We start from the raw sequence: 72,089 nt of genomic DNA, 5'->3' as shown, positions 1-72,089 counted from the left end.
CCGCCAGACCCTCCACTCACGCTATCACCATGATATTCGCTCTTCGAACATCAAACCCTGATAACTCCCTGCTCCTCTGATTCTCACAAGACAAAATCTGACAATTGGCTACCGATCGCTCATACCAACGTACCAAAACAGTCTGAATCACGCCCCAAGGAACGAAAGGGTTTACATCCCACCAGGGCTCATCCACTGAACTACTATCAGAATCCATCCGAACAATAAACTTTCAACATCCTGTTCTCTGACACAAGAGAATCATGCTCGCTCAGAAGTCCTCAGACATCTAAAATCATAAGCCTCAGCTGCATCCCTCATATCCCTTTTTAACACTGAGTACCAGGTCTGATCTCGACCCAACAGTTGAACCTCCAGGGTCATCCGTTGCTTTATCCCAACCGTCTCCATGGTTTCCTTCTTACTATAACCACATCGGCCCAATGTGACACACAAGTAACGAAGTTCGCTTAACCCTAAGCGAATGCTACCTTCCCAACTGGAGATCGACTCAACCCCGACCTCTGTCATCTGTTACTCATCGTTCCATGCAACTTGCAGTACCTCCCGTACCCGAGTACTGACCCACACAGGTCTAAGACATCAGATGACAACCAATAATCCTCAACATGGAACCCACCTCAGAATCCAGAATCTCATCTCGCCTATCCAACGCACCACCAGAGCCAAACTCAAACTCGAGAGTTTGGTCCGACCCAGAGTTGGAACCACTCGTCCCAACGAAGCACTCAACTCAGAACTCATTTCCCGCAACCCATGCGTACCTCACTTATCCCATTCTTTCGAATTGTGATGACCACACCTTACTCAGAACATAATGACTCCCTATCATTGAGGAGACCCCGGTCTCGCCCCTGGTCCGACCACCAGGTTCCCAAAAACTCCAAAATTAGGGCCACCCCATGGCTAAAACTCTTCTGCGCCATGCTCTGATCAACGAGTACTTTATCATGACAACTTCTCGCTGACTAGTGTGTAATACGTCTTCCCGTAGCGTCACATCAACCTCTTACTGACTGGTGAGTACTACGGCTTCCCTCGGTATCACCACAACCTCTCACTGACTGGTGAGTACTACGGCTTCCCGTAGCATCACAACAACCTCTGACTAGTGAGTACTACGGCTTCCCGTAGCATCACAACAACCTCTGACTAGTGAGTACTACAGCTTCTCGTAGCATCACAACAACCTCTTGACTAGTGAGTACTACGGCTTCCCGTAGCATCACAACAACCTCTGACTAGTGAGTACTACGGCTTCCCGTATCATCACAACATCCTCTGACTACTGAGTACTACGGCTTCCCGTAGCATCACAACATCCTCTGACTAGTGAGTACTACGGCTTCCCGTAGCATCACAACAACCTCTCACTGACTGGTGAGTACTACGGCTTCCCGCGGTATCACCACAACCTCTCACTGACTGGTGAGTACTACGGCTTCCCGCGGTATCACCACAACCTCTCACTGACTCACAATCCGCGGATCAATCATAGATAGGTGCATGCACTTACCCAAATTATGCATCACTATATCTGGCGGCAATCGTCATAACAAAACACCCTTCCCTGCTACGATCCATATTCTTGGACAATCTCACTTGTTGTCATTAACCGAAAGGGCTCCCACTGGAATCATCGATGTTTGACCCACCACCTGCCGTCTCCACTCAAGACTCAAAATTATACGAAATCCAATGCATTAAATTTGGATACCTCGATACACCACATAGGACCTCACGACGTCTCGTCTCATCCACTGATCTTCCTGTTCCACAACCTGAAATTGGTTGCCTAATCAACTTCTGCCCTTTCCAAGCTGAATAACAGCCCCATCACTGAACCAGAATTTCTCAACCGCCGAACTCACCCTACGAGCCAACCATCTCGAATTCACCATTATGACCTTGAATAATTCCCGTTCACCCCAAGGTCTCCGATCAACGGTCACTTGCCGTGGAGGCACTCATCCTTTTCAAACATAACACATGCATTATCTCGCTCTGCACCTCGTCTCAATCACCAACAACCTTGGGCTCAATGAATTCGCACAGCCGGTCTCTATATCCAGATCTCTAACCATTCTCGATCGAATCTCTGATCCCCTCAATAAAATACCCGGTTCTCCCCCACTTAGGGTTCGAACCATCCCCAATCGGCGCACCAGCAATCTATCACACCGACTGTTCCCACCAGTAATCATCGCACCTACTCTTGGAAGGTGCTACGCAACCCTCGATGATCTCCCGACAAGGATCGAGCAACTCCAAGTGCCCTGAAATTCAGATGAAATCCTCAGAACTTCCCACCATGACTGCCTCTAGTCATTCAGAATCTCACACCATTCCATCACCGGACCTCCTAACTGTCCAGTATTAACTCTGACTCTTAGTCTGGAAGTAATGATCTACCGTACTCCTCATCATCGACTCCTCAACCAGCGTTCCATCACGTCACTTATCATAAGAGCAGAAACCATATTTCCACTCTTAATACCCATCAAAGACAATAAGGGCCACCGCCCTGATATACTCCTCTTGATCGTCCGACGCTGCAGCTAACACATGCCCTACTATACTCAATTAGGGTGTATCCTGGTCCTTGACCATCTCAGTCCCCACTGACGACCTGTTCAAGCTATATCTTTACCTCGCGGCAGACCTACTGCCATATACTCTGGTTGGAGATCACCATCTGTGCAATCCCACAGGGCTCACCCCCAAACTCAAAAACCGAAATCTCATCACCTCTTACGTCTCCCACAGGAAACGGAAATAGCACCACTCCGGTCACAGAAAGTGACCTCTCCACTATCGGCCGGTCGCCGAGCCCAGACCGTATTATCCCATAATACACCATCCCTACTCATCCCTGAGTCTTGTGACTCCAACTGGCATATCACCCACAATCCCTCGGAGCTCACTCGATTTCCCTTTTCAAGGGATGCTCCACTAAAACTTGTTCATCAAGGCCTTCTGGCCCCATACTCATTCACCACTGATCTCAGTCTAGACAATCCCCACGGAATAACCGGTAAAAACCCGCAATACTAACCGCCACATGTCATGGTACTCAAACCGCGTGGCCACCTCTCGATCTGCTATGAATCATGGTACATGCACCATGTTATCTCCTATTAATCTTCTACGAATCATGGTACTCGAACCATGTTCCCTCTTCTCATTCCACCTCACATCATGACACTCGAACCATAACATCACCTCTCGACCTGCTACAATTCATGGTACTTGAACCATGACGCCACTTCTCAATCCGTTACTTATCATGGTACTCGAACCATGACATCGCTTCTCAATCCGCTACTTATCATGGTACTCGAACCATGTCATCACTTCTCAATCCGCTACTTATCATGGTACTCGAACCATGACATCACTTCTCAATCTGCTACTTATCATGGTACTCGAACCATGACATCACTTCTCAATCCGCTACTTATCATGGTACTCGAACCATGACATCACTTCTCAATCCGCTACTTGTCATCCTCCGGATTAGCCTTCCGGATCGCCGCGGTCATCTCGCCATGAATCATACGGCGAATCTCATCATCGCTAACACCGCTGCTCTCCGGTGTGTGTGGTGTACCAACCATGATGTCTCTTAAACACAACACAAAGATACCAGAGACTCGATCGAGTATCCTCGCACTCGATCACCCAACCCTACTTGTTCCTTGGTACCCTAAGGATTTTTACTTGGACTGCTCACTGATCCGGTGTCTTCAGTAGTACGGGCCCTATACTACCGTCCACACCGCATCAGTATTCACCCCAAATCCTCCTCCTAGGATCACAGATCACAAGTACTCTACATCTCGCTGGCATAGGCTACCCTTCGGTAGACCTCTCAAAAGCTCCTCACTGCTACCTACTCACTCTCAAGCATCACATAGCAGTAGAAATCTTCCTAGGCTAAGGCATCACAAATCAGGCCACTCTAGTCCTAATATGAATACCTAGCCTACTCTAGCATGCATCACATATCATATCATATCTCATAATACATAATGTAAGGGTATTTTGGGAAATCACCATTCGGGCGCTGGCTGATCGTACACACTGCTCCTTTCTTCTTTTCTCAAAGTCTTTTACTCTTTTAGAAAAATTGTTCCTTTTTATGAAAAACTTTCTGAAATCCTCGGTTTGAGTTCAGATACGCCCGAAGGTGCATCCGAATCCCTCAAACCAAGGCTCTGATACCAACTTGTAATGACGTAAATTTCTAAAACAATTTTTCATTTTTAAAATATACTTTTATTCATAAGGTAATATCAAAACATAATGTATCCAATGTTATCATAACAAAACATATCCCAGAATCTCAAGACATAAACTCCATGAGTGTCTACGTATCATGTCGGCGCCTTCCCGCGATCCTCGCTAGTACCTGAAACACATAACACAACAACTGTAAGCATAAATGCTTAGTGAGTTCCCCAAAATACCACATACAACACATACGCCACTCGAGGCTACAGTGCGACCCTGTGGTCGATGTGTCTCAGCGGAACCCTCCAGTCTCGTAGCTCGTTGGACCCTCTGGTCCGGTCATAGCTCGTTGGACCCTTCGGTCCGGTCTGTATTGTTGGACCCTTCGGTCCGGTCTATATCGTTGGACCCTTCGGTCCGGTCTATATCGTTGGACCCTCCGGTCCAGTCTATACAACACATAGCATACATATATCACAATGCACATAATCTCATACATACACATAGCACACAAAACCCTCCGGTCTACACATAGATACCACTCTAGGTAATGTATAGTGAGAAGACTCACCTCGTACGAAGTCGGATAAACTCTCGTGCTTGACGTCCCGACCTAGCCTCCTCCTATCGTCCGAATAACATTCTTGATCAATACCCTCTCATAGCCTCATCTCTAAAGATTGGGTAGAAGGCCATTCTACCCCTCCCTGAACTCTCCTGAATCAGCTTGACCAAAACCTTAAGGTCAACTGAAGTCAACGGTCAAACTTTGACCCGACTCGTCGAGTGCACATGGGCGACTCGGCGAGTCCATGCGGGTCCTCTGAATCCTTCTAGCCTCACTTGGCACATCGATTCATCCCTCCACTCGACGGGTTACACCTGTCACGAATCGCGGGGCAAACCCGACTCGACTCGTCGAGTACACTAATGGACTCGGCGAGTTCCTTCCATGGCAACACTCAAATGACCTTCTGAGGTCAGATCTGCTTCTCTAATCTATAGATCTGACCTTCCCAAGCATGATAATCACGTAAAGGTTCGAACTTTAGGCCCATGCCTCACACTATCACCTCTATATGCCAAAATGACCCTTAATATGATAACCTAAGCCCCAAACTCATAAAGGACTGCATAAAGTTGGAGAATAGGAACTCTCTGGACCTCTCAAGGTCCAGATCTGATGATATTGGCACAAGGGGACATCACATACACTAGATCTCTTACCAAAAAGAAGAGAAAAAGCCCTAGATTCATGAATTCTATTACTCAATGAAAATGGACATGAATCCTTACCTCCCACAGCAGCTCTGCACCAAATGATGGAAGATTTGAGTCCCACAAGACTGCCTAGGTCGAAATCCTCCCTTCCCTTTGCTAAAACACACCAAATAATGATGAATTAGCCCTCCTCTTGCACTACAAACGTTCTCTCTCCTTTCTAGGGTTTCTCAGGGGTGTAATGGCCGCAAATGAAGGCCATAAAGGCCTTTAAATAGGGCACAAACCCTGAGATTTAGGGTTTCCGTCCACAGCGCAGACTCATCGAGTCCACCCATCGACTCGTCGAGTCCCTTCATTAATCCAGTCAGCAAAAACGCGATCCTACTTGACGAGTTCAGGCGTCAACTCGTCGAGTCCCTCCTCAAAACTCAAAAAGAAATACTCAAATCGTCATGCCTGGAAATCCGGATGTTACAAAACCCATCAGTTATAATAACTCATTAAAAAGATATTAACAATACGTTAGTGTATAATCAACTAAACGTAAGTACATTTTCAAAGTACTAGTTTACAAAATACAAACTACAGTAGTACATTACAGTTTACAAATACAGCTGGCGGAGCTAGGCACACTCACAGTTACTGGTTTTACAAAAAGGAATACAAATACAGAATACTAGTTTACAAATAGAACGGTTACATATTCAAGAAACAGAAACATACTTTTTATATACAGCAGAAAATATAGGATTTTCTTGGACAGTTTACATATTCAAGAAATAGAAACATACTTTCAAACATAAATACTTATGCAATCACTCAACTTTATGTTGATACTCTCTTTTAAAATTACTTGTATTCTCAGGGAATCAGTAGACAGGTACTCGTCGAGCTTTTGAGAAGATGGAGCTACTTTGATTCATATCTTCTTCTTTTGTATAACTATTTTGGTTTCAATATACAATGATTGAACACATGTAAATACTTATAGTTTTAAAATACAACGGTTGTTTGTACTTTGATTACTATGATGCATGTGTTGTGATACTACAAATGAAGTCATCCACCCACGGACGTTTCCGCCGTCTGGTTTGGGGGTGTGACACAACCCGAAAATTATATCTTGTAAGTTCAAACAAATCAACTGAAGGTCAAACTTATATGTTTCTAGACCTAGTACACGTAAGGGTTGTGTGTTAGGAAGTGAACCACGTAAGAACCGAGAGCCAAGAACTTCATTTGAGCCATAAACCTCAACAAGTGAGGTTCACAGCCGCAAACCATGTTCACGGCCGTGAACCCTCCTTAGGTCGTGAACACTATGTATATATATGAGTTTGGTTCATTTTTCCTTTAGTTCTTCTTCTCTGGGCCTTAAACATCCCATTCTCTCTCAAGTATCATATATCAAGAACACCAATTCCACTCTTAAACATCCCTTTTTTTTGTATCTCCTTAGAACACAACTTAGGATCTTCAAACACTTTCCAAACAACAAGATCTTCTAGTGTTCTTCCCTGAAGTTGGGCCGTGAACCACTCATAAGGTCCGTGAACCATCATAGGGCCGTGAACCCTTCATGAGGTCGTGAACCCTCCTATCTTGGCCGTGAACTCCCTTTTAGCCTCCTAACTTGCTTCTAACACTCCTTTGGTGAGTTATTCTTGCATCCTAGGTTGTTTCCTAATCGCCTTTGTAGTTAGATTCACTAATTAATGCCTATATGTATCATTTCATGCTATTTAGGATTCATTTGTGCTACGGGACTTCGTTCGTGAGTATAACATCGTTATTGCAGTCTTCAATCGAATCACTCACATAAGGTGAGTTCATACCCCTATAATCTACCATTTTAAATGCTTTTAAATGCTTTTTAAGGGGGGAGGAATACAAGTAAAACACAAGAAATCTTGTGTTTATAAATGTAATTTTACTTATTTCGTTATCTTGCCATCAAAATGAATAAGAACATGAAACTTGTTAAAACATGGAAATAAACTTATAAACTATGATAAATATAGTTTATGGAACAAATGCATCTTTTTACAAAACTATCAGTTGTTTATAAAAAGGTTTTCGCATTATTATTTGTAAAGTCGTTAATCTAGTTTGTTAGACGCGTCTTCGGTACTTACTTAAGTACCAATAGAAGTCCACCATCATGATCCAGAGTCTCCCCGAGTGAGAGCGTGAGTTTGTGTATAGATCTATATGGGACTAACAATCCCTCATCTCTACTGTTAACTACAGTTGGACCGGCAGGTCTGCGGGTGACAAACATCATAAAACGATATCGATGTCCGATTTTCGTCATATCAATCAGTATGGTCATATAACTCACAAGGAGAAATAACGATATATTTACGTAGTAATATACTTTTCCTAAACTTTCACAAGGGATATTAACTATATGGTACTCATTATATAAAATAAGGTTAGATAAAACTGAAGTCCGGTAGACAGTGGAATGTATGACTTCCGCCTCATTTCCTGTTCCTTGTTTGGTTGTGGGCTTAGGGCAGATTCACCCATTCAACTGTTTGTTCGATCTCGGTTATATACAACTCGTATGTATTAAGTGATCATAGGAGGGTAGTATCGCCGTATCAGGCTTTCAGGGTAAACAAATCTTCAGCCAGTTTAGCTAATCCACAAATTTAGATATCATTAACGTAAATACTTGTACTTTTCGGTCTTGGAACGAGTAAGACTACCAGTCGGTTTTATAGAAAATATGGGATTTTCTATGGTAAACATCGTTATTTAAAGGTAATCAATTTTCGATAGAACTTTCTGAAAACAATAACATTTATTACTGAAAACAATGTTTCACAATAGAGTTAGTGAAACTAGAAACTTATTTATAAAAGGTTTAATACTTCTTATTAAACTAGTATAACATAAACGACCTTAAATGGTTAATTCTATAATTTCTTAGTTTATACATCAGAGTTATATATAATTAATATCCGATAGGCAGTGAAATGTGTGACTTCCACCTTACTTCTTGTTCCTTGTTTGGTTGTGGGCTTAGGGCAGATTTACACATTTAACTGTCCGTTCGATATTAGATTATATATAGCTATTATAAACTAAGTGATTATAGAAGGAACTATTGTGGTTACCATTTTTTTAAAGAAAATATATAATTTTCTTAAGGAATATTTTCATCAAATATTAAAGAACTATTACAGTTAACTCCGTAAGTACCTGGTGAATACGTCAGGGTTATATACAATGAGGATCTAACAAACAATCGAATGTGTGACTTCCGCCTCATTTCCTATTCCTTGTTTGGTTGTGGGCTTAGGGAAGATCCACACAATCGATTGTCTGTTTGATCTGGATTGTATATAACTTGTATTCGTTAAGTACTCATAGAAGGAATTGTAAGAGTCATTTTTACTTATCATGCATCATATCAGAAAATATAGGATTTTCTGGAGGAACAGGCGAACTTTTCTAAAGAACATTGAGTATAACTTTTCTAACAAAAATACTTATGAACTCACCAACTTAAATGTTGATACACTTTCTAAATAACTTGTATTCTCAGGAAACTAGTAGACATGTACACACACCGGGATTCAGAAGATGGAGCATAGTAGCTTCATCTCCTTGTTTATTTATTTACTTTTAGAGTTAATCTTTCGTGAATCGAACATAATGTAAACATTTTCATATTAATGTAATGGTTTTTGTTGCTTGTTTTACTATTCTACATTTGTTGTGATACTGAGCATGACGTCCTCCGCCCCCGAACGTTTCCGTCGTTCCGGTTTGGGGGTGTGACAGAGCAGTACTTTGGGAGCAGCTGGATGCATGTTTGGAGCTTAAATGGAGCTTGAATTGAAGAAGGATGCTAAGCAATAACATGGATTGCTTAAACTGAAGAATCACATCCGAAACGAGCCAGATACACAGATTTGCGATCACATTTTTTGTTTCTGCGATCGCATAAATACATCGAAGTTTCCCAGGGTCGAAATAAGTAATCTGGAGGCCATCTGAAGAAAAATAGGAAAATATGCGATTGCAATTTCCCATTATGTGATTGCATTTCTGACACGCAGCGCCATAAACTGCAGAATTGGCATCTTGCTTCATTTAAACGCAGTTCTAGGAGAAAGTTGGAAATCTGCAATCACATAACCTATATCTGCGATTGCATTTTTGTCATGGACTTCCAAAAACATCGAAAATAGCATCGTACATCATTAAGGGGGAAATCTGGAAAAAACCTGATATCTGCAATCGCAATTCCCATTTTTCAATCACATATTTTGAAGACGAAAGAAGACCCTTCTGAACACGATTTCTGATACCTTTCAGTGATTTCTGAAGATCTAAAGACTGTAATTATCTCACTCGTTTAGTTTAGAATATTATTCGGTCAATGTTTCTCTTTATTAGTTTAGATTCGTTTTTACCCATGTCTGGCTAAAACCTTAGTTTTGAGTTCTTCATAGACTAGTACTTTTCTTAATATTAGTTTTCAAATTTGGTTTTCTATAAGTAGCAGGTTTCTGCAACATATTTCCTCACCCCTCTCTTTTGTTCTCTCTCTGCCTTGTTTCACGTGCCGGTGCCCCAAGCATCTCTAGAAGTGAGAACTTGTGGTTTCTACCCTACTGCAAGGTTTTCATAACTCACAAGTGAGTTCACGACCCTATTTTCCAAATCTTTTCGGCGGGGGGGGGGGGGGGGGGGGGGATACATGTTTAAAATGCAACTTTACATAGTTATTACTAATTGTAGTTAGATAATTCTGCTCATAACATTAGGATGGTATTATGCCCAATAGATACTCTGTCCAAACTTTTTAGCTAATATTATGCCTAGTTGTTATAGTAAACCACTATGATAGATAAGATCATACCTAGTTGTCACGTTGGCCGGTTTCCAGGAAATGTTGAAACTCTTTATTATAGCCACCCTTTGGATAAAGCTTAGTACCTAGTGTTACTCTGCTCAAATACTCGGCTACGCAAAACACACACACACACTATATATATATATATATATATATATATATATATATATATATATATATATATATATAACAAAACCGTATAAATACAATGCGAATAACAAGATGACCGACCAGGGAGGCGCCCACAACAAGAGTTAGATGAGACACGATTCATCAACACGCTGATAGATTTTTAGCTAGCTCCCGACCTATAATTGTTAAATCTTAATTGAAAAGGAAATATGTATAGATCTATACGGGATTGACACTCCCACCTGTGGTTGCTAACTACAACCTGATGGCAAGTCGAAGCATACATAACCTTCTAAACACATAACAATGTCAAAACAAAATAAAATTCAAATCAGGTGTAAATGTAAACGAATGGTAAAATGATATTTTTTATTGCCCCCTAAACTTTGAGAATTTACATTTTAAACTTTTCGTTTCTAATAGTTTAACATTGTTTTTGGAAATAAGGTATTATGTTTGTCTATAAATGACTAACAAATGCATTTTGTTACATTAAAAAAAGGTAATCATATCATTTGAGGGACCCATATCAATTGATCCAAAGGGCTATATGATAGGTCAATAGTTAAACACTAACGGTATTTTAGTCATGTCATTGCTTACCTTTGACCTCTCGTGTGGAAATCTGACCCTCAACTGCTAGACTCTTATTGTGGTTATAAACTTGGGTTATAACTTTTTAAATACTTTTTACACTTTCATACATTTTTAATACACACGTAAATTCTTTTGTAAATAACTATAACATGTAACAAAATTTTCTATAAAATGTTGTAAAATAACTAAAAAAAAATTAAGAAAAAGATCTTTAAAAGGTTGTTAAAAGGTTCTAAAAAAGTCTTTAAAAAGTTATTGAAAAGTAAATTTGTAAATTAAACTAAAATTAAGATGAACTCATAATAAATTTAATATTAAAAAAAATACTTAATAAAATTTAAAATCTAGACGAAAAATATAAAATTAAAAATAAAAGTGACTTGTTGATAAGTATACACAAAAACGAAAAATGTAAAATTAAAAATAAAAGTGACTTGTTGATAAGCATACACAAAAACATTAATCGGTTACCCTTTAAAAAAAGTAAAATATGTTTGTTGACAATTTGAAGACATTAATTTTTCTTTTGGAATTTATTGATAGTCTTTTCTTATAGGAAGGTTGAATATAGTTCCACTAATATTGAAATTTTTACAAAAAGACTAACTTATATATTTGGTCTTTGTGGTTCCTACCGCTACTTTAGGTCCAAAAGGTACATGCTTGGTCCATGATGTTGTCATAATTAAGCTTTATCTATTAAGTGTCTTTAAAATGGCCAGTTTGCCCCAACTTTTGTCATTTTAAGGTTTTACTTTTTATTATATAGTTAATTATTAAGTTATTATATGCTTTAAAAAAAACCCTCATTGTCCTTTTTTGTTTTAATTATTTTGCATGCTTAAATTCTCGAGTTCAAATCGATTTCGATTGCTTTTCGAGTCGGTATCGAGTTTCTTGTGAGCCGACTCAATTTCACCTACACCCCTAATAAGGAGAAATCATCAATGGCTATAAACATGCTTAACTATTTATCTTATACTATGTGTGAGACCCGTGTATTACATGAGTTTATTTAAAAGAAAAACTAAATACAAAATTCTAAACATTTGAGAAGTTTGTATTTATAAGAAAAATGAGAAAATATTGAATTATAAAAATTAAAGTGTTTTTTTTTTCTCATTTAAATTTAAACAAATAATTTACATAAATAAATAAAAAATTAATGAATCTTTAATTTAGTAAATTTGAAATTAAAAGGAAAGTTCATTAATAAATTTGATATGCATTTAAATACTATTTGGAATTTAATAAAATGAAAAAACCATAAACTGACATGTGAAATAAAAGTTAATTTAAAAAAATAACCACAAAATTACATATGGCAAAATAAATGAAAATGTGACATATGACAAAAGATCTTTATTTATTAGGGAGGATTTGGATCCTTTAGGACAAGAGATTATAGCCAACCGAACTTTGATAATGTTTAACAAAGTAGATGTTGATGTTCGTGGTAAAATGATATATTTATTTACACAATTTCCTCAAAAAATATTCTTATGCCTTGTACACTAAGATACAACATTACAACTGCAATAGCTTCTATAGTTGGGTGTTTTGGCTTTGGAAAGTGTGCTAAAATGACTTACTCAACTTCCACACTCTCTTCAATTTTTTGAAGGCGACACAACATTGATAGACAGAAACAAAGGACAAAAAGAATCTTAGCCATATATCTCCATTGCAATAGAAAGGCTCCCCAACGGTTTATGTAGCTCCTCCAATTATCATTATAAACAAAAGGAAACAACCGACCCTTCAACTCAATCCAACTACATTTCAAGTCTTTCTTCACTCCACTTCATGCTTACATTGTAACATCCCTCTAACATTACAAGCATCTTCCCACATACTTCTAACTGTAACTCTTAATTCAGTGAACACAATAAACAAATACTTCAACCAACACCAGCACAATTATAATAACCAAGAAAAAAGTTATAAGAAAACCAACACAACATAGAAGCCTGAGATGGCAATTCTGCACATAAAAACGTTTGTTGCATTGTCATCTGTATAATCACACAATACAAATCAAGATTATAAGCATCAAAAAAGAAAGTTAATAATCATACATTTTAGAAAAAAATTTATAGTTATCAAATATATCACGGCACATCCCAAAACAAGAAGCATGAAATCCAAAGTCCACTGTATTTATTTCCATGTTAGATAATTTTGCATAACTGCTTGTCAAAAAAGTGTAGTTAACAAATATTTGAATGGCTCTTCAGCACAACTGTGCGATTCAAAATGTTCACCGTTGCCTTTATATTAAGAAAGATTTGTCCATTTTGCATATTAAGAAAGATTTGTCCATTTTGCTCAAGAAAACGGCGTAACTCATGGAAGAATTTTGATAGAGTTAAGTCAAGAAATGAGTGAAAAAGTCAAGAAATGTCATGTATGCATCAATTATGAATGGGGCAAACAAAATTATAACTTGCAATGACATCAAGAAAGAAGATAGAGATAGAGACCCAAGAGGCAAAAACAAAGACATTCATGCTCCATAAATGATTTCTAAGCAGCAAACTGAGGAAACACGCACATTTATCAAATAAGAATGCTGAGGTGGATTTGAAGTTTCTTCTGATATGAACATGTATGGATTGCATTTTGATAGTTATTACTGTCAGTTAAAGCACATAATTATCGGTTTATGAAAGCTAGGGACAGTTAAGTAAACTTATATTAATTTCAATAGTCAATTCCCTATTCAGTAACTACTTATCTGCATCTCCGTTATTTTAAACCTATACAATTAGAAAATCGCAATTATTAACAAAACATCATAAAAGAATCAGTTTTCTCTCTGTTAAATGAAACGGACAACACAATATATATACACACAATAAAGAGATGGCAATTCGTCAAGTAAAAAGATTGTATACACACAATACAAATAAAGATACATTACAACCAACAAACTTAATAAATAAGATACCTTTTCATAACGTACTGCTTGTCCGCAAAACTATATAAAACAGCTATGATCTAATTTTAGCAAAATCATGTGATTCAAAATGTTCACCATTCCCTCTCATACCATGAAACATTTGTCCATTTTGCTCAAGAAAACGCCATAACTCATGGAAGAATAAAGATTACAAACAAAAAGAAAGCTACTAATCTACAATAGATGCATTGGAGTAACAACTAAAATGCCCAAATATGAATTCAAAGCATCATTAAGAGTTTAACCTCCTCACCTTGAGGACCATGATCATGCAAGCAAGACCACCTCCTTATATCCACTTCCAGACCAATCAATGAAACTTTGCATTTGATGGAACAGTGAAACCCTTATCTTTCAAACGAGAAAAAGTCTAGCAACAAGAAAAGTACAAGTGAGTAGACAACAAAATGATAAAATATTGGGAGCATCGAGTGATTTATAAGACAACAACAGGATAATTGGAAAACTTTATCAAATGATAATAAATAGACTACTACAGTACTCCAGCTAATGATCAATATGATTTCAAAACAATAGTCACTTTACCTTTGAACATTCATCCCCAAAATTAAACTTAAGCTCCTTAACACGGCAAAGGTTTAGCATCAATCCTTTAAGCATCTCTTCTTCTGCTTCGTCAAGGGTACTTGTTTCATAATGATCATAAAGTGTATAATATAGATTAGCTTCAACTAAAGACGACACGTTTACCAACAATGGCTTCCACAAAAACAAACAACATTTGATTGTTAGTGATGAAATATGAGGAGCATTGATTTCGATGCTACCATCATTAGGTGGATCAAGAAAATCGATATATCCGGAGAACACCAAGTTCTTCAAGCTCTTTGAAGTAATGTTGAGCCGCCTATAATCTTCACAATAATCCAACACCAAAGTTTCCAATACAGGACTACCAGATAAAATGTTTTCAATCAAATCTTCATCTAACTTCCCATATGAAATACTCAAACTCCTAAGATTTTTCCAACTAATAGCCCCAGTTGGATTAAACATGCAGCCTTCTAATCTCAGATCAGTAAAACTTGAAGCGGTGAAAAATAATTGATCTAACGGAAATCCAGCTTCATGTGCCGGTTTCCATAACTCTAATTTAAGCACTTCAACATTACAACTTATAGCATAGCGAATCCAATTGTTGACTTGCGATGCAAATCGTCGAATATCATGGGACTCCACTTCGAATTTCGTGAGCTTCGATTGGCGACATTGAATTAGGGTTTTGTCCACGAAGGAAACGAAATCGGATCCAGAGACATTACGAACACGACCTTTGAAAATTAGAGTGGGAACCGAAGTCCAAAGATGTTTCCATCGGTTGGAAAGTGCACCTGTTCTGATTGCGTCTTTTGTGGAGGGTAAACGGGACAGGATTTCAAGTAGCACGCAACTTGGCAACGCACTGATTCGATCATCTTTCGATTCATCTCCGGTTTTGTTCTGAAACTTTCTCCGTTTTGAGGCAATTTTAGGTTGTTTTCGTCTGCCCACCATATCCGTAAGCAGCAGCTGAGCTCTCGTCACCTTTCCCCCATGAAAAGCAAGTAAAACTCAAATCAGGCTTAAATGTAAAATGGTAAAATGAGGTTTTCCTTTTGGCCCCTAAACTTTGAGAATTTACGTTTTAGTTTTTACTAAAACAAAGGATTTGAAATAAGGTATTACATTAAAAACTAAGATGGTGTTTGTTTTATAAGAGGTAAATAACTTCATACCGAATAAAATATGAACCAAAAATATGTTTCAATTTAGACTTCATAAAAATGATTGTTTGTTTTTTAAAGTTTAAAAAGAAAAAAAAAACGATGGTATTAATGTTGGTGGCGGCGTTGATGGACCGATGATGGTGTTTGTGTTGGAGTCGGTGTTGGTGGTGGTGGTGGTGGTGATGATGGCAAAGGTAGGAATGGTGGAGTGGTGTCGGAGATAGGGGCGGTAGTGGGGTGAAGATGGGGGTGGCGGTGACAGAGGTGTTGGTGGTGGTGGCAACAATGATAGGCCGTTATGGTGGTGGTAGCGGTGATGACGACATTGATGGTGGAAAAAGAAATATCACCCATAGGGTTAGAAACTTAGAAAACATATTCCAAAACCAAACGTTATTTTTTTTTCTTTTGAAAAAAAATGTCAAAAAGACTTTTTGATGTTTTTTGTCTTTTAAAAAACAAACAACAAGAAATTTTTTCTGAAATATCTTTCTGCCCCCAGATGTATAACAACACAGTACACTGTCTTTTGCAGGAAAAAAAAAAAAAAAAAAAAAAAAAAAAAAAAAAAAAAAAAATACAAACACCATCTAACCAATTATGAAAGGAAAAATTCATTTTTATCACCAAGTGATAACCAACTTCATTATTTCAAACTTGTATTCTATATAATTTTTTCTAAGAAAAAAACAAATCTTTTTAAAAAGTGGGTCCAAATATTTTTTTAAAAATTACCCAAATATTTGTTTTTTTTTTAATTTACTTTTTTTTACGATTTGGTCAAAACTTATTTTTCCAACTTTTTTTAAAACATTTAATAGCCTTTTTACAACTATTTCCTTAAGACTTTTGCAAATTGTAGAGTTTATTAAAAACGAATATAAGTAGAAATATAAAAAAAAATACGTTAAATGCGAAAGAAAACAAAATAAAGAGAAATATAAAAGGAAATTTTGGAAAAACTGGTAAAAAATGTAATAAAAAAAATATTAAATAAGTTTGGGCAAATACTATACAAGCCACAATATTTTCACAATTGAGAAAAATCCTTTTTTTTGTTTACTCAGACCACAAATGAGAGGTAGAGTTATCACTCTTCCTCATTTAACAGGTTTCATGATTAATTCCGTTAACGTTTTTACAAAATCAGTCCTAAAATTGTGTTTAAAGTTCAAATTTGGTCCTTGTAGTTTTCAAAAAATTACATCACATGTCCAAAACTCGGTTTATATTTTTTAAATTCTTTAGTTTCATTTTTTTTTATTTTTTAGTCAAAACTAAACTTGGTTTTATATTTTATTTTTTTCATTTTTTAATATTTTTTGTATTTTTTTCATTTTTTATGTTTGTCGTGTGTGTGTGTGTATATATATATATATATATATATATATATATTATTTATTTTCCTTTTTTATATAATATTTTATATTAATATATTTTACACTTTTCGTATTTTTAAAGTTTTTATTTTTTTCGTTTTATTTTTCATGAATTTGATAATTTTTTCTTGACCTTTTTTAGAAAGTGTAAAATGCACCCGAGTATATTATAATTTTGGTGTTTCTGGTTTTTTTATTGGTTTTCTATTTTTATATAATTTTGGTAACACATGGTTTTGTAAATTTTTTAGTTTTATTCAAGTAAATAAAAAAGTTATATTTATATTTGTAATTTCGGCCTCTTTCTTTGATATATATATATATATATATATATATATATATATATATATATATATATATATATATATATATATATATATATATATATATATATATATCTTGTTCTCTAGTGTTATTATGTTTATATAATGAGGAAATAAAAAAATCAAACAACTTGTTTATTCAGAATTAATGTTTCAATGTGTGATATTTAAAATTTATAATCATTAAAAAAGGAAAAAAAATAAAAAATTTATAATATAACTCACAAATACGAAAAAAAAAATATGAAAAAATTATAAAAAAAAGGTCAAGAAAACCAAAAAAACAGAAAAACCAAAATTGTAATATGCTATAATATGTTAATACATTTTGTACTTTTTGAAAAAGATCATGAAAAAATTATCAAGTTTATGAAGAATAAAACTAAAAAAATAAATACAGATGTAAAATATATTAATATAAAATAGTATATAAAAACGAAACTAAATAAAGTATATATATATATATATATATATATATATATATATAATGCAAAAAATGTAAAAAAAAATATAAAAATACGAAAAACGTATAAAAAACAAAAAAAGGAAAAAAATACGAAAAAGATTAGAAAAACAAAAAAATTATAACACCTAGTTTTGTTTTGACTAAAGACTAAAAAATAAATGAAAATAAAGAAGTTACAAAACATAAAACCGAGTTTTGGACACGTGGTGTAATTTTTTGCAAACTATAGGTACCAAATTTGAACTTTAAGCCAATTTTAGGACAAATTTTGCAAAAAAGATAGCGGAGTTAACCGTGAAATCTGTTAAATGGCTAGAGTGATAACTTTACGTTCCATCTCTGGCCAGAGTCGGCCAATATATATATATATATATATATATATATATATATATATATATATATATATATATATATATATATATATATATATATATATATATATATATATATATATATATATATATATATATATAGAGAGAGAGAGAGAGAGATAGGTTCAAATGTTTAAAGTAAGTATTGTGTTATTGTATGCATCAATGTGGGCCAATCAAAATTAAATAAAAAATTAAATAATTAAATAAATAAATAAGGGTAATTTAATAATTTGTTTAGTAACTTCCAAAAATAATCCCTATAATCATGGTATTTATTCATAACCTAAATAAATAAGGGTGTATTTGCTTTCAGTGGATCCACTTAAAAGATTAGGGCTTTTAAACGCGTGTTCCTTTTGATCGGGCAAAGATGGATTCCGCCTACATCGTGAATCCTCCAAAGTCCAAACGATTCCGTGTCCGGCCAAACATAGGCGTCTCGGGCCACACCAGAAGACTGTCAATCGGTGTTGGTCACTTCCGCTGCTCACCACTGGCGCTTCCTACACGCTGCTTACCTCCGGCCACACGAGACGACCCTCAGTCGACTGCTCACCTTCAGCTATCCCGCCGGCATCCATGCGACGACACCCATCTACCGCAAGTCTTTCATCTCCGACGTATACACAGCCGGCGACTCCACTCCAGTCGGCGATTCCATCACAGGTAAGATCTTCGATTTCTATCAAAGGTTCGATTTTTGAACCATAATCTTCCATCAGTTCGATTTTTTTTAACGAGTTTACTTCGATTCTATTGCACCTTAGGGTTCGATTTGATGTATGTGTGTGATGGTTTGTTCAACCCTACTGTTCTTAACTCTACTTCAACCCTTTGCTTTTGCATTCTGATTTTCTAAGCATCGAGAGGTCAACTCTTTAATTTTGATTTTCAAAGCATTGTGATTTATTAATATTTATTCAATCTATGATTCACTTGATACTTCTCTGCAATTTCATTGTTTAGGTGGACCATATTCACTGGTCGAATGAGACAAAATGAAATTTCTCAAGACATCCATTGTGTAGGTGGACCAATACTTGTGAATGGAACAATTGGACACCGAACTATTTTGGTTGGACATTAGCTTTGAATAAAACATCCACTGGTGTAAATCTTGCAAAATAAAAAGGATTATCAAATTCATAGGAAATTGCCCTTTTGTAACTTCCTGGATGAATGTGTGGACAAAGACAGGAGTTACTAAAAGGTCAAAAGCTAATTCAGGCATTGATTTTCACGGTGTTCTAGTGGATTTGGAAGTGGTGCGCTCTTCAACTCTACAAAAGAAAGCATTCAAGTTAATTTATTCAATTCCAATTCTATCGGAATGGAATCATGAATTCAAATTCTATCGGAATGGAAACACGAATTCTAATTCTGTTGGAATGGAGTATGGATATTTTCTCATTGATTATACATGTTCTATAATTTTTGGTTATTGGTTTTGGTCCGGTTAACAAGTCCGCATATTTTTCCAAAGGAATATAGTTTTTTATTTATCATTTGCTAATGCGTTATTGGATTCTAAACTACAATTGGAAGTTGATGCTTGAAGAAGTTGATGCTTGAAGAACGGACAACAAAATTGAAAGTGTTTCTCAGCAACATTATTCTTTTAGAATGAATTAGTGTATTTTTTAGATTTTTGATGTTTTTTTTTCCGAATTGAAAGTTTTTTAGTTTTATTCTTTTACAATAAATGTAATTCTTAGCAATTGTTACACGTATTATATAAGAATTAATGTAATTTTTTGTTTTAATTCTTCAATTGATGGTTCGAGAATTTTGTTATTCTACAAGAAATTTTTAAAGTCATGATCAAGAAATATGTTCAACAATATTTTTATTATTTTATCGTTCAAGAATATTTTTATTTTTGAACATACTCAAACATATTCTGCCAGAATTTCCGAATTAAAAACCTTATAATTCATAAAATCGGATTTTTAAAATAAATAGAATCTATGATCCCTTAAAATATGCAAATTTCCTTTATTAAATCTATATTAACTGACTAAATTACCCTTGTAATTAATTAAGATGATATTTTTCAATTATATTTAATTCAATAATATATATTAATCACTTTCTTAAAATAAGTAAATTTGATTGGCCCACATTTATGCATAAAATAACACAATAATTATTTTGAATAGAATAACCTAAGCCTATATATATATATATATATATATATATATATATATATATATATATATATATATAGTCGGAGTAGGTGCACTCACTGCTCCTCCCCTCCTCATCGGACATACGACCCTTTTGTGGCCCACTTGGTCGTAGAGAAAAAGAATGGGCTTACCCCCTGAGGACAATCCCTGCTGACATGATCAATCCTGCTACACTTGTAACAACCCATACCCTTGGAACGACAAGCTCCATTGAGCAGTTTCCCGCGCGCGCCATACTAACCCCGGCCCCGCTGTCCTCCCAATCGCCGATCCGAAGACTTCGGTCTTTTCCTGAGACCCTCCCTTGTTTGCACCTGATCTGGCCTCCTCTTCCCTAGGTGCTACAAATCGATCTCCCACTCACAGAATGACAAAGTGTGAGCTCCAACGATAGCCATAACCTCAGCATGGATTGCGCCTAACCGCTCATCCAAGATCTCCAGAATCCCCTCCATAACTGAACCAAAGATCATAGGAGTCTGCTCCAGAATACCGCGGGTAATCTCTGACGAGATGAATTCCCGCATCTGCTCGCTAATCGGCTCAGTACCTGCAGCTAAGCCGGAACTAGAACCGGAACCTCCTTCCTGGGTGCTCATCACCGAACTGAAATACAACATTCAAATGATCATAACATACTCAAGAATCCTCTTCCCACAAGCTCCTTAGATTCTCCAAGACTCTCCCTGATTCGAGTATGGATCATGTGCTTTCAGTAGTACGGGCCCAAGACTACCTTCCACACCTATCCATACATTCCTCAAGAATCATCCCGAATCCTCTAACTCACCTTGTCCAACTGATGCGCCCAAAACTCACTAAACATCGCAACAAAACCAGGTGAAGCACTTCCTAGGCTCTCCTAGGTTCCCGATTCCAATCAAAGGGGCTTCTTATGTTATAAAGTTCATGACTTTATGACTTAACATGACTTAATGGGATGAAAATCAAAACCCTAAATCCCAAGCTTCACCAAAAGACTACCAAATTATGCATGGGAGGTTTATACTCATCAAGATCCAAACTTTATGGCTCCATAACCCCCAACAAAGGCCAAAAATGAAGCTTAAAGATTCTGGAGTAACTTCTACTCACAAGAACCACTACAAAGGGACCAAAATCGTACCAAAGTGCCATCTAGCTACATCTACAAGAAAGAGTTGTCAAGGCTGAGACTTTATACCTCCAGAAGTTGGATCTAGGTAAACAAATTCTGGATCTAAAAGCTCCAAGTCAAGCAATGACTCTTCAAGAAGTTCCTTCTTCCTCCTCAAGCACCAAAAATACATATAAATTACGTTAAGCTCAAGAATCACTCAAATGGGGGCTAAGGGTCGATTTCTAGGGTTTAGAGGGATGGAGGCTGAAGATATTAGGATAAGGTTATGAGATAAGGAGCTTAAATAGGGTCCAAGACCCTAAAATAGGGTTTGGGTCAGACTGGAGTACGCCCAGCATACATATGGTACGCCCAACGTACTCCTTAGAGCACTCGCGACCATCCTGATCAATACGCCCAGCGTACGCCGAAGTACGCCCCGCGTAATACCCTTTTCACTAGTACGCTACGCGTACACCTGTGTACGCCCCGCGTACCCGACTAAGCCCCAAAAGCCACCAAACTTCCGAAGACCATAACTTCTACGATATAAGTCCGTTTCCAACGAATTTTATATCCACGGAAATGTGACGAGAAGCCCTACACTTCTATCAACTAACCTCCACCTAAGAACTTTCCAAACAAAAACCCTTAATGCATAAATGACCGAGAAATCAAATTACGATTATACCCTTGGGCTCCGAAACATAAACGAACACCCGGATCACTTAGACTGTAATACCCACATCCAAAAAGGGCCAAATCTTTTCTTTCCCAAGGCCCAAGGCCTTATGATGACTGATGACCGGGCCACGGTCCCGAACTATGATACGATTCAAAACCGAGTATTACATCAATTCTCGAAATCGTCAAAAAGATGTCATTTACAACATAGGATGCTATAAATGATAATTTCTAGAAAGTAGAATGCTACAAAATATGATTTTTTCCCACTACATGTTCACAATCTACGGAAAAGACCATTTAGAAAGTATAACACAATAAATGATAGTTTCCAGAATTTGTAATTTCCAAATGTTGTTTTTGCATCTAATATCATCATACTTTTCTAATAGCATCCTCATTATCTAATATATTCTACTTTTCTAATATCTTCCATTAAACTTTTTGAGTTCCAACCTGTGAAAACACTATTGAATTCTATGATTCCAAGATTTAGATAAATTATTGATTTATATGATTGCAAGATTTGGATAGATTTTTCAAATGTAGATACTTTCGCGTTGCATAATGGGCTAAGAATACGCTCCTCAACCCAAACATGATATCTATAACCATTTTTATTATTAGTTCCGGTAAAAAATTGGATCTTTTTATTTAAGTGAAATTGAGTTTAAAAAAAATGGTTATTTTCGGATAAAACCAGTTCGATTATGTTATAATAGAAAAAAAACCGGGTAAAAACCTACTTTGTTTGTGCACCTCTAGCTCCGTATACCATACGACGCACCTTATAATTCCTATATGGTATGGGAACTCATTATGTACCCATTTGGCAAAAAAATTAAAAACAAACAAATATTTCACAATTTAAAAAATCATAACCAACATAAAAAGGTAAATTTTGATTGAAATATATATCTTAATGATAAGATAAGCTGTCAAACATGGTGCGTCTATGTATTTAAGTATCTATAACTTCAATTTTAATTATTTAAGGAAGGAAAAAGGAAACAAACTTATAAATTACCTTACCCTATCCTTTTTTTTATTTTTCTTAGAATATTTTTACAAAAAACCAATCTCATAAACATTAACAAAATATCCCAATGTAACACCAATATATATAAAAGTAACATGCCTTGATAAACAAATTAGTAAAAATACATTGCTATTTATTACCTGGGGAATTGTAACGTCCAACTTTCCTTATCTATCCATATTTTTCTTTTTCCTCTTCCTTATCACATTCCATATCCATGTCGCAATATTACGTACTCTGTAAACAAACCATCCAAAAGTATTAATAAGCTAAAATTGGGTAAAAAAATTCTACATATAATGTCCAAATATAGAAAAAGTTCAAAGTGTTATACTATAATTGGGTATATATTTTTAAAGTAAAGTCACTACAATGTGTTCTCCCTAATGAACACAAATCAATATGTATTAATAAGCTCACGACCAAGTTTTTTAGTAAACCTTTAATGATTAATAAGTGCAAATTTTAAATTAAGAATAAATTGAAACCTTTTGGTATTTTTGATCCTATATAAGCATAATTTTGGCCAATTCCTACCATAACACCAGATGTCATGGTCTACGATACTCAAAATAACGACCCTTGGATCGAGCATAATCACCAACAAATCCAACCTGTAGATTTAAATAACAAACCAAATAGATTTGAACTAAATATAGTAAAAGATAAAAGAATATTAAAATATAAAAGAGAAAGAATAATATACAATCTTCACCATACCAGTTCTATTGTCACAAATAACGGGATTAATATTTACATTATCAATCATGTTCTATAAGGATGATCTTCAAACCTCTAATCAACTTATAACAAAACTATGTTATGTGTATCAACCATAACAAATCTCCTGTTGTTGCACTTATAAAGTATAAGAATTTAAATTTAGGTAAACCATGTTAAATAATATGAAAGGCTAAATCGAAGAAATAGCTTGCAGTCACATTTAATCATTTGTTATAGCATCCTACTTTCATTTATTAATAGGGAAAATTAAAAAAAACATTATACTTTGGTAATAGTGCGGTTTAACCACTGAATAATTTATTTTCTCCAATCAAACTGTAAAATATGAAATTTAAAGTATAAGAAAGAAAATTGTTCTATGACTCTATATTTGGATAACATTGTTATAAGTGATATATTTTGAATAACATTATGGTAATAGTAATAAATTAAAGTGTGATGCTATAATATACTAACCAAAGCGAGTACATTATTATTTCTTTTATTTAACTATTATACAAAAAAGAATAAAACTTTATCAAAATTCTAACCTCGATAAATGCTAACAAACCTAGTCAAATTGCCAATAATCCAATATGATGCCAAAAACTACGGACATAGCCTTAAAATCCTCCCGCAAAGACAAAAACTAGTTGTTACTAATTTAGAGGGTACCAATATTCCACCCCTTTTAACCAACTATATAAAAACGCGTTGGTATGACATGTTCTGCATTTCATATCAATCAGATAATTCAACAAAACTATGACAACAAATGAAACAGTTTTTGGAAGTTGACAAAGCAAGAAGAACATTTAATGAGGATTACCATAGAACAATCACTTCTTCTAGATTAACTTTCTGGTGAGATGATAAGATATTGTGTTGGTAATCTATATATCGAGCAACCTCCAAAAATGATACAGATGAAAAAAGTATCACATGATGAATTCTCACAAAAAAAATCATTTAATATGAAACTGATGGAACTTCAATTCAGTGAAATATTGTTAAAAATAATTACTAAAATCTCAACCAAAGCAGCTAAACCCCAAAAAAAGAAAATTTTTGACTCTACTTTATTTAATGAAAGAAATAAAGGAAATGAATGTTTTTTTGTGACATTTTGTCAAAACACCCGGTAGGTAATAAATTCAAGAAACTTAGGAGCATTTTGCATCATTTGTTTATGCACTGTATTCCCTAAAAAGAACCGAGTATAGACATTGTAAAACTGTTTCACATAACTTCTAAATCTATTTATGAATTCATGAACCTTCACCTATGAAAACATCATATACCCGATGGGATAAACAATACCAATCATCATAATCACTGCTCTGATAAAATATCTCCCATAACTTGATGGTTTCGTCTCCGAAAACCACATTATCTATGATAAAAATCGACAATTTTACAATATAGAGGAAGGGATGAGGTTAGAAGACGATCGTGATAGTGATTAGATATAAGGTTTTAAGAGGGTTACAATTTAAGAGATATAAAATGAATAAGATGAAGAAACACAACTAATCGAGAGGATGAAGAGGATTAGGGTTTAAGAGAGATAAATGGAGAAAAACACAGATGAAGAGGATTAGGGTTTAAGAGAGATAAATGGAGAAAAACACAGATGAAAAGGATTACCTGACGATGAAATCACATGAAGAAGAGTAAAACCTGCAAATGCCGATGAAGGGTATAATGCTAAAACCATTTTTGGCTGAAAATCATTGTGGAAAAGACATGCGTAGAAAAATAAAGAGTCATTATTAAGATAGAAAAATTGTAATGCTTAGTTGAAAAAAGTGTCACATGATGAGTTCTCGCAAAAAAAGCATTGAATATGAAATTAATGGAATTTCAATTCAGTGAAATATTGTTAAAAACAATCATTGTAACGTTAGTTGGACGTATAGAGTTAAAACCCTCTCTCTTCTGTAAACTCTGTGTAGTCTTGTGCCCTCTCTAGCTTCTTGCTAGAGTTTTGGATTTTTTGAATGAATTCTGTTGCTGTTCAAGAAAAAAAAAAGTTTAAGATAGAACAAAACCAAAATGAATTATAAAAGAAAAAACTATACAAATATAAATGAATAGGCAAAGTCCTTGAATTCTAATAAGTCACTAATGAAGTCCTAACATGTTCGTTCCTTTGGTATACAAAGTTATCTTATTATTCCTTCAGATCAGTCTTGGGTGGTTGCCCCCTCCTGCAATTTCTTGTTGATACAACTTCCGCTTCTGATGATGCAGTCAAAAAGTCTTCAAGAAATGACCAAACTATATGCATTGTCGCCGTGTCTTCACACTAGTCACTACGTCATTCACTGTATCATGTTTTCACGCTTGTCAGTACTCATCTATACATTTGTTTAATGACAATTATATACGGTTTAATGACTTCCTTCTACTCAATGCCCACCACATCACTTCTTATATTACTTCTTACTGTAACTCTTAATTCAGTGAACACAATACACAAATACATCAACCAACACCAGCACCTTTATAATAACCAAGAAAAAAGATATAAGAAAACCAACACAACATAGAACCTTGAGATGGCAATTCTGCACATAAAAACGTTTGTTGCATTGCCATCTATATAATCACACAACAAATCAAGATTATAAGCATCAAAAAAGAAACTTAATAATCATACATTTTAGAATATCTGTGATAAGTATCAAATATATCATGGCACAACAACACACTTACCAAAACAAGAAGCATGAAATCCAAAGTCCACTGTATGTATTTCCAATTTTCCATGTTAGATAATTTTGCATAACCGCTTGTCAGAAAAGACTAGTTAACAAACATTTGAATGGCTCTTCAGCACAACTGTGCGATTCAAAATGTTCACCGTTGCCTCTTATATTAAGAAAGATTTATCCATTTTGCTCAAGAAAACGGCATAACTCATGGAAGAATAAAAATTACAAACAAAAACGAAGCTTCTAAACTACAATAAATGCATCAGAGTAACAACTAATAATGCATTAGCTAAATAGAGAAAGATCATATGAAACTGTCAATATATTCAATATTTTAAAATAAGAAATGATCCGCAACCCACAACAGAGACCTAATGGAACCAAGTAATTAAACCTTACAAACAACAAACAGTAAAAGAGATGAAAATATGTCACAATGATAACTAAAATGCCAAAACACGAATTCAAAGTATCACAAATCTTCGCTTCCAACTGAATCAATGTCAGACCAATCATAAGCAACAACAGGAAATTTTCATATTTGATGGAAAATCGAAACCTGGCCTTTTGCTTCCAAATGAGAGAGAACCAACAAACACAACCATATGAGTGAAAAAGTCAACAAAAGTCATGTATGCATCAATTAGGAATGGGGCGAATAAAATTATAACTTGCAATGACATCAAGAAAGAAGAGAGAGACAGAGACCCAAGAGGTAGAAACAAAGACATTCATGCTCCATAAATGGTTTCTAAGCAGCAAATTGAGGAAACATGCACATTTATCAAATAAGAATGCTGAGGTGGATTTGAAGTTTCTTCTGATATGAAAATGTATGGATTGCATTTTGATAGTTATTACTGTCAGTTAAAGCACATAATTATCGGTTTATGAAAGCTAGGGACAGTTAAGTAAACTTATATTAATTTCAATAGTCAATTCCCTATTCAGTAACTACTTATCTGCATCTCCGTTATTTTAAACCTATACAATTAGAAAATCGCAATTATAATCATTTTAACAAAACATCATAAAAGAATCAGTTTTCTCTCTGTTAAATGAAACGGACAACACAATATATATACACACAATAAAGAGATGGCAATTCATCAAGTAAAAAGATTGTATACACACAATACAAATAAAGATACATTACAACCAACAAACTTAATAAATAAGATACCTTTTCATAACGTACTGCTTGTCCGCAAAACTATATAAAACAGCTATGATCTAATTTTAGCAAAATCATGTGATTCAAAATGTTCACCATTCCCTCTCATACCATGAAACATTTGTCCATTTTGCTCAAGAAAACGCCATAACTCATGGAAGAATAAAGATTACAAACAAAAAGAAAGCTACTAATCTACAATAGATGCATTGGAGTAACAACTAAAATGCCCAAATATGAATTCAAAGCATCATTAAGAGTTTAACCTCCTCACCTTGAGGACCATGATCATGCAAGCAAGACCACCTCCTTATATCCACTTCCAGACCAATCAATGAAACTTTGCATTTGATGGAACAGTGAAACCCTTATCTTTCAAACGAGAAAAAGTCTAGCAACAAGAAAAGTACAAGTGAGTAGACAACAAAATGATAAAATATTGGGAGCATCGAGTGATTTATAAGACAACAACAGGATGATTGGAAAAACTTTATCAAATGATAATAAATAGAGTACTACAGTACTCCAGCTAATGATCAATATGATTTCAAAACAATAGTCACTTTACCTTTGAACATTCATCCCCAAAATTAAACTTAAGCTCCTTAACACGGCAAAGGTTTAGCATCAATCCTTTAAGCATCTCTTCTTCTGCTTCGTCAAGGGTACTTGTTTCATAATGATCATAAAGTGTATAATATAGATTAGCTTCAACTAAAGACGACACGTTTACCAACAATGGCTTCCACAAAAACAAACAACATTTGATTGTTAGTGATGAAATATGAGGAGCATTGATTTCGATGCTACCATCATTAGGTGGATCAAGAAAATCGATATATCCGGAGAACACCAAGTTCTTCAAGCTCTTTGAAGTAATGTTGAGCCGCCTATAATCTTCACAATAATCCAACACCAAAGTTTCCAATACAGGACTACCAGATAAAATGTTTTCAATCAAATCTTCATCTAACTTCCCATATGAAATACTCAAACTCCTAAGATTTTTCCAACTAATAGCCCCAGTTGGATTAAACATGCAGCCTTCTAATCTCAGATCAGTAAAACTTGAAGCGGTGAAAAATAATTGATCTAACGGAAATCCAGCTTCATGTGCCGGTTTCCATAACTCTAATTTAAGCACTTCAACATTACAACTTATAGCATAGCGAATCCAATTGTTGACTTGCGATGCAAATCGTCGAATATCATGGGACTCCACTTCGAATTTCGTGAGCTTCGATTGGCGACATTGAATTAGGGTTTTGTCCACGAAGGAAACGAAATCGGATCCAGAGACATTACGAACACGACCTTTGAAAATTAGAGTGGGAACCGAAGTCCAAAGATGTTTCCATCGGTTGGAAAGTGCACCTGTTCTGATTGCGTCTTTTGTGGAGGGTAAACGGGACAGGATTTCAAGTAGCACGCAACTTGGCAACGCACTGATTCGATCATCTTTCGATTCATCTCCGGTTTTGTTCTGAAACTTTCTCCGTTTTGAGGCAATTTTAGGTTGTTTTCGTCTGCCCACCATATCCGTAAGCAGCAGCTGAGCTCTCGTCACCTTTCCCCCATGAAAAGCAAGTAAAACTCAAATCAGGCTTAAATGTAAAATGGTAAAATGAGGTTTTCCTTTTGGCCCCTAAACTTTGAGAATTTACGTTTTAGTTTTTACTAAAACAAAGGATTTGAAATAAGGTATTACATTAAAAACTAAGATGGTGTTTGTTTTATAAGAGGTAAATAACTTCATACCGAATAAAATATGAACCAAAAATATGTTTCAATTTAGACTTCATAAAAATGATTGTTTGTTTTTTAAAGTTTAAAAAGAAAAAAAAAAAACGATGGTATTAATGTTGGTGGCGGCGTTGATGGACCGATGATGATGTTTGTGTTGGAGTTGGTGTTGGTGGTGGTGGTGGTGGTGATGATGGCAAAGGTAGGAATGGTGGAGTGGTGTCGGAGATAGGGGCGGTAGTGGGGTGAAGATGGGGTGGCGGTGACAGAGGTGTTGGTGGTGGTGGCAACAATGATAGGCCGCTATGGTGGTGGTAGCGGTGATGACGACATTGATGGTGGAAAAAGAAATATCACGCATAGGGTTAGAAACTTAGAAAACATATTCCAAAACCAAACGTTATTTTTTTTTCTTTTGAAAAAAAATGTCAAAAAGACTTTTTGATGTTTTTTGTCTTTTAAAAAACAAACAACAAGAAATCTTTTCTGAAATATCTTTCTGCCCCCAGATGTATAACAACACAGTACACTGTCTTTTGCGAAAAAAAAAAATAAATAAAATAAAATACAAACACCAACTAACCAATTATGAAAGGAAAAATTCATTTTTATCACCAAGTGATAACCAACTTCATTTTTTCAAACTTGTATTCTATATAATTTTTTCTAAGAAAAAAACAAATCTTTTTAAAAAGTGGGTCCAAATATTTTTTTAAAAATTACCCAAATATTTGTTTTTTTTTTAATTTACTTTTTTTTACGATTTGGTCAAAACTTATTTTTCCAACTTCTTTTAAAACATTTAATAGCCTTTTTACAACTATTTCCTTAAGACTTTTGCAAATTGTAGAGTTTATTAAAAACGAATATAAGTAGAAATATAAAAAAAAAATACGTTAAATGCGAAAGAAAACAAAATAAAGAGAAATATAAAAGGAAATTTTGGAAAAACTGGTAAAAAATGTAATAAAAAAATATTAAATAAGTTTGGGCAAATACTATAAAAGCCACAATATTTTCACAATTGAGAAAAATCCTTTTTTTTGTTTACTCAGACCACAAATGAGAGGTAGAGTTATCACTCTTCCTCATTTAACAGGTTTCATGATTAATTCCGTTAACGTTTTTACAAAATCAGTCCTAAAATTGTGTTTAAAGTTCAAATTTGGTCCTTGTAGTTTTCAAAAAATTACATCACATGTCCAAAACTCGGTTTATATTTTTTAAATTCTTTAGTTTCATTTTTTTTATCTTTTAGTCAAAACTAAACTTGGTTTTATATTTTATTTTTTTCATTTTTTAATATTTTTTGTATTTTTTCATTTTTTATGTTTGTCTCGTGTGTATATATATATATATATATATATATATATATATATATATATATATATATATATATATATATATATTATTTATTTTGCTTTTTTATATAATATTTTATATTAATATATTTTACACTTTTCGTATTTTTAAAGTTTTTATTTTTTTCGTTTTATTTTTCATGAATTTGATAATTTTTTCTTGACCTTTTTTAGAAAGTGTAAAATGCATCCGAGTATATTATAATTTTGGTGTTTCTGGTTTTTTTTATTGGTTTTCTATTTTTATATAATTTTGGTAACACATGGTTTTGTAAATTTTTTAGTTTTATTCAAGTAAATAAAAAAGTTATATTTATATTTGTAATTTCGGCCTCTTTCTTTTATATATATATATATATATATATATATATATATATATATATATATATATATATATATATATATATATATATATATATATATAACTTGTTCTTTAGTGTTATTATGTTTATATAATGAAGAAATAAAAAAATCAAACAACTTGTTTATTCAGAATTAATGTTTCAATGTGTGATATTTAAAATTTATAATCATTAAAAAAGGAAAAAAAGATAAAAAAATTATAATATAACTCACAAATACGAAAAAAAAAATATGAAAAAATTATAAAAAAAAGGTCAAGAAAACCAAAAAAACAGAAAAACCAAAATTGTAATATGCTATAATATGTTAATACATTTTGTACTTTTTGAAAAAGATCATGAAAAAATTATCAAGTTTATGAAGAATAAAACTAAAAAAATAAATACAGATGTAAAATATATTAATATAAAATAGTATATAAAAACGAAACTAAATAAAGTGTGTGTGTGTATATATATATATATATATATATATATATATATATATATATATATATATATATATATATATATATATATATATAATGCAAAAAATGTAAAAAAAAATATAAAAATACGAAAAACGTATAAAAAAACAAAAAAAGGAAAAAAATACGAAAAAGATTAGAAAAACAAAAAAATTATAACACCTAGTTTTGTTTTGACTAAAGACTAAAAAATAAATGAAAATAAAGAAGTTACAAAACATAAAACCGAGTTTTGGACACGTGGTGTAATTTTTTGCAAACTACAGGTACCAAATTTGAACTTTAAGCCCAATTTTAGGACAAATTTTGCAAAAAAGATAGCGGAGTTAACCGTGAAATCTGTTAAATGGCTAGAGTGATAACTTTACGTTCCATCTTTGGCCAGAGTCGGCTAATATATATATATATATATATATATATATATATATATATATATATATATATATATATATATATATATATATATATAGAGAGAGAGAGAGAGAGAGAGATAGGTTCAAATGTTTAAAGTAAGTATTGTGTTATTGTATGCATCAATGTGGGCCAATCAAAATTAAATAAAAAATTAAATAATTAAATAAATAAATAAGGGTAATTTAATAATTTGTTTAGTAACTTCCAAAAATAATCCCTATAATCATGGTATTTATTCATAACCTAAATAAATAAGGGTGTCTTTGCTTTCAGTGGATCCACTTAAAAGATTAGGGCTTTTAAACGCGTGTTCCTTTTGATCGGGCAAAGATGGATTCCGCCTACATCGTGAATCCTCCAAAGTCCAAACGATTCCGTGTCCGGCCAAACGTAGGCGTCTCGGGCCACACCAGAAGACTGTCAATCGGTGCTGGTCACTTCCGCTGCTCACCACTGGCGCTTCCTACACGCTGCTTACCTCCGGCCACACGAGACGACCCTTAGTCGACTGCTCACCTTCGGCTATCCCGCCGGCATCCACGCGACGACACCCATCTACCGCAAGTCTTTCATCTCCGACGTATACACAGCCGGCGACTCCACTCCAGTTGGCGATTCCATCACAGGTAAGATCTTCGATTTCTATCAAAGGTTCGATTTTTGAACCATAATCTTCCATCAGTTCGATTTTTTTTAACGATTTTACTTCGATTCTATTGCACCTTAGGGTTCGATTTGATGTATGTGTGTGATGGTTTGTTCAACCCTACTGTTCTTAACTCTGCTTCAACCCTTTGTTTTTGCATTCTGATTTTCTAAGCATCGAGAGGTCAACTCTTTAATTTTGATTTTCAAAGCATTGTGATTTATTAATATTTATTCAATCTATGATTCACTTGATATTTCTCTGCAATTTCATTGTTTAGGTGGACCATATTCACTGGTCGAATGAGACAAAATGAAATTTCTCAAGACATCCATTGTGTAGGTGGACCAATACTTGTGAATGGAACAATTGGACACCGAACTATTTTGGTTGGACATTAGCTTTGAATAAAACATCCACTGGTGTAAATCTTGCAAAATAAAAAGGATTATCAAATTCATAGGAAATTGCCCTTTTGTAACTTCCTGGATGAATGTGTGGACAAAGACAGGAGTTACTAAAAGGTCAAAAGCTAATTCAGGTATTGATTTTCACGGTGTTCTAGTGGATTTGGAAGTGGTGCGCTCTTCAACTCTACAAAAGAAAGCATTCAAGTTAATTTATTCAGTTCCAATTCTATCGGAATGGAATCATGAATTCAAATTCTATCGGAATGGAAACACGAATTCTAATTCTGTTGGAATGGAGTATGGATATTTTCTCATTGATTATACATGTTCTACAATTTTTGGTTATTGGTTTTGGTCCAGTTAACAAGTCCGCATATTTTTCCAAAGGAATATAGTTTTTTATTTATCATTTGCTAATGCGTTATTGGATTCTACACTACAATTGGAAGTTGATGCTTGAAGAACGGACAACAAAATTGAAAGTGTTTCTCAGCAACATTATTCTTTTAGAATGAATTAGTGTATTTTTTAGATTTTTGATGTTTTTTTTTTCGAATTGAAAGTTTTTTAGTTTTATTCTTTTACAATAAATGTAATTCTTAGCAATTGTTACACGTATTATATAAGAATTAATGTAATTTTTTGTTTTAATTCTTCAATTGATGGTTCGAGAATTTTGTTATTCTACAAGAAATTTTTAAAGTCATGATCAAGAAATATGTTCAAGAATATTTTTATTATTTTATCGTTCAAGAATATTTTTATTTTTGAACATACTCAAACATATTCTGCCAGAATTTTCGAATTAAAAACCTTATAATTCATAAAATCGGATTTTTAAAATAAATAGAATCTATGATCCCTTAAAATATGCAAATTTCATTTATTAAATCTATATTAACTGACTAAATTACCCTTGTAATTAATTAAGATGATATTTTTCAATTATATTTAATTCAATAATATATATTAATCACTTTCTTAAAATAAGTAAATTTGATTGGCCCACATTTATGCATAAAATAACACAATAATTATTTTGAATAGAATAACCTAAGCCTATATATATATATATATATATATATATATATATATATATATATATATATATATATATATATATATATATATAGTCGGAGTAGGTGCACTCACTGCTCCTCCCCTCCTCATCGGACATACGACCCTTTTGTGGCCCACTTGGTCGTAGAGAAAAAGAATGGGCTTACCCCCTGAGGACAATCCCTGCTGACATGATCAATCCTGCTACACTTGTAACAACCCATACCCTTGGAACGACAAGCTCCATTGAGCAGTTTCCCGCGCGCGCCATACTAACCCCGGCCCCGCTGTCCTCCCAATCGTCGATCCGAAGACTTCGGTCTTTTCCTGAGACCCTCCCTTGTTTGCACCTGATCTGGCCTCCTCTTCCCTAGGTGCTACAAATCGATCTCCCGCTCACAGAATGACAAAGTGTGAGCTCCAACGATAGCCATAACCTCAGCATGGATTGCGCCTAACCGCTCATCCAAGATCTCCAGAATCCCCTCCATAACTGAACCAAAGATCATAGGAGTCTGCTCCAGAATACCGCGGGTAATCTCTGACGAGATGAATTCCCGCATCTGCTCGCTAATCGGCTCAGTACCTGCAGCTAAGCCGGAACTAGAACCGGAACCTCCTTCCTGGGTGCTCATCACCGAACTGAAATACAACATTCAAATGATCATAACATACTCAAGAATCCTCTTCCCACAAGCTCCTTAGATTCTCCAAGACTCTCCCTGATTCGAGTATGGATCATGTGCTTTCAGTAGTACGGGCCCAAGACTACCTTCCACACCTATCCATACATTCCTCAAGAATCATCCCGAATCCTCTAACTCACCTTGTCCAACTGATGCGCCCAAAACTCACTAAACATCGCAACAAAACCAGGTGAAGCACTTCCTAGGCTCTCCTAGGTTCCCGATTCCAATCAAAGGGGCTTCTTATGTTATAAAGTTCATGACTTTATGACTTAACATGACTTAATGGGATGAAAATCAAAACCCTAAATCCCAAGCTTCACCAAAAGACTACCAAATTATGCATGGGAGGTTTATACTCATCAAGATCCAAACTTTATGGCTCCATAACCCCCAACAAAGGCCAAAAATGAAGCTTAAAGATTCTGGAGTAACTTCTACTCACAAGAACCACTACAAAGGGACCAAAATCGTACCAAAGTGCCATCTAGCTACATCTACAAGAAAGAGTTGTCAAGGCTGAGACTTTATACCTCCAGAAGTTGGATCTAGGTAAACAAATTCTGGATCTAAAAGCTCCAAGTCAAGCAATGACTCTTCAAGAAGTTCCTTCTTCCTCCTCAAGCACCAAAAATACATATAAATTACGTTAAGCTCAAGAATCACTCAAATGGGGGCTAAGGGTCGATTTCTAGGGTTTAGAGGGATGGAGGCTGAAGATATTAGGATAAGGTTATGAGATAAGGAGCTTAAATAGGGTCCAAGACCCTAAAATAGGGTTTGGGTCAGACTGGAGTACGCCCAGCATACATATGGTACGCCCAACGTACTCCTTAGAGCACCCGCGACCATCCTGATCAATACGCCCAGCGTACGCCGAAGTACGCCCCGCGTAATACCCTTTTCACTAGTACGCTACGCGTACACCTGTGTACGCCCCGCGTACCCGACTAAGCCCCAAAAGCCACCAAACTTCCGAAGACCATAACTTCTACGATATAAGTCCGTTTCCAACGAATTTTATATCCACGGAAATGTGACGAGAAGCCCTACACTTCTATCAACTAACCTCCACCTAAGAACTTTCCAAACAAAAACCCTTAATGCATAAATGACCGAGAAATCAAATTACGATTATACCCTTGGGCTCCGAAACATAAACGAACACCCGAATCACTTAGACTGTAATACCCACATCCAAAAAGGGCCAAATCTTTTCTTTCCCAAGGCCCAAGGCCTTATGATGACTGATGACCGGGCCACGGTCCCGAACTATGATACGATTCAAAACCGAGTATTACATCAATTCTCGAAATCGTCAAAAAGATGTCATTTACAACGTAGGATGCTATAAATGATAATTTCTAGAAAGTAGAATGCTACAAAATATGATTTTTTCCCACTACATGTTCACAATCTACGGAAAAGACCATTTTAGAAAGTATAACACAATAAATGATAGTTTCCAGAATTTGTAATTTCCAAATGTTGTTTTTGCATCTAATATCGTCATACTTTTCTAATAGCATCCTCATTATCTAATATATTCTACTTTTCTAATATCTTCCATTAAACTTTTTGAGTTCCAACCTGTGAAAACACTATTGAATTCTATGATTCCAAGATTTAGATAAATTATTGAGTTATATGATTGCAAGATTTGGATAGATTTTTCAAATGTAGATACTTTCGCGTTGCATAATGGGCTAAGAATACGCTCCTCAACCCAAACATGATATCTATAACCATTTTTATTATTAGTTCCGGTAAAAAAATTGGATCTTTTTATTTAAGTGAAATTGAGTTTTAAAAAAATGGTTATTTTAGGTTAAAACCAGTTCGATTATGTTAGAATAGAAAAAAAACCGGGTAAAAACCTACTTTGTTTGTGCATACGACGCACCTTATACCCTACGACGCACCTTATAATTCCTATATGGTATGGGAACTCATTATGTACCCATTTGGCAAAAAAATTAAAAACAAACAAATATTTCACAATTTAAAAAATCATAACCAACATAAAAAGGTAAATTTTGATTGAAATATATATCTTAATGATAAGATAAGCTGTCAAACATGGTGCGTCTATGTATTTAAGTATCTATAACTTCAATTTTAATTATTTAAGGAAGGAAAAAGGAAACAAACTTATAAATTACCTTACCCTATCCTTTTTTTTTTATTTTTCTTAGAATATTTTTACAAAAAACCAATCTCATAAACATTAACAAAATATCCCAATGTAACACCAATATATATAAAAGTAACATGCCTTGATAAACAAATTAATAAAAATACATTGCTATTTATTACCTGGGGAATTGTAACGTCCAAACTTTCCTTATCTATCCATATTTTTCTTTTTTCGCTTCCTTATCACATTCCATATCCATGTCGCAATATTACGTACTCTGTAAACAAACCATCCAAAAGTATTAATAAGCTAAAATTGGGTAAAAAAATTCTACATATAATGTCCAAATATAGAAAAAGTTCAAAGTGTTATACTATAATTGGGTATATATTTTTAAAGTAAAGTCACTACAATGTGTTCTCCCTAATGAACACAAATCAATATGTATTAATAAGCTCACGACCAAGTTCTTTAGTAAACCTTTAATGATTAATAAGTGCAAAATTTAAATTAAGAATAAATTGAAACCTTTTGGTATTTTTTATCCTATATAAGCATAATTTTGGCCAATTCCTACCATAACACCAGAGGTCATGGTCTACGATACTCAAAATAACGACCCTTGGATCGAGCATAATCACCAACAAATCAAACCTGTAGATTTAAGTAACAAACCAAATAGATTTGAACTAAATATAGTAAAAGATAAAAGAATATTAAAATATAAAAGAGAAAGAATAATATACAATCTTCACCATACCAGTTCTATTGTCACAAATAACGGGATTAATATTTACATTATCAATCATGTTCTATAAGGATGATCTTCAAACCTCTAATCAACTTATAACAAAACTATGTTATGTGTATCAACCATAACAAATCTCCTGTTGTTGCACTTATAAAGTATAAGAATTTAAATTTAGGTAAACCATGTTAAATAATATGAAAGGCTAAATCGAAGAAATAGCTTGCAGTCACATTTAATCATTTGTTATAGCATCCTACTTTCATTTATTAATAGGGAAAATTAAAAAAAACATTATACTTTGGTAATAGTGCGGTTTAACCACTGAATAATTTATTTTCTCCAATCAAACTGTAAAATATGAAATTTAAAGTATAAGAAAGAAAATTGTTCTATGACTCTATATTTGGATAACATTGTTATAAGTGATATATTTTGAATAACATTGTGGTAATAGTAATAAATTAAAGTGTGATGTTATAATATATTAACCAAAGCGAGTACATTATTATTTCTTTTATTTAACTATTATACAAAAAAGAATAAAACTTTATCAAAATTCTAACATCGATAAATGCTAACAAACCTAGTCAAATTGCCAATAATCCAATATGATGCCAAAAACAACGGACATAGCCTTAAAATCCTCCCGCAAAGACAAAAACAAGTTGTTACTAATTTAGAGGGTACCAATATTCCACCCCTTTTAACCAACTATATAAAAACGCGTTGGTATGACATGTTCTGCATTTCATATCAATCAGATAATTCAACAAAACTATGACAACAAATGAAACAGTTTTTGGAAGTTGACAAAGCAAGAACATTTAATGAGGATTACCATAGAACAATCACTTCTTCTAGATTAACTTTCTGGTGAGATGATAAGATATTGTGTTGGTAATCTATATATCGAGCAACCTCCAAAAATGTTACAGATGAAAAAAGTATCACATGATGAGTTCTCACAAAAAAATTATTTAATATGAAACTGATGGAACTTCAATTCAGTGAAATATTGTTAAAAATAATTACTAAAATCTCAACCAAAGCAGCTAAACCCCAAAAAAAGAAAATTTTTGACTCTACTTTATTTAATGAAAGAAATAAAGGAAATGAAGGTTTTTTTGTGACATTTTGTCAAAACACCCGGTAGGTAACAAATTCAAGAAACTTAGGAACATTTTGCATCATTTGTTTATGCACTGTATTCCCTAAAAAGAACCGAGTATAGACATTGTAAAACTGTTTCACATAACTTCTAAATCTATTTATGAATTCATGAACCTTCACCTATGAAAACATCAAATACCTGATGGGATAAAGAATATCAATCATCATAATCACTGCTCTGATAAAATATCTCCCATAACTTGATGGTTTCGTCTCCGAAAACCACATTATCTATGATAAAAATCGACAATATTACAACATAGAGGAAGGGATGAGGTTAGAAGACGATCGTGATAGTGATTAGATATAAGGTTTTAAGAGGGTTACAATTAAGAGATATAAAATGAATAAGATGAAGAAACACAACTAATCGAGAGGATGAAGAGGATTAGGGTTTAAGAGAGATAAATGGAGAAAAACACAGATGAAGAGGATTAGGGTTTAAGAGAGATAAATGGAGAAAAACACAGATGAAAAGGATTACCTGACGATGAAATCACATGAAGAAGAGTAAAACCTGCAAATGCCGATGAAGGGTATAATGCTAAAACCATTTTTGGCTGAAAATCATTGTGGAAAAGACATGCGTAGAAAAATAAAGAGTCATTATTAAGATAGAAAAATTGTAATGCTTAGTTGAAAAAAGTGTCACATGATGAGTTCTCGCAAAAAAAGCATTGAATATGAAATTAATGTAATTTCAATTCAGTGAAATATTGTTAAAAACAATCATTGTAGCGTTAGTTGGACGTATAGAGTTAAAACCCTCTCTCTTCTGTAAACTCTGTGTAGTCTTGTGCCCTCTCTAGCTTCTTGCTAGAGTTTTGGATTTTTTGAATGAATTCTGTTGCTGTTCAAGAAAAAAAAAAGTTTAAGATAGAACAAAACCAAAATGAATTATAAAAGAAAAAACTATACAAATATAAATGAATAGGCAAAGTCCTTGAATTCTAATAAGTCACTAATGAAGTCCTAACATGTTCGTTCCTTTGGTATACAAAGTTATCTTATTATTCCTTCAGATCAGTCTTGGGTGGTTGCCCCCTCCTGCAATTTCTTGTTGATACAACTTCCGCTTCTGATGATGCAGTCAAAAAGTCTTCAAGAAATGACCAAACTATATGCATTGTCGCCATGTCTTCACACTAGTCACTACGTCATTCACTGTATCATGTTTTCACGGTTGTCAGTACTCATCTATACATTTGTTTAATGACAATTATATACGGTTTAATGACTTCCTTCTACTCAATGCCCACCACATCACTTCTTATATTACTTCTTACTGTAACTCTTAATTCAGTGAACACAATACACAAATACATCAACCAACACCAGCGCCTTTATAATAACCAAGAAAAAAGATATAAGAAAACCAACACAACATAGAACCTTGAGATGGCAATTCTGCACATAAAAACGTTTGTTGCATTGCCCTCTATATAATCACACAACACAAATCAAGATTATAAGCATCAAAAAAGAAACTTAATAATCATACATTTTAGAATATCTGTGATAAGTATCAAATATATCATGGCACAACAACACACTTACCAAAACAAGAAGCATGAAATCCAAAGTCCACTGTATGTATTTCCAATTTTCCATGTTAGATAATTTTGCATAACCGCTTGTCAGAAAAGACTAGTTAACAAACATTTGAATGGCTCTTCAGCACAACTGTGCGATTCAAAATGTTCACCGTTGCCTCTTATATTAAGAAAGATTTATCCATTTTGCTCAAGAAAACGGCATAACTCATGGAAGAATAAAAATTACAAACAAAAACGAAGCTTCTAAACTACAATAAATGCATCAGAGTAACAACTTATAATGCATTAGCTAAATAGAGAAAGATCATATGAAACTGTCAATATATTCAATATTTTAAAATAAGAAATGATCCGCAACCCACAACAGAGACCTAATGGAACCAAGTAATTAAACCTTACAAACAACAAACAGTAAAAGAGATGAAAATATGTCACAATGATAACTAAAATGCCAAAACACGAATTCAAAGTATCACAAATCTTCGCTTCCAACTGAATCAATGTCAGACCAATCATAAGCAACAACAGGAAATTTTCATATTTGATGGAAAATCGAAACCTGGCCTTTTGCTTCCAAATGAGAGAGAACCAACAAACACAACCATATGAGTGAAAAAGTCAACAAAAGTCATGTATGCATCAATTAGGAATGGGGCGAATAAAATTATAACTTGCAATGACATCAAGAAAGAAGAGAGAGACAGAGACCCAAGAGGTAGAAACAAAGACATTCATGCTCCATAAATGGGTTCTAAGCAGCAAATTGAGGAAACATGCACATTTATCAAATAAGAACGCTGAGGTGGATTTGAAGTTTCTTCTGATATGAAAATGTATGGATTGCATTTTGATAGTTATTACTGTCAGTTAAAGCACATAATTATCGGTTTATGAAAGCTAGGGACAGTTAAGTAAACTTATATTAATTTCAATAGTCAATTCCCTATTCAGTAACTACTTATCTGCATCTCCGTTATTTTAAACCTATACAATTAGAAAATCGCAATTATAATCATTTTAACAAAACATCATAAAAGAATCAGTTTTCTCTCTGTTAAATGAAACGGACAACACAATATATATACACACAATAAAGAGATGGCAATTCATCAAGTAAAAAGATTGTATACACACAATACAAATAAAGATACATTACAACCAACAAACTTAATAAATAAGATACCTTTTCATAACGTACTGCTTGTCCGCAAAACTATATAAAACAGCTATGATCTAATTTTAGCAAAATCATGTGATTCAAAATGTTCACCATTCCCTCTCATACCATGAAACATTTGTCCATTTTGCTCAAGAAAACGCCATAACTCATGGAAGAATAAAGATTACAAACAAAAAGAAAGCTACTAATCTACAATAGATGCATTGGAGTAACAACTAAAATGCCCAAATATGAATTCAAAGCATCATTAAGAGTTTAACCTCCTCACCTTGAGGACCATGATCATGCAAGCAAGACCACCTCCTTATATCCACTTCCAGACCAATCAATGAAACTTTGCATTTGATGGAACAGTGAAACCCTTATCTTTCAAACGAGAAAAAGTCTAGCAACAAGAAAAGTACAAGTGAGTAGACAACAAAATGATAAAATATTGGGAGCATCGAGTGATTTATAAGACAACAACAGGATAATTGGAAAAACTTTATCAAATGATAATAAATAGAGTACTACAGTACTCCAGCTAATGATCAATATGATTTCAAAACAATAGTCACTTTACCTTTGAACATTCATCCCCAAAATTAAACTTAAGCTCCTTAACACGGCAAAGGTTTAGCATCAATCCTTTAAGCATCTCTTCTTCTGCTTCTTCAAGGGTACTTGTTTCATAATGATCATAAAGTGTATAATATAGATTAGCTTCAACTAAAGACGACACGTTTACCAACAATGGCTTCCACAAAAACAAACAACATTTGATTGTTAGTGATGAAATATGAGGAGCATTGATTTCGATGCTACCATCATTAGGTGGATCAAGAAAATCGATATATCCGGAGAACACCAAGTTCTTCAAGCTCTTTGAAGTAATGTTGAGCCGCCTATAATCTTCACAATAATCCAACACCAAAGTTTCCAATACAGGACTACCAGATAAAATGTTTTCAATCAAATCTTCATCTAACTTCCCATATGAAATACTCAAACTCCTAAGATTTTTCCAACTAATAGCCCCAGTTGGATTAAACATGCAGCCTTCTAATCTCAGATCAGTAAAACTTGAAGCGGTGAAAAATAATTGATCTAACGGAAATCCAGCTTCATGTGCCGGTTTCCATAACTCTAATTTAAGCACTTCAACATTACAACTTATAGCATAGCGAATCCAATTGTTGACTTGCGATGCAAATCGTCGAATATCATGGGACTCCACTTCGAATTTCGTGAGCTTCGATTGGCGACATTGAATTAGGGTTTTGTCCACGAAGGAAACGAAATCGGATCCAGAGACATTACGAACACGACCTTTGAAAATTAGAGTGGGAACCGAAGTCCAAAGATGTTTCCATCGGTTGGAAAGTGCACCTGTTCTGATTGCGTCTTTTGTGGAGGGTAAACGGGACAGGATTTCAAGTAGCACGCAACTTGGCAACGCACTGATTCGATCATCTTTCGATTCATCTCCGGTTTTGTTCTGAAACTTTCTCCGTTTTGAGGCAATTTTAGGTTGTTTTCGTCTGCCCACCATATCCGTAAGCAGCAGCTGAGCTCTCGTCACCTTTCCCCCATGAAAAGCAAGTAAAACTCAAATCAGGCTTAAATGTAAAATGGTAAAATGAGGTTTTCCTTTTGGCCCCTAAACTTTGAGAATTTACGTTTTAGTTTTTACTAAAACAAAGGATTTGAAATAAGGTATTACATTAAAAACTAAGATGGTGTTTGTTTTATAAGAGGTAAATAACTTCATACCGAATAAAATATGTACCAAAAATATGTTTCAATTTAGACTTCATAAAAATGATTGTTTGTTTTTTAAAGTTTAAAAAGAAAAAAAAAACGATGGTATTAATGTTGGTGGCGGCGTTGATGGACCGATGATGGTGTTTGTGTTGGAGTTGGTGTTGGTGGTGGTGGTGGTGGTGATGATGGCAAAGGTAGGGATGGTGGAGTGGTGTCAGAGATAGGGGCGGTAGTGGGGTGAAGATGGGGGTGGCGGTGACAGAGGTGTTGGTGGTGGTGGCAACAATGATAGGCCGCTATGGTGGTGGTAGCGGTGATGACGACATTGATGGTGGAAAAAGAAATATCACGCATAGGGTTAGAAACTTAGAAAACATATTCCAAAACCAAACGTTACTTTTTTTTCTTTTGAAAAAAAATGTCAAAAAGACTTTTTGATGTTTTTTGTCTTTTAAAAAACAAACAACAAGAAATCTTTTCTGAAATATCTTTCTGCCCCCAGATGTATAACAACACAGTACACTGTCTTTTGCGAAAAAATAAAATAAAATAAAATAAAATACAAACACCAACTAACCAATTATGAAAGGAAAAATTCATTTTTATCACCAAGTGATAACCAACTTCATTTTTTCAAACTTGTATTCTATATAATTTTTTCTAAGAAAAAAACAAATCTTTTTAAAAAGTGGGTCCAAATATTTTTTTAAAAATTACCCAAATATTTGTTTTTTTTTTAATTTACTTTTTTTTACGATTTGGTCAAAACTTATTTTTCCAACTTTTTTTAAAACATTTAATAGCCTTTTTACAACTATTTCCTTAAGACTTTTGCAAATTGTAGAGTTTATTAAAAACGAATATAAGTAGAAATATAAAAAAAAATACGTTAAATGCGAAAGAAAACAAAATAAAGAGAAATATAAAAGGAAATTTTGGAAAAACTGGTAAAAAATGTAATAAAAAAATATTAAATAAGTTTGGGCAAATACTATAAAAGCCACAATATTTTCACAATTGAGAAAAATCCTTTTTTTTGTTTACTCAGACCACAAATGAGAGGTAGAGTTATCACTCTTCCTCATTTAACAGGTTTCATGATTAATTCCGTTAACGTTTTTACAAAATCAGTCCTAAAATTGTGTTTAAAGTTCAAATTTGGTCCTTGTAGTTTTCAAAAAATTACATCACATGTCCAAAACTCGGTTTATATTTTTTAAATTCTTTAGTTTCATTTTTTTTATTTTTTAGTCAAAACTAAACTTGGTTTTATATTTTATTTTTTTCATTTTTTAATATTTTTTGTATTTTTTCATTTTTTATGTTTGTCTCGTGTGTATATATATATATATATATATATATATATATATATATATATATTATTTATTTTCCTTTTTTATATAATATTTTATATTAATATATTTTACACTTTTCGTATTTTTAAAGTTTTTATTTTTTTCGTTTTATTTTTCATGAATTTGATAATTTTTTCTTGACCTTTTTTAGAAAGTGTAAAATGCATCCGAGTATATTATAATTTTGGTGTTTCTGGTTTTTTTTATTGGTTTTCTATTTTTATATAATTTTGGTAACACATGGTTTTGTAAATTTTTTAGTTTTATTCAAGTAAATAAAAAAGTTATATTTATATTTGTAATTTCGGCCTCTTTCTTTTATATATATATATATATATATATATATATATATATATATATATATATATATATATATATATATATATATATATAACTTGTTCTTTAGTGTTATTATGTTTATATAATGAAGAAATAAAAAAATCAAACAACTTGTTTATTCAGAATTAATGTTTCAATGTGTGATATTTAAAATTTATAATCATTAAAAAAGGAAAAAAAGATAAAAAAATTATAATATAACTCACAAATACGAAAAAAAAAAATATGAAAAAATTATAAAAAAAAGGTCAAGAAAACCAAAAAAACAGAAAAACCAAAATTGTAATATGCTATAATATGTTAATACATTTTGTACTTTTTGAAAAAGATCATGAAAAAGTTATCAAGTTTATGAAGAATAAAACTAAAAAAATAAATACAGATGTAAAATATATTAATATAAAATAGTATATAAAAACGAAACTAAATAAAGTGTGTGTGTATATATATATATATATATATATATATATATATATATATATATATATAATGCAAAAAATGTAAAAAAAAATATAAAAATACGAAAAACGTATAAAAAAACAAAAAAAGGAAAAAAATACGAAAAAGATTAGAAAAACAAAAAAATTATAACACCTAGTTTTGTTTTGACTAAAGACTAAAAAATAAACGAAAATAAAGAAGTTACAAAACATAAAACCGAGTTTTGGACACGTGGTGTAATTTTTTGCAAACTACAGGTACCAAATTTGAACTTTAAGCCCAATTTTAGGACAAATTTTGCAAAAAAGATAGCGGAGTTAACCGTGAAATCTGTTAAATGGCTAGAGTGATAACTTTACGTTCCATCTCTGGCCAGAGTCGGCTAATATATATATATATATATATATATATATATATATATATATATATATATATATATATATAGAGAGAGAGAGAGAGAGAGAGAGATAGGTTCAAATGTTTAAAGTAAGTATTGTGTTATTGTATGCATCAATGTGGGCCAATCAAAATTAAATAAAAAATTAAATAATTAAATAAATAAATAAGGGTAATTTAATAATTTGTTTAGTAACTTCCAAAAATAATCCCTATAATCATGGTATTTATTCATAACCTAAATAAATAAGGGTGTCTTTGCTTTCAGTGGATCCACTTAAAAGATTAGGGCTTTTAAACGCGTGTTCCTTTTGATCGGGCAAAGATGGATTCCGCCTACATCGTGAATCCTCCAAAGTCCAAACGATTCCGTGTCCGGCCAAACGTAGGCGTCTCGGGCCACACCAGAAGACTGTCAATCGGTGCTGGTCACTTCCGCTGCTCACCACTGGCGCTTCCTACACGCTGCTTACCTCCGGCCACACGAGACGACCCTTAGTCGACTGCTCACCTTCGGCTATCCCGCCGGCATCCACGCGACGACACCCATCTACCGCAAGTCTTTCATCTCCGACGTATACACAGCCGGCGACTCCACTCCAGTTGGCGATTCCATCACAGGTAAGATCTTCGATTTCTATCAAAGGTTCGATTTTTGAACCATAATCTTCCATCAGTTCGATTTTTTTTAACGAGTTTACTTCGATTCTATTGCACCTTAGGGTTCGATTTGATGTATGTGTGTGATGGTTTGTTCAACCTTACTGTTCTTAACTCTGCTTCAACCCTTTGCTTTTGCATTCTGATTTTCTAAGCATCGAGAGGTCAACTCTTTAATTTTGATTTTCAAAGCATTGTGATTTATTAATATTTATTCAATCTATGATTCACTTGATATTTCTCTGCAATTTCATTGTTTAGGTGGACCATATTCACTGGTCGAATGAGACAAAATGAAATTTCTCAAGACATCCATTGTGTAGGTGGACCAATACTTGTGAATGGAACAATTGGACACCGAACTATTTTGGTTGGACATTAGCTTTGAATAAAACATCCACTGGTGTAAATCTTGCAAAATAAAAAGGATTATCAAATTCATAGGAAATTGCCCTTTTGTAACTTCCTGGATGAATGTGTGGACAAAGACAGGAGTTACTAAAAGGTCAAAAGCTAATTCAGGTATTGATTTTCACGGTGTTCTAGTGGATTTGGAAGTGGTGCGCTCTTCAACTCTACAAAAGAAAGCATTCAAGTTAATTTATTCAGTTCCAATTCTATCGGAATGGAATCATGAATTCAAATTCTATCGGAATGGAAACACGAATTCTAATTCTGTTGGAATGGAGTATGGATATTTTCTCATTGATTATACATGTTCTACAATTTTTGGTTATTGGTTTTGGTCCAGTTAACAAGTCCGCATATTTTTCCAAAGGAATATAGTTTTTTATTTATCATTTGCTAATGCGTTATTGGATTCTAAACTACAATTGGAAGTTGATGCTTGAAGAAGTTGATGCTTGAAGAACGGACAACAAAATTGAAAGTGTTTCTCAGCAACATTATTCTTTTAGAATGAATTAGTGTATTTTTTAGATTTTTGATGTTTTTTTTTTTCGAATTGAAAGTTTTTTAGTTTTATTCTTTTACAATAAATGTAATTCTTAGCAATTGTTACACGTATTATATAAGAATTAATGTAATTTTTTGTTTTAATTCTTCAATTGATGGTTCGAGAATTTTGTTATTCTACAAGAAATTTTTAAAGTCATGATCAAGAAATATGTTCAAGAATATTTTTATTATTTTATCGTTCAAGAATATTTTTATTTTTGAACATACTCAAACATATTCTGCCAGAATTTCCGAATTAAAAACCTTATAATTCATAAAATCGGATTTTTAAAATAAATAGAATCTATGATCCCTTAAAATATGCAAATTTCATTTATTAAATCTATATTAACTGACTAAATTACCCTTGTAATTAATTAAGATGATATTTTTCAATTATATTTAATTCAATAATATATATTAATCACTTTCTTAAAATAAGTAAATTTGATTGGCCCACATTTATGCATAAAATAACACAATAATTATTTTGAATAGAATAACCTAAGCATATATATATATATATATATATATATATATATATATATATATATATATATATATATATATATAGTCGGAGTAGGTGCACTCACTGCTCCTCCCCTCCTCATCGGACATACGACCCTTTTGTGGCCCACTTGGTCGTAGAGAAAAAGAATGGGCTTACCCCCTGAGGACAATCCCTGCTGACATGATCAATCCTGCTACACTTGTAACAACCCATACCCTTGGAACGACAAGCTCCATTGAGCAGTTTCCCGCGCGCGCCATACTAACCCCGGCCCCGCTGTCCTCCCAATCGCCGATCCGAAGACTTCGGTCTTTTCCTGAGACCCTCCCTTGTTTGCACCTGATCTGGCCTCCTCTTCCCTAGGTGCTACAAATCGATCTCCCGCTCACAGAATGACAAAGTGTGAGCTCCAACGATAGCCATAACCTCAGCATGGATTGCGCCTAACCGCTCATCCAAGATCTCCAGAATCCCCTCCATAACTGAACCAAAGATCATAGGAGTCTGCTCCAGAATACCGCGGGTAATCTCTGACGAGATGAATTCCCGCATCTGCTCGCTAATCGGCTCAGTACCTGCAGCTAAGCCGGAACTAGAACCGGAACCTCCTTCCTGGGTGCTCATCACCGAACTGAAATACAACATTCAAATGATCATAACATACTCAAGAATCCTCTTCCCACAAGCTCCTTAGATTCTCCAAGACTCTCCCTGATTCGAGTATGGATCATGTGCTTTCAGTAGTACGGGCCCAAGACTACCTTCCACACCTATCCATACATTCCTCAAGAATCATCCCGAATCCTCTAACTCACCTTGTCCAACTGATGCGCCCAAAACTCACTAAACATCGCAACAAAACCAGGTGAAGCACTTCCTAGGCTCTCCTAGGTTCCCGATTCCAATCAAAGGGGCTTCTTATGTTATAAAGTTCATGACTTTATGAATTAACATGACTTAATGGGATGAAAATCAAAACCCTAAATCCCAAGCTTCACCAAAAGACTACCAAATTATGCATGGGAGGTTTATACTCATCAAGATCCAAACTTTATGGCTCCATAACCCCCAACAAAGGCCAAAAATGAAGCTTAAAGATTCTGGAGTAACTTCTACTCACAAGAACCACTACAAAGGGACCAAAATCGTACCAAAGTGCCATCTAGCTACATCTACAAGAAAGAGTTGTCAAGGCTGAGACTTTATACCTCCAGAAGTTGGATCTAGGTAAACAAATTCTGGATCTAAAAGCTCCAAGTCAAGCAATGACTCTTCAAGAAGTTCCTTCTTCCTCCTCAAGCACCAAAAATACATATAAATTACGTTAAGCTCAAGAATCACTCAAATGGGGGCTAAGGGTCGATTTCTAGGGTTTAGAGGGATGGAGGCTGAAGATATTAGGATAAGGTTATGAGATAAGGAGCTTAAATAGGGTCCAAGACCCTAAAATAGGGTTTGGGTCAGACTGGAGTACGCCCAGCATACATATGGTACGCCCAACGTACTCCTTAGAGCACCCGCGACCATCCTGATCAATACGCCCAGCGTACGCCGAAGTACGCCCCGCGTAATACCCTTTTCACTAGTACGCTACGCGTACACCTGTGTACGCCCCGCGTACCCGACTAAGCCCCAAAAGCCACCAAACTTCCGAAGACCATAACTTCTACGATATAAGTCCGTTTCCAACGAATTTTATATCCACGGAAATGTGACGAGAAGCCCTACACTTCTATCAACTAACCTCCACCTAAGAACTTTCCAAACAAAAACCCTTAATGCATAAATGACCGAGAAATCAAATTACGATTATACCCTTGGGCTCCGAAACATAAACGAACACCCGAATCACTTAGACTGTAATACCCACATCCAAAAAGGGCCAAATCTTTTCTTTCCCAAGGCCCAAGGCCTTATGATGACTGATGACCGGGCCACGGTCCCGAACTATGATACGATTCAAAACCGAGTATTACATCAATTCTCGAAATCGTCAAAAAGATGTCATTTACAACGTAGGATGCTATAAATGATAATTTCTAGAAAGTAGAATGCTACAAAATATGATTTTTTCCCACTACATGTTCACAATCTACGGAAAAGACCATTTTAGAAAGTATAACACAATAAATGATAGTTTCCAGAATTTGTAATTTCCAAATGTTGTTTTTGCATCTAATATCGTCATACTTTTCTAATAGCATCCTCATTATCTAATATATTCTACTTTTCTAATATCTTCCATTAAACTTTTTGAGTTCCAACCTGTGAAAACACTATTGAATTCTATGATTTCAAGATTTAGATAAATTATTGAGTTATATGATTGCAAGATTTGGATAGATTTTTCAAATGTAGATACTTTCGCGTTGCATAATGGGCTAAGAATACGCTCCTCAACCCAAACATGATATCTATAACCATTTTTATTATTAGTTCCGGTAAAAAATTGGATCTTTTTATTTAAGTGAAATTGAGTTTTAAAAAAATGGTTATTTTAGGTTAAAACCAGTTCGATTATGTTATAATAGAAAAAAAACCGGATAAAAACCTACTTTGTTTGTGCATACGACGCACCTTATACCCTACGACGCACCTTATAATTCCTATATGGTATGGGAACTCATTATGTACCCATTTGGCAAAAAAATTAAAAACAAACAAATATTTCACAATTTAAAAAATCATAACCAACATAAAAAGGTAAATTTTGATTGAAATATATATCTTAATGATAAGATAAGCTGTCAAACATGGTGCGTCTATGTATTTAAGTATCTATAACTTCAATTTTAATTATTTAAGGAAGGAAAAAGGAAACAAACTTATAAATTACCTTACCCTATCCTTTTTTTTTTTTTCTTAGAATATTTTTACAAAAAACCAATCTCATAAACATTAACAAAATATCCCAATGTAACACCAATATATATAAAAGTAACATGCCTTGATAAACAAATTAATAAAAATACATTGCTATTTATTACCTGGGGAATTGTAACGTCCAACTTTCCTTATCTATCCATATTTTTCTTTTTTCGCTTCCTTATCACATTCCATATCCATGTCGCAATATTACGTACTCTGTAAACAAACCATCCAAAAGTATTAATAAGCTAAAATTGGGTAAAAAAATTCTACATATAATGTCCAAATATAGAAAAAGTTCAAAGTGTTATACTATAATTGGGTATATATTTTTAAAGTAAAGTCACTACAATGTGTTCTCCCTAATGAACACAAATCAATATGTATTAATAAGCTCACGACCAAGTTCTTTAGTAAACCTTTAATGATTAATAAGTGCAAAATTTAAATTAAGAATAAATTGAAACCTTTTGGTATTTTTTATCCTATATAAGCATAATTTTGGCCAATTCCTACCATAACACCAGAGGTCATGGTCTACGATACTCAAAATAACGACCCTTGGATCGAGCATAATCACCAACAAATCAAACCTGTAGATTTAAGTAACAAACCAAATAGATTTGAACTAAATATAGTAAAAGATAAAAGAATATTAAAATATAAAAGAGAAAGAATAATATACAATCTTCACCATACCAGTTCTATTGTCACAAATAACGGGATTAATATTTACATTATCAATCATGTTCTATAAGGATGATCTTCAAACCTCTAATCAACTTATAACAAAACTATGTTATGTGTATCAACCATAACAAATCTCCTGTTGTTGCACTTATAAAGTATAAGAATTTAAATTTAGGTAAACCATGTTAAATAATATGAAAGGCTAAATCGAAGAAATAGCTTGCAGTCACATTTAATCATTTGTTATAGCATCCTACTTTCATTTATTAATAGGGAAAATTAAAAAAAAACATTATACTTTGGTAATAGTGCGGTTTAACCACTGAATAATTTATTTTCTCCAATCAAACTGTAAAATATGAAATTTAAAGTATAAGAAAGAAAATTGTTCTATGACTCTATATTTGGATAACATTGTTATAAGTGATATATTTTGAATAACATTGTGGTAATAGTAATAAATTAAAGTGTGATGCTATAATATATTAACCAAAGCGAGTACATTATTATTTCTTTTATTTAACTATTATACAAAAAAGAATAAAACTTTATCAAAATTCTAACCTCGATAAATGCTAACAAACCTAGTCAAATTGCCAATAATCCAATATGATGCCAAAAACAACGGACATAGCCTTAAAATCCTCCCGCAAAGACAAAAACAAGTTGTTACTAATTTAGAGGGTACCAATATTCCACCCCTTTTAACCAACTATATAAAAACGCGTTGGTATGACATGTTCTGCATTTCATATCAATCAGATAATTCAACAAAACTATGACAACAAATGAAACAGTTTTTGGAAGTTGACAAAGCAAGAAGAACATTTAATGAGGATTACCATAGAACAATCACTTCTTCTAGATTAACTTTCTGGTGAGATGATAAGATATTGTGTTGGTAATCTATATATCGAGCAACCTCCAAAAATGATACAGATGAAAAAAGTATCACATGATGAGTTCTCACAAAAAAATTATTTAATATGAAACTGATGGAACTTCAATTCAGTGAAATATTGTTAAAAATAATTACTAAAATCTCAACCAAAGCAGCTAAACCCCAAAAAAAGAAAATTTTTGACTCTACTTTATTTAATGAAAGAAATAAAGGAAATGAAGGTTTTTTTGTGACATTTTGTCAAAACACCCGGTAGGTAACAAATTCAAGAAACTTAGGAACATTTTGCATCATTTGTTTATGCACTGTATTCCCTAAAAAGAACCGAGTATAGACATTGTAAAACTGTTTCACATAACTTCTAAATCTATTTATGAATTCATGAACCTTCACCTATGAAAACATCAAATACCTAATGGGATAAAGAATATCAATCATCATAATCACTGCTCTGATAAAATATCTCCCATAACTTGATGGTTTCGTCTCCGAAAACCACATTATCTATGATAAAAATCGACAATATTACAACATAGAGGAAGGGATGAGGTTAGAAGACGATCGTGATAGTGATTAGATATAAGGTTTTAAGAGGGTTACAATTTAAGAGATATAAAATGAATAAGATGAAGAAACACAACTAATCGAGAGGATGAAGAGGATTAGGGTTTAAGAGAGATAAATGGAGAAAAACACAGATGAAGAGGATTAGGGTTTAAGAGAGATAAATGGAGAAAAACACAGATGAAAAGGATTACCTGACGATGAAATCACATGAAGAAGAGTAAAACCTGCAAATGCCGATGAAGGGTATAATGCTAAAACCATTTTTGGCTGAAAATCATTGCGGAAAAGACATGCGTAGAAAAATAAAGAGTCATTATTAAGATAGAAAAATTGTAATGCTTAGTTGAAAAAAGTGTCACATGATGAGTTCTCGCAAAAAAAGCATTGAATATGAAATTAATGTAATTTCAATTCAGTGAAATATTGTTAAAAACAATCATTGTAGCGTTAGTTGGACGTATAGAGTTAAAACCCTCTCTCTTCTGTAAACTCTGTGTAGTCTTGTGCCCTCTCTAGCTTCTTGCTAGAGTTTTGGATTTTTTGAATGAATTCTGTTGCTGTTCAAGAAAAAAAAAAGTTTAAGATAGAACAAAACCAAAATGAATTATAAAAGAAAAAACTATACAAATATAAATGAATAGGCAAAGTCCTTGAATTCTAATAAGTCACTAATGAAGTCCTAACATGTTCGTTCCTTTGGTATACAAAGTTATCTTATTATTCCTTCAGATCAGTCTTGGGTGGTTGCCCCCTCCTGCAATTTCTTGTTGATACAACTTCCGCTTCTGATGATGCAGTCAAAAAGTCTTCAAGAAATGACCAAACTATATGCATTGTCGCCATGTCTTCACACTAGTCACTACGTCATTCACTGTATCATGTTTTCACGGTTGTCAGTACTCATCTATACATTTGTTTAATGACAATTATATACGGTTTAATGACTTCCTTCTACTCAATGCCCACCACATCACTTCTTATATTACTTCTTACTGTAACTCTTAATTCAGTGAACACAATACACAAATACATCAACCAACACCAGCGCCTTTATAATAACCAAGAAAAAAGATATAAGAAAACCAACACAACATAGAACCTTGAGATGGCAATTCTGCACATAAAAACGTTTGTTGCATTGCCATCTATATAATCACACAACACAAATCAAGATTATAAGCATCAAAAAAGAAACTTAATAATCATACATTTTAGAATATCTGTGATAAGTATCAAATATATCATGGCACAACAACACACTTACCAAAACAAGAAGCATGAAATCCAAAGTCCACTGTATGTATTTCCAATTTTCCATGTTAGATAATTTTGCATAACCGCTTGTCAGAAAAGACTAGTTAACAAACATTTGAATGGCTCTTCAGCACAACTGTGCGATTCAAAATGTTCACCGTTGCCTCTTATATTAAGAAAGATTTATCCATTTTGCTCAAGAAAACGGCATAACTCATGGAAGAATAAAAATTACAAACAAAAACGAAGCTTCTAAACTACAATAAATGCATCAGAGTAACAACTTATAATGCATTAGCTAAATAGAGAAAGATCATATGAAACTGTCAATATATTCAATATTTTAAAATAAGAAATGATCCGCAACCCACAACAGAGACCTAATGGAACCAAGTAATTAAACCTTACAAACAACAAACAGTAAAAGAGATGAAAATATGTCACAATGATAACTAAAATGCCAAAACACGAATTCAAAGTATCACAAATCTTCGCTTCCAACTGAATCAATGTCAGACCAATCATAAGCAACAACAGGAAATTTTCATATTTGATGGAAAATCGAAACCTGGCCTTTTGCTTCCAAATGAGAGAGAACCAACAAACACAACCATATGAGTGAAAAAGTCAACAAAAGTCATGTATGCATCAATTAGGAATGGGGCGAATAAAATTATAACTTGCAATGACATCAAGAAAGAAGAGAGAGACAGAGACCCAAGAGGTAGAAACAAAGACATTCATGCTCCATAAATGGGTTCTAAGCAGCAAATTGAGGAAACATGCACATTTATCAAATAAGAACGCTGAGGTGGATTTGAAGTTTCTTCTGATATGAAAATGTATGGATTGCATTTTGATAGTTATTACTGTCAGTTAAAGCACATAATTATCGGTTTATGAAAGCTAGGGACAGTTAAGTAAACTTATATTAATTTCAATAGTCAATTCCCTATTCAGTAACTACTTATCTGCATCTCCGTTATTTTAAACCTATACAATTAGAAAATCGCAATTATAATCATTTTAACAAAACATCATAAAAGAATCAGTTTTCTCTCTGTTAAATGAAACGGACAACACAATATATATACACACAATAAAGAGATGGCAATTCATCAAGTAAAAAGATTGTATACACACAATACAAATAAAGATACATTACAACCAACAAACTTAATAAATAAGATACCTTTTCATAACGTACTGCTTGTCCGCAAAACTATATAAAACAGCTATGATCTAATTTTAGCAAAATCATGTGATTCAAAATGTTCACCATTCCCTCTCATACCATGAAACATTTGTCCATTTTGCTCAAGAAAACGCCATAACTCATGGAAGAATAAAGATTACAAACAAAAAGAAAGCTACTAATCTACAATAGATGCATTGGAGTAACAACTAAAATGCCCAAATATGAATTCAAAGCATCATTAAGAGTTTAACCTCCTCACCTTGAGGACCATGATCATGCAAGCAAGACCACCTCCTTATATCCACTTCCAGACCAATCAATGAAACTTTGCATTTGATGGAACAGTGAAACCCTTATCTTTCAAACGAGAAAAAGTCTAGCAACAAGAAAAGTACAAGTGAGTAGACAACAAAATGATAAAATATTGGGAGCATCGAGTGATTTATAAGACAACAACAGGATAATTGGAAAAACTTTATCAAATGATAATAAATAGAGTACTACAGTACTCCAGCTAATGATCAATATGATTTCAAAACAATAGTCACTTTACCTTTGAACATTCATCCCCAAAATTAAACTTAAGCTCCTTAACACGGCAAAGGTTTAGCATCAATCCTTTAAGCATCTCTTCTTCTGCTTCTTCAAGGGTACTTGTTTCATAATGATCATAAAGTGTATAATATAGATTAGCTTCAACTAAAGACGACACGTTTACCAACAATGGCTTCCACAAAAACAAACAACATTTGATTGTTAGTGATGAAATATGAGGAGCATTGATTTCGATGCTACCATCATTAGGTGGATCAAGAAAATCGATATATCCGGAGAACACCAAGTTCTTCAAGCTCTTTGAAGTAATGTTGAGCCGCCTATAATCTTCACAATAATCCAACACCAAAGTTTCCAATACAGGACTACCAGATAAAATGTTTTCAATCAAATCTTCATCTAACTTCCCATATGAAATACTCAAACTCCTAAGATTTTTCCAACTAATAGCCCCAGTTGGATTAAACATGCAGCCTTCTAATCTCAGATCAGTAAAACTTGAAGCGGTGAAAAATAATTGATCTAACGGAAATCCAGCTTCATGTGCCGGTTTCCATAACTCTAATTTAAGCACTTCAACATTACAACTTATAGCGTAGCGAATCCAATTGTTGACTTGCGATGCAAATCGTCGAATATCATGGGACTCCACTTCGAATTTCGTGAGCTTCGATTGGCGACATTGAATTAGGGTTTTGTCCACGAAGGAAACGAAATCGGATCCAGAGACATTACGAACACGACCTTTGAAAATTAGAGTGGGAACCGAAGTCCAAAGATGTTTCCATCGGTTGGAAAGTGCACCTGTTCTGATTGCGTCTTTTGTGGAGGGTAAACGGGACAGGATTTCAAGTAGCACGCAACTTGGCAACGCACTGATTCGATCATCTTTCGATTCATCTCCGGTTTTGTTCTGAAACTTTCTCCGTTTTGAGGCAATTTTAGGTTGTTTTCGTCTGCCCACCATATCCGTAAGCAGCAGCTGAGCTCTCGTCACCTTTCCCCCATGGAAAGCAAGTAAAACTCAAATCAGGCTTAAATGTAAAATGGTAAAATGAGGTTTTCCTTTTGGCACCTAAACTTTGAGAATTTACGTTTTAGTTTTTACTAAAACAAAGGATTTGAAATAAGGTATTACATTAAAAACTAAGATGATGTTTGTTTTATAAGAGGTAAATAACTTCGGTCTGTTTTATACGGAATAAAATATGAACCAAAAATATGTTTCAATTTAGGCTTTATAAAAATGATTGTTTGTTTTTTAAAGTTTAAAAAGAAAAAAAAAACGATGGTATTGATGTTGGTGGCGGCGTTGATGGACCGATGATGGTGTTTGTGTTGGAGTTGGTGTTGGTGGTGGTGGTGGTGGTGGTGATGATGGCAAAGCTAGGAAAGGTGGAGTGGTGTCGGAGATAGGGGCGGTAGTGGGGTGAAGATGGGGGTGTTGGTGACAGAGGTGTTGGTGGTGGTGGCAACAATCATATATAAGATGGATATTCGTGTGGGAAAGAGATTAAAATATGAGATTGTAACACCTGGTTTGAACATTGGTTGGAACTTGCCAATGGAGAAGTTTCATGCATGGACTCGGCGAGTTGGGAGCTCAACTCGTCGAGTAGGGTCGTATTTCAGGGGCACGAATCGGAAGTGACTCGGCGAGTCAGAAGGCTGACTCGACGAGTCAGGGCTGTTTAATGAAAAACCCTAATTTTGGGGTTTGCCCTTATATAAGCCTCATTAAAGGCTCTTGTAGCCTCCCTTAACATCATAAGAGACTATGTACGGCCGCAAACTCCCTAGTGTGTGAAGTGTGTGCATTTGAGAGCTTGACTTTGGGAATTTGGGAAGGAATCCAAGTTTGGAGAAGAAGAATCAAGGGGAAAACACTGGATCTAGCATCTAGTTCGTCTTGGACATCAAATTGAGGTATGAATCTGTTACCTTCAGCTTATATTCTATTTGGAGTTCATGACCAAACTTTGAGGAAATGGAAGCAAGCCTAGATCTGGACCTAACACAAGGGTATGGTTTCAGATCTGAACCTCACTAGGTCCCAAATATCATAAAGTTGCATGCTTTATAAACTTATTCCCTCCCCATGAATGAAAACCTTGTTGGAGGATTAGTTTTGGTGTTTACGGTTATGAAAAGCCCTGCATGCACGTAAAGTTTGTAACTTTAAGTGAAATCTACAATAAGAGAGGATGGATCTAAAGTTTGGGAACTTAAGTCCCACTGGAAAGGACTATAATCATGATGAACTTTGGGGGACTCGACGAGTCATGCAAGTGACTCGGCGGATCGAGTGGGTTTTCTCGTTTACGGCCAAGGGTGTACGACCAAGGTTGTATGGCCAAGGGTGTACGACCAAGGGTTTACGGTCAAGGGTGTACGGTTGGTGGTTTACGGCCGTAAACACCAGGGAACTGGACGAGTCCCTCGGGTGACTCAGCGAGTCGACGAGTTAAGCAGGGAACCCGGCGAGTGAATGATTGTACTCACCGAGTCAAGGTCATTATGGACTGTTGACCTTGACTACAGACTTTCACTTTGACCAGCGTTGACCCTGGGGGTATTTATGGGACTATGCTGAGATATTTACTCATTGATTATAAACAGTTGGGAAGAGCAACCCGGGACATACTTGAATCCAGTTTGCCAGTTCAGCCTTTAAGAGGTGAGTTTTCTCAACATACCAATGGGTCTAAGGCACCAAGGCCGACCCATCTTGTGATAGTTGGTTTACTTGTGACGTAGAGGTGTGATATGTATGTGTGCATGATATGTGGTAGAATAGCCTTTATGGCTAACGGTAGAGATAACCTTATGGCTAATGGTAGAGATGGCCTTAGGGCTAATGGTAGAGACAGTCGTTATGGCTGATGGTAGAGATAGCCTTTGTGGCTAATGGTAGAGATAGCTTTATGGCTAATTGACATGTGATATGTGGTAGAGGTAGCTTTATAGCTAATGTGATATGTGGTTTGTGTGGGGTATGGTCTGGGGGACTCACTAAGCTTTCAGCTTACCGTCTGTGAATTTGTTTCAGGTACTTCGGAGCCCAAGGGCAAAGGCAAGGCGTGATGATGCGGCGTGCAATATATCTCTCTTTTCCGATCTGGTTTGGGGGACACTTTGATGTTTTGAAAATAACAATATTGTAATGTTGATGGTTTTGAAAGGATTATTGGAATCTTTATGTTTTATGAAAAATGGTTGACTAATTAAAAATGAAAATTTTCTTTGTAAAATTTGGGTAGTTACAGAGATTGACATTCCTTGGGAATGATACTGTTCTATTTGTTGATGTGTCACGAGCTGACATTGTTGCTATTTGTTGATATGTCATGAGCTGACACCATTGTTATTCGTTGATTTGTCACGGGCTGACATTGTTATTCGATATTTATTAGAAAGTCGTGTGCTGACATTGTGATGTGATATCGGGTTAAATGTTACAAGTTGATAAACGACAAGGTTTGATTACAAGGAAAAATCATATATTATGATTGCGGCATTATGTATGATTATGATGCATACAATTAGCAATTACATAAATTGATCAAAGTAACCGATCTGAGTGATTGACCTGAGCGATTGATTAGAGTGAGTGATTTGGTTGATTGTGTAATTTGAGTCTAAAAAAAGAGTTCTAATGAAGAATGTACAAGCCTGCAAAGTTAGACAAAAAGTTATTAGAGGTTGATTTGTTAAATATGATAGCGACAAGGTGTCAACTTTGAAGCCTAATAACTCGACATTTATAGTTGGTTAGGAATAACTTTGTAAAGTAAATTTATGGTATATATAACAAATAATACATAGAAAGAAGAATCAGATAGAGTGGATGTGTAGTGAATGAGATATGATTATTTAAAGTTGGTTGTTCAAATACGTGAAATTGCTGAACTGTTCAAGACCTTCATGTTCACAGCTGAATAATTCAAGTTTTAGACATATTCAGATGAAGCGAGTTATATGAAATTTGTAGCACTACTAATAGGCTTTCAAACGATATAAATTTTGTTCAAATCGGAGTTCGTATGATTGAGTTACAAGGCTGGAAGGATTGAGAAATACCATAAATTTTGCTGGGAGATTATCTTGAGTCGAGGGTAGTAAGGGTGATTGATGTCGAGAGTTGTTCCAATTGATTTGAGCGATCTGAGTGATTAAATTGAGCGATTGATACTGATCTGAGAGATTGACCTAAATAATTAAAATTGATTCAAGTGATTGATTTAATTAGAGTAATCGATCAGAATGATTGATCAAAGTAATCTGAATGATTGATATGAGAAATTGATGTTAATATAAGTCATTGATTTAATTGATCTAATTGATATGAGTAAACGATCTAGTTAATCTAAGTAATCGATTGAGTTGAGTAATTGATTCAATTGATATGAGTGACTGATTGATTGATCTATAGAGATGAGTGATCTGAGTGATCTGTGTGATTGATCCAGTTGATCTAAGTTATTGATCTGAGCAATTTTAGTAATTGATTTGAATGAGTAATATTAATCTAAGTGACTGACTTGACTGATCTGAGTAAAGTGATTAATTAATCAATAATTTGAGTAATTCGAGATATTTATTTATGAAATTGACCTGAATAAATTGAATGGCTGATCTGAGTGATCTGAGTGGTTGTGAATATTTGAGTAAATTAATAACATTGTGTGTATCATAGAGATTAATGAGATTGAAATTGATTTGAGTGATTTGTGAATGAGTGGTCATATTCGAAATATAACTTATAATAAGATTGACTTGTGTAGTGTCTAGTTTATATTTAATGATGATAATTGCTACGAGTATTTACACTTGTGACTTCAGGATGAGTCGTAAGTCAAGTGCCAAATGATTATTCAGGAAGACTAAGAGAAATTTTGGCTTGAGTTATGATAATGAGTTGAGATAAATATATAATACGAGAAGTGTAATAGAGAAACATTTTGAATATTAGTATTGAAAAATTATTATTGATATGAGTTATTAATCAACGATCCGAGTAGTCAAGGCGATTGATTTTAATATTTGCAAAAAATTAATAATAATAAGAATCGATTTGTAATTGCCGGGACTTTTTTCCATACCAATTGAGGAGTTAGATGAAAGGATTATTAATTAAAGCTACATAAAGTGTCTAGATATATATGAGAAATTATGTATGTTGTTTAAACTTACAGAAGACATGAGACAATGAAAGTTATATAATAATTGTATTTAGAATCTGTAAAAGAGTAGAGAAATCAGATGAGAAACATATGAGCCTTGAGCAATTATGAGATGAGTTGAGAAAATCTAAGATTCATATAAGAATAAAAGTATGAGAGTATATAATATAAGAGTAGCGTAAGAGAATATAATGAGATATATGTGATATGAATATTTAGCTTACCCTAGATTAGTAGCACGATATTTCAAGAGATTCCAAGGATGAAATCTTTTGAAAGGGGGAAGTATTGTAACACCCGATTTTTCGTAACAGGTGTTATTTCACGAAATATAGATATTATGAGTTGAGTAAATGTGATAAAGCCTTGAGTTGCTTTATTTTCAGAAATGATATTTAGCAAAAGATAATTAAATAATGTTATAGAACTCGTTGAGGGGATTCCGTGCATATAAAGATCATCAAAAACAGAGTCCATATGAGTAAGTTATGATCCTTTGAAGATTTGATGAAAGTACGTTGCTATATTGAGAAAGTGAACGGAAATCAAGTAAACGGTCAAAACTTTGACCCTCACGACATGCGGGATGTTTCCTCACCACGTGAGCAGCATGAATTGACGAAAACATGTGGCGAAATAGCAGAACACGTGACAGAAACCGCTCTAAACACTTCTCACAACATGAGAGGTATATGCTCACGACGTGAGCATGCCCAAAGTATAAATATTAGTTTTCAAGTCGTTTTGAAGTATTTTGGTGTACGTGAGAAAAAATGCTGCTCAGGAGCCATTCTCGGGAGTCTATAGTGGAGATGTTATGTTGGCGTACGGGTGATACAGAGTTGAGTTGCGGGATACAGTGAGGTATCTTTTACCCGATAAATTGTATTTATGATATTTGATTATTATTATTATATATATTAGACCCATGTAAGGGATAAGAGTATTCATGATATGGAGTTGTTATGAACCTGTTGGTGAGATTAGTGAGAAAATATTATGATTAATATCATGTTTGGCTGACAAGGATTATAAACCCTATTGCCTTAGAAATACCCGATATGAGAGATTTATCCATGGGCTTACGGATTAAGCCTATTATTAGTGAGCCTAGATAGATTCTAAGGGACTTATTATTTAATAATAGGTGTTACCGTGTGACGAGCTGATAGATAGTGGAAGTGTAAAACTGAGACTAGAATAAGCCTGTCGACTTACCAGGTGAGTAACACTACTCTAATATCCAAAGTTATGATAATTGTGATGATTATTATATAATTGATTATTATTTAGAATATTAATTGTTGATTGAGAGATTGAGGAAATGTTGAGAAATATATATTAGATGAGAGATTGGATTATATTAATAAATTAATATTTGATCGATAAATATATTATGATTGGAAGATATAACACATTTGATATATTGGTCATTGAGCATGAGACTTAATATGAGTGAGATACTGATTATTGATTGGACAGGTATTTGATAAATAGATTATTACTAAAGAAATGAATCATTTGATGGAATAATTACATATGTGACAATTTTGTGGAATATACATGATTTACATTATTTGTAGGATTTATGATTTATTTGATTATGTTTTGGTAGCTGTTATTCACTAAGCCATGAGGCTTACGTTTTTGTGGTGATTTGTTTTGCAGGTAGATTTATTGTGACGCTCGGCTCAATCATGTGCTTGCTACCAACACGATCCTTGTGATAGCTTCTTGTATGCCAAAGTGCCATTGTACACTAAGATTATTTGTAAAACTTTTAAATGATTTTTCATAAATTTGGGTGTACCTTGGTAGAAAAATCAGGGCGTTATATTCATTACTACAAAATACCCTTTAATGACACGTATTGCGTGTCGTAAAAGCCACAGATGACACGCAAATACGTGTCAAGGAAGGCTCTATCATAAAGGAAGACGACATGCTTTTGCGCGTTGTAAACTTACGACGCACGTATACTTCATGCATTGCATGTCATTGAAGCCCCTGTCATAAAGTAAGACGACACACATTTGTGTGTCGTAGCCATACAACGCACATTTACGAGTCGCATTGCGTATCATTAAAGCCCCTGTCATAAAGAAAGACGACACAAATTTTTGCGTGTCATAATTTTAAATGTTTTAAAAACTATATATTTTGATAGATTTACTAATTTTAAAATTAAATAACACATTAAAAGTCTCATAATACAAAATAAAATACCATAAACAAGAAAGATAATTCCTTGCACTAATATAAAATACAAATAATCATTCCGATAGCAAGTAAATGTAATACATTGCTAATATTACATAATATTTATTATAGAAAAACAAAACATGTACAACATTAAAAGGAACCCGTGGGTAAATTCTCCTTTGAAAATCTCCATTGCAGTTTCATGAAATACAAAACATACAGGTGTTGTTACTGTTATTGTTGCTGGGATAGAAGAAGTACTGGTATGATTGGAAGATGATGCAGTTGGGAAAAGGGGTTGTCACATGACTATTTTTAAACTTTGATGTATTCTTGTCAGGTAGGAGTTTGTGATTCACTAGAGACAAAGTTGGAATGGAATTAAGAGTTGCCCTAGCCCCAATTCCTTCCATTTCCCTAATTCCAGCTTAGTAAAGATGATTGTAAACAAGATTGTAACTTTATAAGATCTCTTTCATTTTATATAAAATACAAAACAAACACTATTACCTTCCAATGTTGGGAGCCCATGCCACAACATATACTTGATCACCTTTATCATTAGTGTCTGCTAGCTCACCAACTAGAAGCATATTGTTATGTACAAAATCCTTTTGGTGGCCATTTCCTTAAGGAGCATCTAGATCACTCTGCTGTCAGAAGACCAAACTGCCCTTGAAAGATTTATTAACTTTTTACTTAACATAATACTACAGATCAACAAAGTCAATAATTTTGCTAAGTCCTTTTGCTTTATTATAAGTAAACCTTAACCGAGGCTTACTAATTTTATGATATCATTGGTAAAAAAAAAGTCACTCAATGGGCTTCTGGCTTGGAGACAGAATGTCATACCTGGGACAAAGAACAAAGCATTATAAGTGTTGCAATTGTGTTAGCTTTGGGGTGATACAATAAATAAATAATAGAATAAAATAATAATAAATACTAACCTGGAGAAGCAGAAAAAGCTCAATAACTATCTAAGAAGAGAACCAACAATAGATGTATGCCTTCCCCTATAAGCATCTATTTCCTTGAATACTAACACATCTTGCCATCCAAATACCTTTGGTGGTTTGAGACCTATAAAAGGTTAATGTAGAAAGTCAACAAATGTGGAGATAGATTAACAATAAATAAGATGCAAGAAAAATAGATGCATGCCTTCCCCTATAAGCATTTGTTTCCTTGAAGCTTGTGTGAAAAAGATTATTCAGAAGTGTGCATATAATGCAACCTCAATATATAAAAGAAATACCATTGATTTGAGGGCCCATGATGGCAACAACGTCATAAGAAAGTCCACATTCAGCCAACTTTACTTCTTTGATAAAATTATCAAGTTCTTCACCATTAAAAGTGTAATCTCCTTCTATGAGGTGGGTAGAGCAGCAACCAACTTCTTTTTCTACAAAAGACAACACTTGAATCAGTATATCATGAATCCATAAGCATAAAATATTCATTTTAAAAATAAAACAATTAGCCAATACAATTATTTCAAAACACCACAATTTTCACATGATCTGGCGTTCATGTTTACTTTTTACACCTTCAATCATTTCCAACACAAGAGTTGATGATTAGTGAATAGTATCATTAGTTATTAATTTAAGTTCATTGCAACTTATTCCTTCATTTGTATTTCAGATCCCATCCCAACACATAATTTTCACCTCAAAACACATTCCAAATTTTTCAAGAGAACAAATAGGTCAACAACAAAGTCTCTCTGTAAGGATCAAGCAACTCAATTAACTCTATCAAAGATCCTACGTGCTTATAATTTCACAATACAAAACTTCACACTTTAGATAAAAAACAAGATCAGATTACAACAGTACCTAATTATTCAACAAGAAGTCAAATGACATACCCATCGGTAGTAGCTGAATCCTGAGATTTGAATTTTATAGGTGAAGAGAGCAAAAAGAGTGCGATGTCAGGTCAACATAAGGCCATAAATCAAAATTTCTCTGATTTTTTCCTACATTTATGTGTAATTAATGAGAGAAAGCAATACCTTAAATTACAGAAACCATCAGAACCTCTGAGATTTTAAAAGAAATGGATGGAATTTCTTTCTTATTCTTCTTCTTCGTCCTTGCACCTCATCTACAACATCTCACATTCATGAAATTAGGCCTAGACAACCTTTCTTCTTGTTATTCTTTGTCACCTTTATCAAACTCAAGCTAGTATAATAGTAAAGTATAACACATGACTTTTAATAGTCGATGAGACCCACCCTGATTAGAAAAATAGGAAAATGAAGGGCAGACGAGAAGAATGAGATTTCGATAAATGAGATTGTTGAAAATGCAAGAGAACAATGAGAAATAGGATGCAGTGGTTGAAGTCGATAAAGGCAGAAGTGGTGTATTTGTTGAAGATGAAAAAGGCTATAAGGGCACAATTTGTTTAGGACCTGTAAACAAACACTCACACAACAAAAAAAATAGGGTTTTTGTTATATAGATTAACTAAAGATGTAGAATGATGGAGACCGGGTAGGAAGGAGAACCCATAGAAGGGAACAGATGAGAAAAAGGCACCGTGTCTTTCTTATGCTTGCTTTCTGTTGTATAAGATAAAATCGAGATTGATAGAAGAATGTAAAAAAATGGGATGAGAGAAGAACGAAAACATACCTTAATCCGTGCGAGGTGGGGTGAATCCAAAGTCGTTAGACGTTGTAGAGGTAACTCATGTAGTAATGCTCTAAATCACCGGCTCTCTAAGAGTAAGAAAATGAGTGCGATTCTGATGGGAACCTTGGATTTCTATCGATTCTTTCAAGTTTGAATCAGAAAATGAGAAAGATTTAGGGAAATCAAGAGTGGAATACTCCTCCTTCTCCGGCTGACATTTACTAGTCGTGATTTTGTGTGGAATGAATTGTGAAAAAGCCCTAGTTGCTGGTCAGGGATTTCCCACTACTGACTAGTATTCGAAGAGACATTTGTGGTGCGTGATGGAAGAGAGATTGTAGATGGAAGTGAATGAGAGATGGAGATGGAACCAACCCTAAATCGCCTAGGCGGGGTTTTCAACTTTTCTAATTTTTTGGGAATTCATTTTCCCGCTGCTATAGCTATTAAAGATGGAGAGAAGGTAGAGTTGAATACGACAACTATTAAAGATGAAGATGTGTGTGTTTCATTAAAAAAATATAAAACGACATGATTTCACGACACACTTTTTATGATAGGTGCCCTCTGTGTTTTTATTTTTTTGTTGTGACACTAGTTTTAGGGCACGCAAAAATGCGCGTACTAAATCCTTCAAATTTTAAGAGAGATGACATTATTTTTAGGGCACACACTTTTTCGTATCATAAAACATCGCGTGTCATGGTTCGCGTGTCATTAAAGGGTATTTTTCTAGTAGTGTTTTTTTATTTAAATTATACATATTAAATATTATCTCATATTAATTAATTTTATTAATATATTAATTAATATATATTAATGTATATAGTAACTTTCCATATATCCCTTTTTTTGCCACAGTATACAAAAACGAATGCTTTTTACGAAACAGTGTTAAACCATGTCTAAGCACAACAACCCTACACCTCAAGTGCCAAATATGTATCTCATGTCTAATATTAAAAAGATACAACCTTGATCAAAACATCACTCTTGACTACGATCTATAACGTGGTTTTGATGCGGGTCAAGTCCAATACTTATTCTCTCAATCAAGTACTTATGAAGTTGGTAGCAGCTCTTTGCCATTCTCATCTCCATGAGAATCCACCAATCCACTCATATTAGTCTTACCTCATAGATGCTCCCACAACTATGAACGACTATGGACATTTGGAATAACCTAGTTATTTAAGGATTTAAACATGCTAATATAGAACACAACAATGATTTAATGAAAGACTCATATCCAATATATCATTCATTACAATATATGTTGCTTTATTGTTCTAATATCCAAATACTAAATTTCAATCAAATACATCTACTTGTATCAACAATGCTCTATAGCACCGGCTTGACTTTCATGCTATAGCTAATCAAGCAGCTTTGTGAAGTAGATTTGACAAACTTGATTTGTGTAAACTTTGCGAATACAATCATTTTCAGTTTTATATATAACTCATATATAAAGCAAAACTATTGAGAATGAATTAGATGCTTGAATATGACTTAGATACCAAAACTTGCGTAATGGGATTACTCATAGTCATAATGAACTATAAATTTAGCATCTTTGTACATGGTTCTCGAAACCACGATGTACTCTAACTATGATGTGTAACTGTAATTGAAAATCTTCATGGAACCACTATCCATATAACTATCTCTTCATTCGTAATGAGGACACGCCCGATTGTGACTGAGAGTCATCTCAATCTATTTGAAAATTTAGCACATGTGTAACAACTTTAAACATAGTTTTCTTTCAAATACTCCGTAGACTAGGAATATTTTTCTAGTTCTCGCAAGTACTTTTAGAATGTTCCTATAAGTCACACAATGGCTTGTTCTCGGATTATACTGGTATCATTCGACATGCTCTAAACATACGACTTATTTGGCTTCGTTCATAATCATGAGATATATGATTAATCCATAACCTGTGAAGCCTTTGAACCCACTTGGTTTTGGGGTGTTGATGAAGGTAGCAAAAATCAAAGTGTATGATTTCTCTACAAGTATCCACCATCAAGAGTAAGGCACTTGGGGAACAACTCAATAGGTCTTCTAAACATCAAAGCAAAGCACTAAAGGGAACAACTCAATAGGTCTTCTAAACATCAAAGCAAAACACCAAACTTCAAAAGAAAAGAGCTTCTTCATGCTCACATATTTAGAGATAAAGAAGGGAAGAAAGAAGTGTTTCATACTTGCACATTTATCATTCATAAGACACTCTTATATAGTCCATGAGATGTAAATCCTAACCATTAAAATAATCTAAAGTAATGGTAGCCTTTAGAAGCATGGGAGACAAAAAAAGTGGAAGGTTGGAAAGCAACCTCCCACACCATCATCATGTTTTGGCCCATGCCTTTTAAAAAGTAAGATTCTTTATTTTTTATAAACTCCATGTTTATAAAAAATAAACTTTGTCTTTAGGTAAAAGATAAAAGAATCCAACTAGTCCAAAATGTTGTGCATGACTTATTAATTCATACCATATGAAATAATAACTAGTAATACTCTCTTATAATTATTATTTTCGCAAAACAATAATTATTCCCTAATTAAAATACAAGAATTGATATTATATATTAATAATCATATTAATAATAAATATACAAAATATGTCAACTTGATAAATGTGTGACCCTATAGGATCATATATTATTAGCAATATCACTCCATAATGATTCTTAGGCATATAGATTCAACAATCTCCCACTTGCACAAGATTCATTATAGACTGACATAGACGGTAGCTGACGTCTAGCAACGGACTACTGCCCCTAACAACATATGAAGGGTGTCATCTCATCAACAGCCAATTTTAGGAGCTCTAAGCTGCAATTGTTACTAAAGGTGTGGTATTAATTATTCATTTGTCTCAAACATCATGTCGAACATGAGATATGGATCACGATCAATCTCATTTAGTGTTTAACTTTAACTAAGGCCTTAGATGTCATGCTCTCAATGAATAATAGGGACAAATCCCATCTCGACTACATACACCCATCAATGTAGTTCATGCCATACCCAACGATGGCCCTTATGACTAACTTTTACGAAACATCGTTAAACCATGTCTAAGCACAACAATTCTTACACTTCAAGTCCCAAATATGTATATCAGGTCTAAGAATACAAAGATCATCTTGACTACGTATGCCTATCAATGTAGTTCATGTCATACCCAACGATGGCCCTTATGAATGCTTTTTACGAAACAGTGTTTAACCATGTCTAAGCACAACAATCCCTACACCCCAAGTCCCAAATATGTATCTCATGTCTAAGATTAAAAAGATACAACCTTGATCAAAATATCACTCTTGAATATGATCCATAAAGTGGTTTTGATGCGGGTCAAGTCCAATACTTATTCTCCCAATCAAGTACCTATGAAGTTGGTAGCATCTCTTTGCCATTCTCATGTCCATGAGAATCCACCAATCCACTCATATTAGTCTTACCTCATAGATGCTCCCACAACTATGAACGACTATGGACATTTAGAATAACCTAGTCATTCAAGGATTTAAACATACTAATATAGAACACAACAATTATTTAATGAAAGACTCATATCCAATATATCGTTCATTACAATATATGTTGCTTTTTTGTTCTAATATCCAAATACTAAATTTCTATCAAATACATCTACTTGTATCAACAATGCTCTATAGCACCAGCTTGACTTTCATGCTTTAGCTAATGAAGCAGCTTTGTTAAGTAGATTTGACAAACTTGATTTGTGTAAACTTTGCGAATACAATCATTTTTAGTTTTATATATAAGTCATATATAAAGAAAAACTATTGAGAATGAATTAGATGCTTGAATATGACTTAGATACCAATACTTGCGTAATAGGATTACTCATAGTCATAATGAACTATAAGTTAAGCATCTTTGTACATGGTTCTCCAAACCACGAGGTACTCTAGCTCTGATGTGTAATTGTAATTGAAATCTACATGGAACCACTATCCATCTAACTATCTCTTCATTCATAATGAGGACACGCCCGATTGTGACTGAGAGTCATCTCAATCTATTTGAAAATTTAGCACATGTGTAACAACTTTAAACATAGCTTTCTTTCAAATACTCCGTAGACTAGGAATATTTCTCTAGTTCTCAAAAGTACTTTTAGAATATTCTTATAAGTCACACAATGAATTATTCTCGGATTATACTGGTATCATTCGACATGCTCTAAGCATACGACTTATTTTCCTTCATTGATAATCATGACATATATGATTAGTCCGATTGCATCAGCATACAGAATACAATCATATTTTCTAGTTCAAAAACATTTGCACTAGGATTTGCTCAAAATCATGTCATGTGGTATTTGACAAGATGACTCTCTCAAAGTCCTTTATCTTAAGCTCTTTAAGATATTTGACAATTAATGCAATTTTACTTAATCCTTTAAGTTGCCATGATCTATCTATATAGATCCTTATTCCATGAATTAATATGTCGACTACATATGACATTAGGAATGTTATTGCGCTCCCACTAGCTTTGTGGAAAAACATAAGAGTCATCTTTATTTAATAATTAAATCATACTATGTAATTATCCTATAAGAAAGAAGATTGTTACTTTGAGATGTTAGCTTAAATATGAGAAGATTTCAATCATGTATGTTTTGTCCCTTGAAAACTCACTTACTCTTTATATTCAAACTATATCGAGGAAGATTAATCAAGCCCATACTTGATAATCATACATGAATGCATCTCTATGTGTTTTACTAGTTTTTGGTCAACCATTGAGCAGATTCAACAACAATTGAAATTTGCTAGTTCCAAACTATGATACATTTAGTTTATGGTTCTTAAGCTCTTAAATTCCCATATAGCTCCCACTTAGAAAAAGAACTTTCTAATCACTTGTCTTATGGAATGACAATTAGTGGGATTAGTAGAAACTTCATCCTAAACAATCATTTAGGATAATCTACATAAATGCAATTAGTAGATACCAGAGTGGTTGAGCTTATTGTTTAACATAAGCTCTATAACTCTATTCCTTTTAGATAAGGATAAACTGTTTCATCCTTAGCCTAATATAAGCATCTAATCCACTTGTTTGGTTGGAAAATATATATGTTCAATATATATTTGTTGCAGTGAGCATCATTCCAGAACTTTATAAAGTGAATAGTTATTTTAAAACATCATATAATAGACTGCAAGGTCTATTTTTATCCTCCTCAAAACCTGTACTATCGACATTCAGCTAGTGGCTAGGTTACCCTATCCTACTAGAAAATTCGAAGGCTACCTCGAATATCAAAAGATAGATTCAAGTGACCAGGTGATCTTGTGCCACAAGAAACATACTAATGACAAGTGAGTGTTTTTGTTAGAATGAGTTGTGAATCAATTCCACAACTCCTAAGATGTTCCAAGAAGACTTGGTTTACAAAACTCATTTTCTTTATCACAACGAAAGGTTAATCATGATCTCATTAATGTGTATTTCAATCTTCACTTATGAAAATTTTTGATCAAATCAAAAGGTTTCATCAATAACGAATAAAAGTCGTCAGTGAAATTGATTAAGTATCTATCACCAAGTCTATTCATGGATTGAAAAAGATTACATACATCACTTATGTATAACTCTTTGTCAAGCCTTTTGTTCTTTAACTACTAATAGATCAAGACACTTGTGAATCATCATCCCATATAAATAGGATTCACAT

The 72,089-nt window shown here is 33.8% G+C and overlaps 4 protein-coding genes across 6 annotated transcripts; all 4 read right to left on the bottom strand.

Annotated features, from left to right (window-relative positions):
* Nucleotides 1-14,035: 14,035 nt before the first annotated feature.
* Nucleotides 14,036-15,583, bottom strand: LOC145125277 (F-box/LRR-repeat protein 25-like). Its single transcript, XM_079060759.1, has 2 exons — nt 14,589-15,583; nt 14,036-14,412 (listed from the first exon to the last, which is right to left on the bottom strand). Exons 1-2 carry the CDS (start codon nt 15,555-15,557, stop codon nt 14,353-14,355), a joined length of 1,029 nt encoding a protein of 342 aa, XP_078916885.1. The 5' UTR covers nt 15,558-15,583; the 3' UTR covers nt 14,036-14,352.
* Nucleotides 15,584-27,966: 12,383 nt separating this feature from the next.
* On the bottom strand, nt 27,967-29,499 carry LOC145125278 (F-box/LRR-repeat protein 25-like). Its single transcript, XM_079060760.1, has 2 exons — nt 28,505-29,499; nt 27,967-28,327 (listed from the first exon to the last, which is right to left on the bottom strand). Exons 1-2 carry the CDS (start codon nt 29,471-29,473, stop codon nt 28,268-28,270), a joined length of 1,029 nt encoding a protein of 342 aa, XP_078916886.1. The 5' UTR covers nt 29,474-29,499; the 3' UTR covers nt 27,967-28,267.
* A 10,592-nt stretch (nt 29,500-40,091) lies between these two features.
* On the bottom strand, nt 40,092-43,435 carry LOC145125275 (F-box/LRR-repeat protein 25-like). 2 transcript variants are annotated; one of them, XR_013715907.1, is made up of 3 exons: nt 42,441-43,435; nt 42,147-42,263; nt 40,092-40,306 (listed from the first exon to the last, which is right to left on the bottom strand). XR_013715907.1 is itself a non-coding variant. In XM_079060757.1 (2 exons), exons 1-2 carry the CDS (start codon nt 43,407-43,409, stop codon nt 42,204-42,206), a joined length of 1,029 nt encoding a protein of 342 aa, XP_078916883.1. In that variant the 5' UTR covers nt 43,410-43,435; the 3' UTR covers nt 41,903-42,203. The 2 variants fall into 2 exon arrangements, 1 of the variants encoding a protein (XP_078916883.1); XM_079060757.1 differs by lacking the exon at nt 40,092-40,306 and having other exon boundaries at nt 41,903-42,263.
* Nucleotides 43,436-53,962: 10,527 nt separating this feature from the next.
* Nucleotides 53,963-57,305, bottom strand: LOC145125276 (F-box/LRR-repeat protein 25-like). Of its 2 annotated transcripts, XR_013715908.1 has the most exons (3): nt 56,312-57,305; nt 56,018-56,134; nt 53,963-54,177 (listed from the first exon to the last, which is right to left on the bottom strand). XR_013715908.1 is itself a non-coding variant. In XM_079060758.1 (2 exons), the coding sequence occupies exons 1-2, from the start codon at nt 57,278-57,280 to the stop codon at nt 56,075-56,077; spliced, it is 1,029 nt and encodes a 342-aa protein (XP_078916884.1). In that variant the 5' UTR covers nt 57,281-57,305; the 3' UTR covers nt 55,774-56,074. The 2 variants fall into 2 exon arrangements, 1 of the variants encoding a protein (XP_078916884.1); XM_079060758.1 differs by lacking the exon at nt 53,963-54,177 and having other exon boundaries at nt 55,774-56,134.
* Between the last annotated feature and the right edge of the window lie 14,784 nt (nt 57,306-72,089).

This window comes from Lactuca virosa, chromosome 7 (assembly GCF_052849685.1).
Source record: "Lactuca virosa cultivar CGN04683 chromosome 7, Lactuca_virosa_CGN04683_v6, whole genome shotgun sequence".
In the NCBI taxonomy this organism is placed as follows: domain Eukaryota; kingdom Viridiplantae; phylum Streptophyta; class Magnoliopsida; order Asterales; family Asteraceae; genus Lactuca; species Lactuca virosa.
Note: the sequence above shows the minus strand (reverse complement) of the source record. Positions and strands in the feature narration are given on the sequence as shown.

Coding starts and splice junctions, on each gene's coding strand:
- LOC145125278 (XM_079060760.1), bottom strand. CDS start 29,473: ATGGTGGGCAGACGAAAACAACCTAAAATTGCCTCAAAACGGAGAAAG. Junction 28,328..28,504: donor TTGGGGATGAATGTTCAAAG/GTAAAGTGACTA, acceptor TCTTGTTGCTAG/ACTTTTTCTCGTTTGAAAGA.
- LOC145125277 (XM_079060759.1), bottom strand. CDS start 15,557: ATGGTGGGCAGACGAAAACAACCTAAAATTGCCTCAAAACGGAGAAAG. Junction 14,413..14,588: donor TTGGGGATGAATGTTCAAAG/GTAAAGTGACTA, acceptor TCTTGTTGCTAG/ACTTTTTCTCGTTTGAAAGA.
- LOC145125275 (XM_079060757.1), bottom strand. CDS start 43,409: ATGGTGGGCAGACGAAAACAACCTAAAATTGCCTCAAAACGGAGAAAG. Junction 42,264..42,440: donor TTGGGGATGAATGTTCAAAG/GTAAAGTGACTA, acceptor TCTTGTTGCTAG/ACTTTTTCTCGTTTGAAAGA.
- LOC145125276 (XM_079060758.1), bottom strand. CDS start 57,280: ATGGTGGGCAGACGAAAACAACCTAAAATTGCCTCAAAACGGAGAAAG. Junction 56,135..56,311: donor TTGGGGATGAATGTTCAAAG/GTAAAGTGACTA, acceptor TCTTGTTGCTAG/ACTTTTTCTCGTTTGAAAGA.